We start from the raw sequence: 61,176 nt of genomic DNA on the forward strand, positions 1-61,176 counted from the left end.
TGGGCTTTAAGGCCGGAACCTCCTGGATTCCTGCTAGACCAATCTGCAGCCTTTGCAAACAGCCTTAATGCCATCAGCGCCCCACTGCGGAATTCAAAGCTCAGCTAGTCACAATAGTTAACACCTTCTTTGACCAGCCTCCAGCTACTTGACAATTTTTCTCTTCTGCCCTTCTTTCTTGCCACCGGGAAGGTTTTTAGGGAGTCCCCTCCCATAGCGAGCCGCCCCTTGACGTTAAGAAGATTTTTCTGGGGTAGCCGGCTTGCAGGGTGAGTAGGTTTCCAGGCTTCGGGAGCGGGGCGTGGGGGCGGGGATGGACCGGAACGATTTTGGAGGTCCCCACGGGCCATCCGGAAAGTTAATAATGCTTCAGGTTCTAGGCTGGGGACAATGACCGCCTTTCCAAGGCTGCCAGCCCAGAGGTCAGCGCGGAGCAGCTGAGCCTTGGGCTGCACTGGGGGTCCCTAGTTTCCTAGAGGGCGCAGAGACTGCGACTCTCCAGACGGAGGGGCTACGTCCACGACGGACCCCGGGTTTGGCGAGCGCCAGCCGGTGGCCAGGAACCGGGCGCCCCGGCGGGCTCCAGGAGCCCTCCCACTCTTGCCAACTTTCCCTGCCCTGGTGCCGGAGGAGGGCGCCTTTCCCGGCGGGTCGCGCGCGATATTTAAGGCGGCTCGGCTGGGCCGGCGATCGTCAGTCGGAGCGCCCGGCGGCACCGTGGAAGCAGCGCGCGGCTGCGGGAGCCGGAGGAGGGGCATGGAGCCGCCGCGGGCCTGCTGAGCACCGGAGCGCGGGCAGCCGGCGGCACGGTGAGCGCATCCAAGGGGCGGGCGGTACAGGACTGCTTCGCGGGCACCTCTTGCCGTGACCTGGGGACCCTGGGGCTCTAGGTATCCAGGGCTGTGGCTGCTCTATATGCTTCCAGGCGGTAATCCCTTCCACCACGTTCCTTACCGATCCCTCCTCCCTTTCTTTCAACATCCTGGGCTGCTGCAGCCTCTCCTCCCTTCCTCCCTTGCGGCTCGTTTTGTGAATGAATTAGTGGGGGAAGGCTGTGCTGGGAGAGAGGCTTGAGTGCCCCTCCCCCCAACCCTTGCCTGCAGGGGCTTCGCACCTGCGGGGACACCAAGATCTCCAGCGATCTGGTCCCCGCCACACATGTCTGTGAGATGAGTTCCTCATCCTTGCCGGTTCAGAGAGGTTCAAGGGTGCCTAGGAGAGATTGGAGGAGCTCCAGCCGCCAGTGCAAGTTTCTGTACTGCCGTGCGTGGGCTCGGCTGCAGGGCGCACCTGTCAGCCCGAGAGTTGCTGAGAACCTGGTAGCCCCTCAAAGTTTCACTACTGGGAAGGGAGGTGTGCGTCCTTGCCTGGAGGTGTAGGTGGTGTGTGTGTGTGTGTGTGTGTGTGTGTGTGTGTGTTTTGTTTTCCTTTCCTTTCGTTGTCTTTTGGGACATCGATCCTGTAAAGCGCCCCCACCCTCGTGCCCTTGAATCCCAATGCGCCGTAGCTAGCCTGGGCCGAGCTTTCTTGGATCTTTTCTGAGCGGATGGAGGAAGCAGCCCAGGATATAAGACCACATTCTGGTTAACCGGCTTGGGGACAGTCCCCTCTCTGGGCAGAGGACCTCAACAAGCGCCCGTGCCAGAGCCTAACAGAACATAGAATAGCCGACTGCAGAACCTTCTTGGGTCTTCTGTAGGGGAGGTGGGTACAAAGGTAGTGCCTCTTAATTCCTGGGGGAGGGGGTCCGGCCCCCGGATGGAGGAGCTGGCAACTGCAGGGATGCCGCCTTTGTTTGCAGGCACTCTTTCGCCAAGGTACCTGGGGCCCTGGGAAGATGAGTAGGGTCTGGGCTGGCAGTTGTTTCTTGGGTTTTCCGTTCCTTACCGGCTGAGTCGTGGGAGACCGGCACGTGGGTGTGGCTGTATGGCCTTAGCCATCCAAGCGAACTCAAGCGGGGTGAGGAGCGTGGCGAGAGCTTCCGTAGCTGCCTTGGACCTGACCGGACAGCCTCTGGAACTGCACCGAGGCGGGGCGCCAGGGCGCAGGTTGCTGGGCTAGCCATGGCACCTCCTGTCCCTTCCCAGAACGAGGCGGGCAGTAGGGCCCGTAGCGTCCCCCGTGCATCAGCTCTAGGGGGAGACCGAGAAGGGAACGTATGCCTAGGGCTCCCTGAGCTGGGTGTGTGCAAGGAGGGCTGCAAGTCCTACAGAGGAAGCATGCGGCGGCTTCCAGGGCTGGTGCGGCAGTGCGCCCAGAGGCCAGGCTTCCTGGAGAGGCCAAGCTGCCAAGAGCTCTTTCCAATCTACATTGCTGGAAGAACGCTTTTGCGGATTTAAGTAGTGACTGCTCCTCACCCACCCTATGTGAGGGATGTCCCTGGCAGCAAAGTCTGTTCCTATTGGTATGGGGCCGGGTTTCAGGGAGACCAGGATTGAAGCAGGTTTTGAAGTGAGAGGTCATTGTCTAAGACAAGGATTCTCCAGTCGGGACAGGTAGCAAAGAGACAGGAATGGAGGGCAGCCTCTCCTTGCCCCTCTGCTTCATAATCTCTCCCACCTGGGAAGCCCTTCAGGGCTAATATGCATCCATTTTCAGGGAAATTACCTGAAATCTGAAAAGCAAGAAACCATTAGCATCCCTCTTAGGGACACTAAGTCTTTGGACAAGGTCAGGTAGCCAGGAGGCAGTGGAGCTTGTCCAAACCTTGGTCTCTGATGCCAAGTCCTGGGCTCCTCTCATTAATGCACAGCTGTTCACAACAGGGCGGGGGCTAGGGACCCCAACTCAGTTACAAATGGGAACCTACATTGTTTGAGTGCCTGGGCAGGAAGCATGCAGGAGAGCCTCCCAGGGCACTAGGACCAAGTGGGCGGAGCTCCCCAGCAGCCATCTCTCCGCAGCGCTTGCAGCAGTTCCCTGTGGCTCTCAGTGCTGGACTTGCAACGGAGCTGTCCGCACCCCAGCTCCCCCTCGCCTGTCAGCTCTCCTCTTGGCCTTTTCTCCTGCCTCTCAACTACAGAAAACAGTTTCTTATGGAGGAGTGGCACAGGGAAATGATTTTTGTCTGTCTGCCTCACACCCCTTTTATGTCCCCTGCCCCTGTATTCTCCATGGGCCTTTTGCTGTGCCTGGAGGAACGGTCCCCTCCCAGAGTACACTTACCCACTAGAGGTGGTAGCTATAGGCTACCCCATCTTCCTCGCACTGTCTGTAGAGCTGTCTCCTCTGTGCCCGTGTACCGCTAAAGCTTATGTATTAAGAGCCTTGGGTCAGGCAGATCACAGTCTACCATATCCCTAGCCTAGCCTTTGGTTTGTCTGTGATCAACACTAATCTACTTCCCTTACATGCCGCCTGTTTGCTCCAGGAATATGCTCTGAGGCTCTATAGCACATTCTACAGGTCAAATCGCTGAAAAGGGAGTAGATCAGACAGAAGTATCAGAACTGGGACTTGAACCCAGCAATTTAGCTTCTGAATTTCCAGTGGTCTTAGTCAAGTTCAGTAAGTGATAATGGTTTTTAATAATGGGTCATTTCTCTTGTCCTGGGCCTATTTCTGAGAATTCTCTAGCTCCTCTGGTAAGAAATGCTATCCCTCTGATCCACTATCTCTTATCTTGTTCTTAGATGCCGGTGCAGCTGACTACAGCCCTTCGTGTGGTGGGCACCAGTCTGTTTGCCCTGGTAGTGCTGGGGGGCATCCTGGCAGCCTATGTTACAGGCTACCAGTTTATCCACACAGAAAAGCACTATCTGTCCTTTGGCCTCTACGGTGCCATCCTGGGTCTACATCTGCTCATCCAGAGCCTGTTTGCCTTCCTGGAGCACCGTCGCATGCGCAGGGCAGGGCGCCCACTGAAGCTGCACTGCTCTCAGAGACGGCGTTCGGTGGCACTCTGCATTGCTGCCTACCAAGAGGACCCTGAGTACTTGCGCAAGTGCCTTCGCTCAGCTCAGCGCATTGCCTTCCCAAACCTCAAGGTGGTCATGGTAGTGGATGGCAATCGCCAGGAAGATGCCTACATGCTGGACATCTTCCATGAGGTCCTGGGTGGCACTGAGCAAGCTGGCTTCTTTGTGTGGCGTAGCAATTTCCATGAGGCGGGTGAAGGAGAGACAGAGGCCAGCTTGCAGGAAGGCATGGAGCGTGTTCGAGCTGTGGTGTGGGCCAGCACCTTCTCATGCATCATGCAGAAGTGGGGGGGCAAGCGTGAAGTCATGTACACAGCTTTCAAGGCCCTTGGCAACTCAGTGGACTACATCCAGGTAAGACTGCCTCCCTAAGAGTGTGTGTGCACATGGGCACACGTGACCAGCTGGGCATACTGTCCTCTAGCAACTTTAATTCTGATGCAGGTCTTGGTGTTGTAGCTATCCCTCCCCTTCCCTAAACAAGCTGTAATAGTTCTAGAGAAACCTGGGATTGACCGAACCTGGGCTGTGGTTCTGTTGATAACTGGGCAGACCTCTGAACAGGTTCCCCATAACAACAGCAACAAGAGGTACACAACACTGACTGTAACGGGCACTGCTGGTGTGTGCTTCTAAACATCATCTGAACCCTTACAATAGCTCTCTGCAGGTGAGCATGCTCTAGGCTCACACTAATAAGGTAAGACAAGTTTAGAGTATAACTAAGCAAGTCAATGTCAACCAGCTAGTGATAGTGCAGACCCCAGTGCCAGGCAGGCTGCTGATCCAAGGTCTGCTTTTGGTTCTTGCATCTCACTACAGGCAACAGGGGGACTAAACACCATAAAGGAATTTGAAGAGCGGACTAGAGAAATGGCTTGGCAGTTAAGAGCAGTGGCTGTTCTAGTGGACCCAACCCACCTTCCAATTCTAGAATCCACATGGCAGCTAACAACCTCTGTAACATCGGGTCCAGGTTATCTGACACCCTGTATGGCCTTTGCACACAATGCATGCATGTGATGCAGACTTACATGCAGAGAAACACCCATACATATATTTTAAGTATAATGAGGAAAGGGATCCTGCTAAAAATCACTCCATTTTTTTGAGTTAGAAACACAAAGTCCCATTCTTCCTAGTGTTATATTCACGTCTGACATGGCAGCTGGAGAGACTCAGGTACATGAAGGACCAACTTCTTTTCCCAGTGTTGGCACAGCTGAACTCTAAACAGACCCTGCCCAGATTCTAAGCAAGTGGTCATTGGCACCAGCCTGGAAATTCTATTAGAGTGGCAAGGTTTACATAGCTTAAATTTTCAAATAACAAACTAGAAAGAACAAAAAGGATTATCAAGTATATATTTCCAGGGCTGAAGGGATGGCTCAGTGGTTAAGAGCACTGACTGCTCTTCCAGAGGTCCTGAGTTCAAATTCCAGCAACCACATGGTGGCTCACAACCATCTGTAATGAGATCTGATGCCCTCTTCTGGTGTGTCTGAACACAGCTACAAGCGTACTTATAGAATAAATAAATCTTAAAAAAAAAAAAAAAAAGTATACATTTCAGTACCAACTAGAAACAGACAACTCAGTTGCCTGGGTTCTGGTCCAGAATCCCTCACAGTCTCTTGTGCCTTCTACACTTACCAAAGGATTCTGCCAAGTGTTCACAGACACTGGAAAGAGTAGCAGCTGGTTGGCAGCCACCGTACACTGTCTTTATGCTCAGTCCTTGACTGCTAGTTTGGGGGGGCATTTTGTTTGTTTTGGGGGTTATTTTGATTTGGTTCTTCCAGACAGGGTTTCAGTGTGCATCCCTGGCTGACCTGGAACTCACTTGGCCTCAGTATAAACTGAGGAGGCTCTGTGAGTCTGGCGGCTCCCTGGGACCTTCCCCAGCTCCAGTAGGATGTGAGGAAGTCTGGTGGGGAGGACAGAGGAAGCAGAGCTGGTGCTGATGGCACCAGTTCCCACTTAGCCCTCTGCTGCGTCTCTGTACCACCCCCATCTTCAAACATGAAAGAATCAGACTGGGGTGTCAGAAGCAGCCTTCTTGTAGGCTAATGGGCGCTTACCCAGGACCCATTTATTTATTTTAGGTTCTGAGAATTTAATTGGGGGCCTTATGCCAGCAAGCTTAGTAAGCAAATGGCACAGGATTGCGTTAAGTTCATCTGCTCTGAGAACGGTGACCATAGAGCCCAGCCATGGGCATAATAAACCAATTTCCTATCGAACGGCATGCTAGGACCATATTAGTAACTTTAAAAGGCTGACATGTGGCTCACACTTTAAGGAGGCAGAGGTAGACAAATCTGTGAGTTCAAGGTCACCCTGGTCTACATAGAATCCCAGAACAGCTAGGACTATATAGAGAGGCCCTGTCTGAGAGGGTGGAGGAAGAGAAAGAGGAGGGTGGGGGAGGACAGGAAGTCAGTTACCGCCATAACTGATCCCAGAGTTCAGGTGCAACTAATAGAGCTATTTTAGACCATGAGAGAAGGAGCTGTATTTGTAGGCAGGGTTCGATACAAGGTGTGCTTGTTGGCAATGGCTGCCAGTTTCTGGGCTTTCTCAGAGTAGGTGAGACAAGTAGAGCTGTTGGCTTAGGAGACTTGGCTAAGATTCCAAGCACAGAATGTTTTGTCTCATGGAGGGGCTTTTGGGCAAATAGAATCATTCTTATCACAGAGCTGTAGGTTCACCAGGAGGCCAGGGGTTGAAATGAGAAAACTGCTAACAAACTACCTATTGGATTACTTCCACAGTAGGCCAACACCATCTGCTGGGGCTCTCCCCCTAACCTCGTGGACTCTGAACAGAGTCCTTTTCCTTTCTTCTCTTGTTTCTCCCCTTCCCTTCCCATCTAGCATTGAGCAATTTGCTGGAAGTGTGAGCAGGCACCAGGCCCCTCAGCAGTGCCCAGCTTCCTGAAGTGGGCTAGCACCTGTGAGGTACCTAACAGTGCATTCCCCGCAGGTGTGTGACTCTGACACTGTGCTGGACCCAGCCTGCACCATTGAGATGCTTCGGGTCTTGGAGGAAGATCCCCAAGTAGGAGGTGTTGGAGGAGATGTCCAAGTAAGAAGTAACCACGGGTTGGTTCCTGGGGCTGGGGCTGGCCTTTTCTGTTTGAACCGGGTGGGATATGCCTGGGAAATCAATCTCTTGACTTACTAGGTCCTGGAAGCACTTCCCCTGATCGTTTCTCTGGTCTTCAAGAGGCTCACTTCACTGAGTGCCCAACTCAGTTCTTGCTCTTTGTGAACATAAGGGGAGGGGAGAGTTAGAAAATTTGAAGAGGGGGCTGGAGAGATGGCTCAGATGCAGATGGCACAGGTTCAATCCCCAGCATCTACATGACAGCACACAACCTGCCCATAACTGCAATGCTAGGGGACCTGGCGCCCTCTTCTGGTCTCCATTGACTTGGGTGCCAGTGGTGCACAGACATACATGCAGGCAATACCACACACACAAGTGTTTTGGAAAGCCCATGCCTTTGGCCACTATATATAGGTCTCACAGAGTACTTCCTTTTGAGCTGACAGTGTAGCAGGCAGCTCCCAAATTAGTTCCTCAAGAAGCCCAAGTTCCTGGAAACGCAGGCTAATGATCTACAGGCAGTAGATTAAGCACCTAGAGCCAGACCTTTGTCAGAGGACACTGCAGGCATGGCCTCCTACAAGCTTTCCTACAACAAGGCTCCTAAGACCAATGGCTCTCCTAAAAACCAATGGTTCTCCTAAGACAAGGCTTCGATTACTGGAATGTCTTATCTGAGACTCAGTGCAGGTGCCGATGCAAAGGTGGAGCCAGTATTGGAGAATAAGGGTTTAAATGGCCACCCTAAGCTTCAGATTCCTGAGTCTAGAACTAATGACCAGGAATTTGAGCAGCAGCCTATATAACTCAGGCTAGAAAGGCCTCAGATGACCACAGCATCTCTATTCCCTTACAGATCCTCAACAAATACGATTCATGGATCTCCTTCCTGAGCAGTGTGAGGTACTGGATGGCCTTCAACGTGGAGCGGGCCTGCCAGTCCTACTTTGGCTGTGTGCAGTGTATTAGTGGGCCTCTGGGCATGTACCGTAACAGCCTCCTTCAGCAGTTCCTGGAGGACTGGTACCATCAGAAGTTCCTAGGCAGCAAGTGCAGCTTTGGGGATGATCGGCACCTTACCAACCGAGTCCTGAGTCTTGGCTACCGGACTAAGTATACAGCACGCTCCAAGTGCCTCACAGAGACCCCCACTAAATATCTCCGATGGCTCAACCAGCAGACCCGCTGGAGCAAGTCTTACTTTCGGGAGTGGCTCTACAACTCTCTGTGGTTCCATAAGCACCACTTGTGGATGACCTATGAGTCAGTGGTCACAGGCTTCTTCCCCTTCTTCCTCATCGCCACAGTCATACAACTTTTCTACCGTGGCCGCATCTGGAACATTCTCCTCTTCCTACTAACGGTGCAGCTGGTGGGCATTATCAAGGCTACCTATGCCTGCTTCCTCCGAGGCAATGCAGAGATGATCTTCATGTCCCTCTACTCCCTTCTCTATATGTCCAGTCTGCTACCAGCCAAGATCTTTGCTATTGCTACCATCAACAAGTCTGGCTGGGGCACTTCTGGCAGGAAAACCATTGTAGTGAACTTCATTGGCCTAATCCCTGTGTCCATCTGGGTGGCAGTTCTTCTAGGGGGGTTGGCCTACACAGCTTATTGTCAGGACCTGTTCAGTGAGACTGAGCTAGCCTTCCTGGTCTCTGGGGCCATCCTGTATGGCTGCTACTGGGTGGCCCTCCTCATGCTGTATTTGGCCATTATTGCCCGGAGGTGTGGGAAGAAGCCAGAACAGTATAGCCTGGCTTTTGCTGAGGTGTGATAGAACCTTCAAGTAAAGTGGGAAATGTGCAATGGGTAAGGGAGGGAAGGGGAATGGGACAGAAGGGGTGGGAGGGAGGAGGGCGTGTTGTGTTCTAGTTTCATGGCTGAAAGGACCAATGTGAAAAGCGAAGACCAGTGACTGGAGTGGTCTGGGTAGCTCTGCTCAGCAGAAGCGTGGCACTGATTCTGTAGGCTCAGGGCAGAGAGACTTGTATGTCACTTGGCTGCTTGCCCTTGCACAGGTAGTGAACTCTTGAGAATCTTACTTCCTTCTGGGAACAATAGAGAACCCAGAAGTATGCTAAGCTAAGTGCTAAATTCCATCCTGTGTCAACTTCTGATACAGAAGCAAGCAATGACAGCCCATAGACAGTGTCTTCCTCCCCATGTGAGCATGACGAGCTGTAGGAGTTGTTACTGGCCAGCCTGGCCAGCTGGTGTCCCCTTCCCTAACTCCAATTAGCCATCAATGCATTAAGATTGTGCCTGAGATAACAAGGCTGGGAAGCCTGACCTTTGGTCAAAAAACAGGGTCTAAGAAGTGGTGCTTTATGTAATTAATATATTCCACTCCACATGAAAACATCCCAGGGATGAGCCAAGACACCAGGAGTAAGTACTTAGTTTGGTGGGGTTTTTTTTGTTTTTTTGTTTTTGTTTTTTTTGGGGGGGTGGGGGGTTGCACATTACAAAGGAAAGTTTGGCCAGTTGTGGTGCATGAGTGTAATCTAAGCACTTAGAAGAGATCAGAGGTTCAACGTTAGGCTGGACTACATGAGACTCTGTCTCATACAAAAATAGTTTGACAGGAGGATCAAAGATGGTCGTGGTGCTAAAAACCGTGGATGCCTTGGACTGAATGTGTTCCAACTGAAAACTGCTTGGTCTTTTACAAAATTCCCAATTGTCAAGAGAACTTGCTGGACAGACTGAATGTTTTAGCCATCTACCAGAAAGACTCAACTCCAATGGATTAACAAGTCTTTAGCTTTTCCGGCTCATTCACACCTGAATGCCTCTCAGATTCAGCTCTCATCTGAGCTAGACATCCTCCTCAATATTTCATTTTCTTCAAAGGCACGTCGTTCTTAGTTGTTTTCTAGTGGGGAAAGCAGCAGTTACCTCCATTTTCATGGGCACATTCCTTCACATGGCAGAGAACAGACTTACAAGGCTGTTCCCCACATGCATGGAGAGAGCAGCCTCCAACCGCGCTGTTCCTGCCTTAGGACTGGTCAGTACCTCAGCAGCTGGTTAGCATGTGTGACCTTCTCGACAATCATTCCCAAAGGAAAGCTTCCTGGTATTGCCCAAATGAACCCTCAAATCCAAGTTATCTCTGAGAGCCTCCATTCTCAGTGGCTTCTCCAAGGACTCCTACGGCCAGGCAGTGGATGATCCTCCATTTGCTGCTGCAGTCCAGAAACCAAATCAGGAGCTGGAACTGGTCCAACAGCCTTCAGTCCGCTTACCCCCTCATGGCTGCTTGACTTTCCCGTTTCTTTTGAGGAATGATGAGAAGCATTCATACTATTTTGAAGTCAAGACCAGACGCTGTTTTTGGATTTGAAACCTGGGATCATGACTAAGCCTTTGACTTTAGGGGTTGCTTATCATTATTCTCAGAGGGGCCAGCTAACCCCTCAGAACCTACAGAGTGAGAGCAGTGTACACAGGTGCTTCCTGCAAAGGAATGAAGTGCACTCCAGACCACGGATGGGCAATCTCTTGTACTCCTCTTTCTCTTATGAACAAAAGGGTTTTTCCCAGTGTAGCTAACAGTTGCCACAGCACACAAAGCTCAAGTTTCTAGTAAAACTGCTGGCTGATGTGAAGCTCAACTCATGGTGGTTGGGAAGCAGCATATTTGTCAGATGCAGTTGTTCTGGGTCCTTCTGTTAAGAAGTGAACTATTCTAGCACGACAGTGGAGACAATCCAGTCAGCTAACCTCAGAGCTCAGGCTGAGGGCTTGTTTCTCTTCAGCTTTACTTGAAGGTTGCAGGACAATGGACTCCGGATGGAAACTGGTTGTCCACCATCAGCTCTTCTGCCGTGCACTGTGGTCAACTCTCCTCAGATTAAAACGCAGGTACAGTAGTGAGCTTACAACACTTGACCTCGGCTGGATTTCCTAATTTATTTTATAACTTTTCAGCAGCAAAGCTAAGCTGGGCTACGGCTATATCCCTGTTTCCTGCAAGGGAAGAGCCTTTATATAATTAGACTCATTTTGGTTTTTCCTCATTGACAATTTCAGCTTCTTTTGTATTATTTCTACAATAATTTGTAAATATTTATTTTTACCTGCTTTTTTATTAAATAAGGAGGAAACTTTATTTAACATTAAGGGTGGGAGGGAATCAGAAGGGAGGTGGCTTTTCTTGGGGATAATACTCATATCATGCTCTTGGCACAGCCACTGAGCAGTGCACAGGCCTCATGCCTCTTAAGCAAAGTCAGTGTACATGCGAGCAGCGGGAGCTCATCTCTCCCGAAAGCCTTTATCTGCTATTCTACCCTTGCCTATGCCCTTCCAAGTCCAGGAGGTGTTCGTGTTCCTCCAGGTTACCAGACAGGTCATAGGAATTCCTCATAAAGTGTAGAACTCTACCAGAACCCTTCTCAGAATGATCCTTCTGCTTCGCAATCTCTGCCACCTTTCTAACTGTTCTTACAAAAGCTGTAGTCAGTACAAGTCCCACAACCAATGTCCCTCTGCCACCCCACCCCCAGCTTTTGCAGCTTCAGCTCTGCCTTGTCCTTCTGCACCTCTGGGACTCTGATAGCAAAGTCCCCCTGCTGTCATTCTCCTTGCTGATGTCCATGTTCTTCACTCCAGCATCATCTAGTGGGGATGCAAGCTGAAGAGAACAGCTCTTCTTTTCCCAGGACCACCTCTGCACTCTGGGTAGTCAGTGCTGACCTTTGCCCAGCAGTAAAAGCCTAGATGCCTTCCTGCATCTAATGCTCAAGAGGCCCCGAGAGTGAGACACTAGAGGTGAGCTGAGGCCCTGCTGAACTTGTAGTTGCAGGATAACCCAGTTCTCTGCCAATTCTCATTCATGAGGCCATTGGTGGGATCATCCTAGTTCATATGGAAGGTGTCTAGCCTGTTCCTCCCCAGTTCCCCATCTTATTTAGCTAGCAAATGGCAAAGCTTCTGTTGTGCCAAGACCACCAGCATAAGGCGGCTGTTAGAGCAGTTCCATTCTTCTTGGCCAACATTTTATGCACCAGGTTCATTCACCAGCAGCACATTTTCTTCCTCTTGCAATACTCCTTTTGTCCTCAAAGGTTAACGTCAGTCAGCCTCTCCTTGGAATTAATGCCGTGCTTCTCAGTGAGGCCCTGTAGGTCTCAAGCACCAAACATCCGTGTGCCGATGCCTAACTTTTGGTCTATCTCCTCCAACAGCTTATCCTCTTCTCTGCCAAGACCTGTAGCCCCTCACCATCCATCCCAGCTGTGGTGTTCCCAGGGCCGGGGTCATCCTCCCCAAACCTCTGGCTTAGGAGTGCCTTCCTTGTGGCTCTTCTTGTGGCCATGGGGGTTGACTTTGGATATTACAAGTCCCTCTTTCTTAACAATGACTTTCAAGAGTTTCAACCTCAATTCGGCTGGAACTGACGGTCTAAAAGAGCATCTCCTGAGCCAAATGGGCCCCGATACTTTGTGGCTGCCCAGAATACTGTGCAGTGCCATCAGAGACCTGAATTTCCATCACCCCAGAGCCCTACCTGTTGTCCACTTAGATGCCATTCTGGTGCTGTTTTTGTACTCTTAATGTTGCTGTGGCAGCTTGACTCGCTAGAACTAAACTGGCCTCACTGGGCTACAAAAGCCCTGATGACACAAAACACAATTTTGGGTGACAAGGCAGCTGCTATCTGGTTGCTGGCAACCACGAGCAGCTGCTTCTGGCACCGTTGTTTTCATTGCCCTTGGAGCCTGGCTTTTTTGTTGTTTTCAGGTCAAGAATTTTTTATTGCACTTATCAAAATAAAAATTCTTACGTAACTCTGGTGTGTCCATTGCTATGACAAAGAACCAAAGTAAAGAAAACTCAGGCCAGCAGGCTTGAGAGAAAGTTCATCATGGCTCACATTTGGTCTGGGCACATGGTAAGGCAGAGTGCCACAGAAGGGAGCTTGTGTTCAAGCAAAGCTTCTCACCTGGAAGCTGCAGGGAAGCAAAGGCTTAGGGAAGCCAGGTCAAAATAGACCCTCAAGGCCATGTCCATAGTGACTAACTTTCTCCAGCTTCTTTGCTCCCAAAGTCTAACCCACTTCTCCATTAGCCTCTTAACCCTGGCTCTACCAACAGAGCTGCTTCTCCCCGCCATGTTCAAGATCAGAGAGCTGTGCTGGGGATCATGAGTGCTGCAGGCAGAGTTCCAACCTAAAACAACTGGGGGTCTCAAAACTGTCCTCTTGTACTTAATAAACATAGCTCTTTAGTCTTAAAAAGATAAGTGGTAGAAATGGAATCAGTGGAATTCAAAAGTAGAATAAGAGGCCAGCAAGATGGCCCAGGAGTAAAAGGTACCTACTACCAAGCCTGCTGGCCTGAGTTCAATCCTTGAGACCCATATGGTCAAGGCAACCACCATCCCCCTCTACTGTCCGACTTCCACATGTGCTGTCAGCACACGAGTAGACACACACCACTCAAAACTTTTAAATGCTGACTTCAAAATTTCACAAATAAGGTAAGCTGTCACAGTTGCCTCAATTTGGAGAATTAAGTCATTAGGCCACCCAGATACTACACATGCAGGAGGCTTATTTTCTACTGGAGAAGTCAGAATCTCACACTCTTTAAATTATTCTACAAAATAGAATTGGAAAACAAGTGAAGGCTAACCAAAGCTGCTTGTTCCCTCAAATGCAAGATTGTTGGCTGGCAGGGTTATAAAAAAAAAAAAAAAAAAGACAAGCAGAGAGTACGTACTTACCACTGTGGAACAGAGAACAAAATGGAATGACAGCAGCAGCCCTCTCACCCCATTTATTAAAGAAACAGTAAGAAAAGATACAATGCAGGAAAAACACCAACCATCCTTCACATCAGGCCGAACAAAGCACAGTGATTTTCCCTTTCATCCCTCCACCCCCACCCTAATTCCCCAATTTCCATCCATATCAGTTTAAGTTTTGAGGTTCTTTGATTGGAGTACCAGTGAGGAGGGAGCTAGATGATCGGAGGAACTTAAATCTGGCCACCTCTAAGTCCCAGAAGAAAGGAGCTGCAGGCCCAGTCAAGCAGAAATGTGGTGGGTCTGTGCCGTGGGTGTCTACCTCCCATACTGTGTTCAAGCCCCCAGGGAAAGGTCTGGCAGTAGAACATGACTAGGTCCAGGGTACCCAGGTCAGAGTTACCGAACCATGGCCCGCTCACCAGTGCAGCATCACTAGACAGCCAGTGAGCCAATTCTCCAGTGGTGAGTGGGGAATTAGGACCTGCAGGCCAATGTATCCCTGAGGAAAAGTCCACGAGAACAATTCAAGAAACTAGTAAGAAACAAGGGGCAGAAAGCTGTGGGACAAAAGCACAGCAGACTTCCGAAGGCCAGAGATGCTTTTTCTTGAGGCCAGGATCATCCCTATCTGCCATAGTCCGTGTCTCACAAATAAGTTTGCCTTCAGTCAAGAAAAAAGCAGGAAAAAAGAAGGCTCGCTTGAACTTGAACCCCAGCTGTGTTCTTCAGACTGTAGTTCCGCATCTACTCTTTTACCTAAGAGACAGTCCCAGCTCAGAACCACAGTGCTTAAATAACAAAGTGGCTCTGGAAGAAAAATGCTATTTAAGGGGGTAACATTCCATTTGGGTACATTGCAGCCATTGGACCCCCTGGTCTGGGGAAAGCAGCTGGATTTGAGCCAGGGAGGCTGCCCACCCTAGGAAATGGGACCAAAGTCTTGCCTACAGGGCCATTCATCCTTGGAAAGGAGGCTGGGTTAAGGCCCAGGGTCCCTGTTGGTCTTGCGAGAGGAGCTGGGTTGATACCCACCTGGCCTGCTGGCGAAGAGCCCAGGTGCCCGGCAGCTGACCTGGGAAAGCAACTTGACCTGGGCCTAACGGACCAGCAGACCTTGGGAAGGCGGCTGGACTTGGACCCTGTAGGCCAGTGGCTCTTGGAAAGTTAGCTGGGTTGGGGCCTAGTGGCCCAGAGGCTCTTGGGAAAACTGCTTGATTTGAGCCCTGAAGGCCAGCAGACCTCTGAAAGGTACCTGGATTTGAGGCCAATGTGCCAGAAGACTGAGAGAAGGCAGCTGGGTTCAGTCCTCCTGATCCTGTCCCCCTTGGAAAGACTCCAGCATTTACCCCCATGGGACCACCTGGTCTTGAGAAATGAGCTGAATTAGGACCCATGGGGCCAGGAGCCCTTGACATGGCAGATGGATTTGGCCCTGGAAGGCCAATTCCTCGAGAGCTAGGACCTGTGTTTGGGCCTATGGGGCCAGGTACTCTTGTCATGGTGGGTGGGTTTGTGCCCATGTTTCCAGAAGCCTGCGAAAAAGAAACTGAATTTGTCCCTAAAAGACCTGCTGCCCTTAGAATGGGGGCAAGATCTAAGCCTTGAGGTCCAGCCATTCTTAAGTTAAGACCAGATCCTGTACCCAAGAGGCCTCCTGCTCTGTTGTCCAGATTTGGGCCTGGGCCTAGGCCCCCAGCTCTTGGATTGGGCCCAAGACCCGGTCCTAAGCCACATGCTCGTGGGTTGGGCCCCAGGCCTGGGCCTGGAAACATACCAGGCCTAGGGGCCGGGTTTGTACCTAAAAAGCTTGATCTCAGATTTGGACTTGGTCCAGGACCCAGGCCCATTGGCCTAGGATTGGGAGGACCAGTCCCAGAGGACAAAACACCTGCCCTCATGTTGGGTCCACATCCAGGGCCCATGGGGCCACCACTTCTAGGGTCAGGACTTGCTCCCAGGAGCCCACCTGCCCTTGGGTTGGCCATAGGACCAGGACCAGGAAGCCCTCCTAATCTGGGATTAGACATAGGTCCTGGGCCTGGAAGAGCTCCTGTTCTAGGGTTTAAACCTGGTCCTGGTCCTGGTCCCAAAAGGCCTCCTGGCCTTGGGAAAGAAGCTGCACCTGTACCAGTGGGATTCATCCCTCTTGGAAAAGAAGTCATGCTTGGGTCACGAGCACCAGCAGGGAAGTGTGCTGGGTTTGACGCCAATGAGCCTGATGGATTTGGAAAAGGAGCTGGATTCCTTGCAAAGGGAGCCAGGGTCCCACCAAGAGAGCCTGCTGCCATGAGGAAAGGATCTGTGTTCACACCCATCGGGTGACCTGCGTTCACACCAGGCCCTCCGTCCAGCCGTCCTCGAGGTGGCAATGGAGCACGAGTCCAGGGGGTTGGCCGCTCTCTAGGGAAAATCCGGGGTTCTTTCATACTTTCTTGGGGACGTTGGTGATAATAGGCTTGGGGCGAGTTTTGAAAAGGATCTTGTTTTTGATGAGTGCTGTCACCAAGTACTGGGTGCCAGTCTCTCGACCAAGCTCATCACAGTCCTGCTTCCCAGGAGTGTGTTTGACAAGGACTGCAAAAGGTTTCTCCAGGTGGATGATTTTCCCATACAGGATATGATGCCCCACGATCAGCACAGGGATTCCCTTTGGCAGAACAGAAGGAGATGCCTGAGGTTGAGCACAAGGCCATTCCTTTCAGGTGCCTTTAAAGCTGCTCTTGGCAGCAATGCTGGCACCTCCAGTCCCTGGTCTGGCTCTATCACTGTTACAAACCACACTGGCAATCAATCCTCCCTCGTGCCCTTTTCATTCTTTGTAGCCCCACGGAAAGAGCATTTCTACTCTTAGGACTCTTGCAGATTCCCAAAGACTCCATTTCTCTGCTTTTCCAGAAGTTGGGGGACAGCAAGCAGATAGCTCTACAGACTGGCTAAACCTTGAGTAACAAACCTGAGGACAGTCCTCATGCTGGGTCCTGGGAGCACCACCTTGGTGTAGCTTGCTTTACTGAGGCATAAGGCAGGGAAAGAAAAGCCCCCTCACCTCAGTGGTGTAATGTAGGTCTCCCAGGAGGTTTCCAGCTAATCCGGTGCTGTAGCGAGCCTCGATCTCCCCCTGTAGCTCCATCAGCACCCATTCTGCCAGGCCTTCAGCCCCCGTACTGCAAGCAAAGGGCTGGCGGTTACAATATTTTTGAGCGGTGAAGGATGAGTAGTGTCCTGCACCTACACCACCATTAGGAGCCCAAAGGAACGCTGCTAAATACAAGTTCTTGGGAAACTGGGCAGTACTGGGAACTGAAATACAGGTCTTAATGCAAATAGTATTTATATAAGATGTACCTGAGGACCCTAATTCCTCCAGAAAAGTGTAAAACCAGTATAGCCCTTAACACTCAAGCTAAGTAAAAATCTTAAAATGTACTCACCTGGAAATAACAATTTGCACCATGAGCCTTCCTTCTTTAAAAAAGCAACTGAAAAACTAGAGAAAAAAAAAAAAAAAACCTTTTAGAACAGCAATAATTATAGCCAGTATTTATCACTTAATTGTGCAATAGGCACTTCCCCCTTTGAGACAGGATCTCTAGGGCAGGCTGTCCCTGAACTCTCCATGTAGCTGAGGATGGCTTTGAACTTCTGATTCTCCTGCCTCTAACCCCAGCCTAAGTGTTGCTAGGTACTCAACCCAGGGATTTACAAATGCCAGGCCAGCATTCTGCCAACTGAGTTTTATAGTCCCAGCCCAACACGTGGCAGGAACTTCGAATTCCACGTGCTTTTAAACATGTTACTCTATTGCCCTTGCAATGCCAAAAGGGCTAGGCGTTCTTGCTGATTCTGAACATATAGATTACAGCTGTTAATGACAATCATTGAACTGGTGACCCACTCAGGTGTATCACAACAAATGTAAGGCAAGTTTTTTTCTTTCTTCTTCTTTTTTTTTGAGACAGTGTTTCACTATGCAACTCTGGCTATCCTGGAACTGTGTAGACCAGACTAGTCTTGAACTCACAGAGATCCATCTGCCTCTGCCTCTGAGTTGCAGGCTTAAAGGCTTGTGCCACATGGCCAATATTAAACTGATTTCTAATGTGACTCTCAGCTGCAGACTAACTACACCATCACATTATACAACAGCGCCACCAGGTGGCAATTTGGAGCACCCTAAAAGCCTGCTACTAACCGGCTTCATTTGCCCTTGTATCTACTACTCAGGGACTGGATTAGGGAACCAAAGTTACAGTTTCTGGTTGTCTTTAGAACAAGACAACATATAGTGTTACCAGCCATGGTACAAAAAAGTCAACAGGTTCTATAATTGTACTCAAACTCAGCAAAAATACTAATCAGGATTTTTTTTCTTTTTCTGTTTAAGCCACAACCAAGGCTTGCCTGGGACTTGGTATAGTATATTCTTAGTCCAGCCTCTAGAGAACTAGGACTACAGCTGGCAGCGCCATGCCACTTGACGAGTTTCTTTACTGGTTCTTGTCACTCTGGACCTCCAGTAGGCTTGTGTCATGACTGAACCTCTTTCCAGAGCACCAAACACACTACACAGGGTCAGCAGCATGTTTACTATGGACTACATGCTATGCACATGTGTGCACGGCAACTCTGATAATAACCAATTATCCCATTTTGCAGTTGAAGCTACCGGGTCACATACAAATAAAAATCATGTGTTCATATGTGGTACACACTAAAGCAGAGTACAGAGAGACAAGACAGGAAACTGGGCCATCTAGTTACTTAAAAGTCACTACTTAAGTTTCCCTTCGCAAAGGACAAAACCAGCTACCAGCAAAAATGAAAAAGAATCACGAGACCAGTGACATGTGTAAGAACTGTTTACAGCAGCACAAGGGCACCAAGACTAGAGCCGTGAATAAGCGAATCTCTGGGCCCAAAGAGGTTATGGCCCCACCGAGAAAAGGCAATACAGCAAAAGACAAAGATCTTTGTGCAGATAACAAACAAGACCATTCGAAGCACTTAACCTAAGTATTCTGGGACAAGGTTCATCTTTGACTGACTACTGGATCAAAGGCATGTGGCACTGAGTCCTCCTTCCAGAGCACTTCCGAAGTGAAACAATCCAAATTCAGAAGGCTGAAGTTCAGATTCCAGCTTGTAAAGTGGAAAGCAGGTATGATTCTGCTCAGGTCACTAAAGGACTAGGGGCTAACACCTAAATGACGACTCACTGGTGCCCTGATAACTATAACTCATGCAAGACTTTAGACTCCTATTGAGAACAGCTAATTTTTTTAGACTGGGAAGTAAGCAATTGTGCATTTGATAGTCTATCTTTAGTTATAATTCATAAAGTATGCAATGTATAGACAGCAAACAGCCAATGCTGCACAGACCAAGTTCTCTCAAACAAGCTTTTGCTGACTGATGTTCGCAAACAAGCAGTGTACGATGATGAGTATAAGTTGCAAAAACCAAGGTAGTCTAAAAAAAGCAAGAGAATTCACACCCGTGAACATCATATTCTAAGCATAGGGAAGAAGATAAAACCTGCTTCCTGGGTCCAGGGAGATGGTTCAGCCATGCAAGTATGAGCACCTGAGTTCAAATCCCCAGTGCCCACGAAGACACAAAACATACAACATTAGCATCTGCAACTGCAGTGGCCTTCTGAGACAGGAGGCAGACAAAGGAAAACCCTCGAAAGCCTGAAGGTATGCAGTGGAGGCACCAAGACACTGTCTCAAGGCAGAAGGCCCGATACCCAATGTCCTCCATATTCACACAGGCATATATGCTATACACACATACCAAAATACTACACTTCCTGAAAACTAATTTCAATTTGTGTGTGTGTTTATCCACAGGAAACAGAGACAGTGTAGCTGCCAAGTTTTCTCAGTGCATTCTCTGCTTCCTGGACAGACTCCTATCAGAATAAGAAAAGCAGATACCTGGGGTTGGGTATCTCAGTGGTAGAGCGCTTGCCTAGCAAGTGCAAGGCCCTGAGTTCAGTCCCCAGCTCCGGAAAAAAAAGAAAAAAAAAAAAAAAAGAAAAGCAGATACCTGACCTGAGCCAGGTAGCACTTGCAAACCTACCCATGCGTGTTCAATTGAAAACATCTTTATATGCAGATGCAGGAAGCCTTGCCTGAGTTATTTCTATTGATACTGGCAAACATCTAGCAATGCCTTGGAAAACAGTAATTTCGTGGCTTACAGCCTAGCCATTCTGTTGCTACACCCCATCAACCCTATAAAATTTGTTTTATGCTAAAGCAAATTAGGTGGTTTACATGTGTATAAAAAGAAATGTAAGCTCTGTGTGACGGTCTAGCTTAGAGACACCTGTATATTGATATATTTATGTAATCTGTGTATATGAGGGTGTGTGTGTGTGTGTGTACGGAACACTGGTGAGTGTTTAAGTTCTCTTTAGTAAACCTTAAATTCTACTTTCAGGGCTTGAGATTTCCTGTAGCATCTAAAATCTATTACTCCTTTTCTTGCTCCTTGAGGTCAGCAGACAACTGTCCACAGGGCTGAATTAAGTACTGATTTGAGGACACAACTGACAGAGCTGACAGAGTATTACCATGTGTCCCAGGTTAGCATACTGCTTACTCAAAAGGTCTGAAAAGTCAGTGTGGGGTTATGCATCTGTAATCCCAGCCCTTCAGGTTGAGGCACAGTGATATCCTGTCTCTAACAACAAAGGCGGATGAGGGATCGTCTTAAACTGCACTTATCTCCTTATGAACAGGTAGGGGAAAAAAACTGAAAAAGAAGTGAAGCCTAGTATAAACAGAGCACGTACAATCTGAAAATATGATATACTTCTAAATAGAAAAAATTAAAACATATTAGGCCACTAGTATCAAGTTACAAGATTTCTCAGTTCTTGGTTTTTTTTTTTCCATTTTTAGGGATGCTCATCTGCTAAGTCTATGCAAATATTCTAATATCTGAAGTACTTCTCTTGTGAATTTTGAATGTAGTTTAAACTGTAACAAGCCCAATTCTGTTAGTAATAACAAAGAACAAAAATATTACAATGAAAATTCTCTGTATGGCATCAGTTTCTAAGTCTTCAGTCTCACTCCATGCGCACACTGAGACAACCAGTTTCTAGGACTGTCTAAGATTTGGCTTGTTTAGAAAGCAGTACAGTGTTAACTCATCTCAATGCTCTTTTGGACGCTTACTGTGAAGCGAGATGCAGCCTTAACGGTACTGTGTGGTCCTCACAGCAGTCCTCCTCATACAGAACTTCTCGGAGATCCACCTACCTTGCAATTGGCCTCACTCTCCTACACAACTGAAAGCGGCCTTGTACATTGCAATGGAAACAGCTAACAATCCAATGAATGCATCAGAGCAGCTAATAAGCCTCACCTTACCCATGCTTAGAAGTCAAATTCAATGCCACCTCCAGGATTCAAAATTATACCCTAAATCCTCTGCTCCTCAGAGAGGAAGCAGCAGCCCTGAGGACTGAGGACTTTCTTGCCACAGATTCACTTCAATCTCTGACCAAATTCAGTTCTCATCCTCTGCTCTCTAAATCATTACATGATAAAGGATTACTAATGTCTTAGAGAACAGCCTGATCAATGAACCTCATTATGGTAACTTCCCAAGATAAAATGTGGATAAGTATGGCATGTGCCTAGCCATACAAACAGAAAAGCAAACAACTGAGATTCAATGATTTAAATCTAGTGACAAAATCTGCAACAAGTAAGTGTCTTATAAATGTCCATTTTATTTGCCTTGTCTACAGATTGAGTTCCAGGACTGCCATAAATATACAGAGAAACCCTGTCTCAAAAAAAAAAAAAAAAAAAAATTATGTTTTTTTTTTTTTTTTTCCGGAGCTGGGGACCAACCCAGGGCCTTGTGCTTGCTAGGCAAGTGCTCTACCACTGAGCTAAATCCCCAACCCCAAAAAATCCATTATAATGTAAACATTCTGTGCTGCCTACTGGGGCTAAACCAGTGGACAAGACAGACACCACCTCTACCAGTATTTTTGATTTTTGTCTGTTTGAAAGGGAATATGTTCTAATTCTTCAAAACTGTACTTTAAAATCTTTAAAACGTAGGGTAAAATGGCTTAACCATTTCAAAGTAAAAAGAGTTAAATGTTTCTTAGAATATGTCAAGTAGGGGTTGGGGATTTAGCTCAGTGGCAGAGCGCTGCCCAGCAAAGCGTTTAAAGGCCCTGGTCGGTCCCCAACTCCGAAAAAAGAAAAAGAAAAAAAAAAAAAAGAATATGTCAAGTAGAACATCACTAACACCACATTGCTAACTACTGTGAATGTTTACAATGGAGAAAACAGCCTATAAAAACAGTAGGTCATCAAGATCAATTCTATACAACTGGAGAACAATTCGGTGCTTTAGTCAGGATTTACCAAAATGTTTCAGGGCTTAAACTCTGGAAAGTCATTTCTCTAAATATGACAACTATTTCTCTATGTGCTTTTCTAGCAAACGAACAATCTCGGGAGTTTTATATATGTCTGAATACAAATCATTTTTATTACCAGTGTCATGGTGGTTGTGTGACTGGAGGGGATGTTTGAGCCTAATTTTCTAAGGAGACCTTGTCTCTTAATAGGGTTGTTACTAAGTCTAAACTACTTTAAATGAGACACTTGCTCCCCTACAAAAAGGGGCCGTGGAGGGAAGATGGAACTGAATGCTTCCGAACTTTTCATCAGTGAAGAATGTTTTCAAAACGTGTTTAGATACTATACATACACGTGGTATGCTCCCATCACGTGGCAGGATTCCTCCATTGGAGGGAATCAGTTACTGTTATTTGTTATTTGTAGACAATGGGTAGAAAAGATGGCTTCGGTCGATCTGAGTTACTCCGGTTTTCTCCATCTTCTGCTACTCTGCCATCCCATCTCAACCTTTCCTCCTCTTCCTGCCATCATAGCCGCCTCCTCCGCCTCCTCCCCACCCCCCAACCCTTTCGGGCTGCGCGGCAGTTGTGGGGGAGGTCCCCTCCTTGCCGGATTCTTCCATTTCTTCTATCTCCTCCACCCCTGTCCCCCACCTCCCATTCTTTCAACCAGAAGGACTCTTAACTCCCTCTTCCCCATTTCTCCAACTCCCTTCAAACTATCCCAAACTACTACTGGAACCGTTTTTACCAAAGTGTTTAACCCTCTAACTCCCAAAGAAACTATCCATCCCCACTTCACTCTTAAACTGCTTTTCTCCACGGCCCCCACCGGTCTTCATATCCCTCACCCTTCTCCCAAAGATTCCTCTTCCAACTATCTTCCTCTACCGCTCAATACTATCCAAAATCCTTCCCGGTCCCGCTTCTCTAAGACACACCACCCTCCTCAACTCTAGGATTCACTCAACCCAAAAGCACCCGAGTTCACTTTGCAAGCAGCCTCCAAATAAAAGTCTCCCAGAAGCTTCTTCCTCCCCACTACCATGATTTAAAATAAATGTCCCCTGAAACAAGCCTCACATTTCCGTCAGTTCCGCCCCAAACCCCTTTTGAGCCCCCTGCTGCCATTCCCGCTACTTTCTCGGTTCCAAGTCCACTCAACTCCAGCAGGCCTCCCGACCGGGGACTGAGCCCCTTTCCCCCCCGCACATACCTCGAGGATCCGGCCCGCGCCGCCCCCTGCTCCGTCCTCCGCCCGCGTTCCGCCAGCCTTTCCGCCCTTCTCCCACTCCACCCAGCTCCCTCGCTCCCTTCCTTCCGTCCCTGCACCGCTCTCGGTCCCCAAGCTTCCCCGGCTCGCGGCGGGCTAGCCTCAGCCCTCGCGGCCCTCACGGCCCTCACGCTTCCTTGCCCAGCATGCGCCCCTCCCCCGCCCGCTCCCCGCCCCTCCGCTCGCCATTCTTCTCCCCGAGCCGCGCGCCCCGCCCGGCCCCGGCTGCCTAGCTGGCCGATCCTTCGCGCTCTCCACACGGTCCCCACCTCCGACCTCGTTCCCCGCGGCCTCCCTCGCCCCCCGCCCGCTGCCTGACCTGCAATGGCGGCCGCCGAGCGCGGCGCCGCGCGGCCAACGGGCGACAACCGAACCTCCCGCCGCCGTCGCCGCCGCCGCGAGCATTGCCTGCGCACTTCCGGCCTCGCGCCGCCTAGTACTTCCGGGACGGAGCTATAGAGTGCGCACGCGCGCACGTGGGACCGGGGCGGAGAGAGGCGAGGTCCGGGGTAGCGAGTGCCTGGCGGTAGGTGAGTTCGGGGAGAATCCCCGGGGGTAGCTGAAACAGTGAGTTCGGAAGGGGTGCAGTTCACCCGGAGTCGGGGGCCCGCGGACCTTGTTAGATGCTCGGTTCTGAGGCCGAGTGGAAGCTAACTCCGTGGACCTGGGAGAGAGCAGGGCTGGCGGACACCTCGCGCTCTTCAGTCCCTCTTCAGAACGTGCCCGCTCTGCATGTGGCTCCCTTGAGGGTAGACGAGTGAGGGGCGAACAAGTTCCACTCCCAGTAGGTGTGTGTCAGGTAGCTGCTAGATCAGGCAAGCTGGGAGAGACCACCAAGTTCTGTCGCTGCCCACTCGTGCTCTGGGTTTCCCCTCCCCCATCAGCCCCTTGTCACTGTCTTAGAGTGGGTCTGTGATTTGCGTACTCAGTAATGTTGAGAAGTTATTGTTAAAATGCTGGTTTTTTAAACTCTCTTACTCCAAGAGGTTAGGAAGATGGGGGAATGGAGTTGGCCTTTTGGGGGCATTAAGTTGCAGAAGCTTCTCTACTGAGTTTCTGGAGACTGACTGGAGTCTTGCTGGGTCACAACAGCATAATTAGAAATGAACTTAAGTGAGAGATCATGAAACCTCCCATCCAACAGCGATGATAACAAATTGAATGCATAGGAGATTCTCTGCTTAATATTTAACAATGACTCTTTTTGTCCCTTCAGGAATGGGTGAATTTAAAGTCCATCGAGTTCGTTTCTTTAATTACGTTCCATCAGGCATCCGATGTGTGGCTTACAATAACCAGTCAAACAGATTGGCTGTTTCACGAACAGATGGCACGGTGGAAATTTATAATTTGTCTGCAAACTATTTTCAGGAGAAAGTAAGTCTTTGGGGAGCCTGGTGTGTTACTCCTGATGTTAATTTTCTTAACTTCAATTCTACAACTTACATGTCCTATCTCAGATCAAGTGACTCTTCCTGCTGTGGAACTTAGAAGTTACTTAGAACTTCTATAGCATATCTGAGATCCCTTGATTTGTGAGAGCAGCCCAGGGGTTTGATATATCTAAAGTTGTTTAGAAAGATCCTGCCTAGGAATTCTGTGTCACTATATGCCATTTGAGGACTGAAGTTTGCTAGATCTTTTGGCCACTACAAGAAAGAAAAAAAAATGTTGAGAAAATTGTGATTCTGGAAAAATGACATTTCTTGCTGAAGGCATGCGTTCCACTGATAATGGAAAGTTTTCAAACATTGTTATGTCAGAAAATTTTACTAACATGGCAGCAGGCAGACTGTCTCCAAGAATGTAGACTTATTTGTCTATTGGGGAATAGATTCCTATTCTTTTAATTACATGAAATGTCTTTTGGGTACACATTTTGGGTTTGTTCATTTTTTGTGTACCAGTATTTTGCCTACATGCATGTATGTACACTTCAGGTGTGCCTAATGCCCTTGGTGTTTAGGAGAGGGCATTAGATCCCCTAGAATTGGATTTAGAAGTGGTTAGGTGCTGGGAACTCTTCACAGGAACAATAGGTGCTCTTAACTGTTGAGCCATCTCTCCAACTCCAGAGACTTTCTCCTCAAGAACACTGGTTACTAATTTTTTCAGGTGCAACATGCAATTCAATTCAAAAGAGAAGCGATGGGTGGATGAGTATTCAGTGCCCAGCAGTCTGTGGCCAGACATTTAGGCATCTGTAAATGTTTCCAGGAGTGAGTGTCAAGTACTGGTATTGAAATAAATGTTTGAGTTTTTACATTTGTGGAGAAAGCTCTGTAAACAGACAGTTTCACCCCAGTATAATAAAAGCTGGGAGAAGTACACTTGACATACGGTAGCCTTAGGGATTCTGTATAGCGTTGGCTTACTGAAGAACTAATGTGTGTAGAAGAGTTTCAAGTCCTTGCCCCACGACAAATTGGTCACTGCTACAAACACCACAAACATGCTTGGGTGCACACTGTTACGTGGTGTGACTTTTCGGTTTGTCGTTTATAACTGCTAAACTTGCATAATTTGTATTTTTGCTTAATGCCTCTTTTCGATGCTAAACTTCAAATTCTGTAAGATCAGGGACTACATCAGCATACATCAGCAATGTCTGTGACCGTCCTGGCTCTATGTCTAGTACAAAGCCACTGCTAAGTTAATGTTCGGGGACTAAATTCTCCATTTCTTCCCTATCCTTCCTATTTTTAACAGCTAACTAATTCAGTCTGAGCTTCTGTTTTCTCCAAGTCTCCTTCCCTATTTTTTAAATTACTAACCTCTGGCAGAGTGAGATGGCTCAGTGAGTAAAGGTTGCTTCCACGCCTGAAGATGGGAGTTTGCTCTCTGTAGCCCACATGGTGGAAGAAGAGACCAACTCCTGCCTGTTGCTCCCTGGTCTTCATGTGCACTGAGTAAATAAACGGAACGAAAATGTAAGGATTGCTGGCCTTAGTCACATCACTCTCAGAGCAAGACAACCCTTAGTCAGAATAAAAAGGTGAGGAGTGAAGAGAGCATCCCCGGCATTCCGTTGACTTAGGCTTTTCAGGCAAGCCACTTTACTCTTCTCCCTCTTGGCCTTGCAAGTTCTGATAGGAAGCATTATTTGTGTCAAGCAGACATAAAATTAAAATGCCATGATATATATGAAAATATCGAATGCCCAGAAAGTACTTGTAATCTGAGATTGTAGCCAGGTAGGTCTGGTAGTGGTACACACCTTTAATTCCAGAAGCCAGAAGCAAGGGTATCTCTGAGTTCTGGACCAGCCTAGTCTACATGAAGAGTTCTGTATAGGACAGCGAGGTCTACATAGTATGAAGCCCTGCCTCAAAAGAAAAGAAAATAAAAAGGAACCTGAGTCCTGAACAGAAAGCTGGAGTGGACCGAATTGTTTTTTAAGCAACTGTTTCCAGGAGAAATGGGCACAGATTGAGGTAGATATAAAGGATGCACACTGGCATTCAGCACGTATGCAGTCATGTATTACTTGATGGAGGTCTGTTTGGAGAAATGTATGGTAGTTGATTGCTAGAGAGTTGGCAAAACCTACCATTATGTAGCCTTATTCCTAAGCTGCAGACACCTAAAACAGGTTACTGTTGGAATTCTGTGGGCAGTTGTAACATAGTAGAAAATATTTGTGGGGAAAACAAAGCAGCTCCAGGTGGTTTATTCTTGGCATATTTTAACACAGCAGAATTTGGTGAAAACCTTCTGGTGAGTTTAACTGGATCCCAAGTTTACCAAAGCATACATACTTTGAGGAACAAAGTCAGCTAAATACAGACTACACTGAAACTCTTTGTAAAGTTCCTAAAGATAGGTTCTCTAGGTGTACTGGGAACAACAAGCCTTAAGATGAGTCTAGGAGAGGATCGGGTGCTGAAAAAGTCTAGCCACTCAGCACAGAAGTTTGAGATCAGAGCAAGTTACAGGACTGCCAGAGCTGTTACTCTGTTTTGAAACAGAGAAACTGTCTCAAAAAACAAAAAATTTTTAGATACTTCATATCCAACTGGATACTAACCCAATTTTTTTATGCATGGGAACTCACCACAGCCCACCCTGCCTCTGCTTCCTGAGTACTAGGATTAGAGTTATATAAGCCACCACACCTGGCTGAGTCAATCTTGAATATCCTAATTCTTAAATTCTAGTTAAAGAGCTTCTGCTGAATTAGTCCTAGTTTAAAAGCAAGAGAAATGTATGTAATTTTAAGTAACTAATATTGAAACTGAAAGAGATAAAACTGTCTAATGGACACAAATGTTTAATAATGACAAAATGCTAGTTATTCTTGAGGAAATACTTTCCAGGTGCTGGTGACTGAAGAACTCATAGCAAGTTAGGAAGTATGATTCTTTGTGGTTTTGAATTCATGGCAGGTTGAGAAATGACGATGATGCTTCTATAGTTTTTCCCAGGTCATGAGTCTCGGGGTACCGAAGCCCTGTGTTGGGCAGAAGGACAGCGGCTCTTTAGTGCCGGACTGAATGGAGAAATTCTTGAGTATGACCTACAGGCACTAAACATCAAGTACACTTTGGATGCCTTTGGAGGACCGATTTGGAGTATGACCGCCAGCCCCAGTGGCTCTCAACTTTTGGTCAGTATGCAACTATTGATAACTCAAAATAGATGAGTTATGGTCACTCAAACTTCTTTACCCATGTTTGTGTTATGTAACACAGAAACTATGTGTACCAGGAATCAATACATAAGGTTGGAATTGGCACTGAAGCTTAAAAATTCTTGGAGGTGGGCTGGAGAGATAGCTCAGCAGTTAAAAGCATTTCTGCCCTTCACCCGATCTGGGTTTGATCCCAGTACCCACATGGTGGCTCTCTACAGTCTCACTCTAGTCCAAGGGCTCTGACACCCTCCTCTTGCCGCCCTGGGCACTGCTCAGTCACTTTGCCTTTATGCTACTAGCGTGGACCATGGTTGTTCATTTGTGAAATGTTCGGGTTAAATCATTTCAGCATTTCCTAAACTTCTTTGGAACTAAAAAACTGATTTTTTTTTTAACTATGTTTTATGTATTAATAGTAACTTCTGTTTCAGAAATATGGGGTGCTCAATCCTTCTATAAATCCACTACACTCACATATATATCCATGTTTGTAAAATTATACTTTTGGTATTGTGTGTGGGGCCTTGGGGCGTGTATGCCACAGAAGTGGTTGTGACCGTCAGAGGCAGCGCGTATGAGTTGGTTCTCTCCTGCCACCAGGTGGGTCTCTAGGATCAAGCTCAAATTGCCAGGCTTGGCAGCACTTTCCCACAGAGTCACCTTTCTGTCCTGAGATTTTCACTTTATTTCACTCATACTAACTTATATACTATCCTAGATGCTTCCGTCTGGGTTTAAAGGTCTTTCATCTGGGCCATGGGTCTCTGGCAGGTGTGTGTAAAGCTCTACTTCTAATCTGTGTCACGTGCAGATACTCAGGCTCTGGTTAGAACTCTGGGCCTGCTTTCTGACTAGAATGTGAGGTCCATCAGGAGTATACTATCAATTTCTTGATGGTAGGTGCCCTCTCCTCTCACCGGATGTTTTGGTTTGTTTTGATTTTATGCAAATGTAGCTTTTAGAGAAAAAACAATGTGTGCTTCTAAATGGGGATATTTAGTCCTGTAAAAGGCTCGTTTAATCTGTTTTCTACCTGCCTCTAAACAGGTTGGCTGTGAAGATGGCTCCGTGAAATTATTTGAAGTCACCCCAGACAAAATCCAATTTGCAAGAAATTTCGATCGGCAAAAAAGTAAGGCTTGTTTTGGGTCAGGCAGTGAACAGCCTCAACAAGAAATTATGCTTTCGTGCCACCAAAGGGATAGGATATTTTCCAGTGGCTATAAGAAATGCTTTACTAATTTTTTCTGAGCACAAGGAAAGTTCTAGAAGGCATCCATTATGCAGCATAGTTGTAAATGCCTGACTAAGAAAGTATATAGAAATTCAAAGTAGAAAATTAGTGTTTCTGTGAAAATGAGTATATTGTTTATCATCTGTGTCTTGGCCTGGGTTTATGTGGTGATAAACTCCCCTGCCCAGAAGCAACTTGGGGAGAAACAGGTTTATTTCAGTCTCTAGTTCCACAGCACGGTCCATCAAAGGTAGCTGGGGCAGAAACTCAAAACAGGGCAGGACCCTGGAGGCAGGAGCTGATGCAGAGGCCATGGAGGAGTGCTAGCTGCTTGCTTAGTCTGCTTTCTTATAGCACCCAGAAGCACAAGTCCTGGGGTGGCACCATCAGCGAGGGCTGGGCCCCTCCCACATTAATGAACAATCTAGAAAGTGTACCTCAAGTTTACCCACAGGCCAGTCTGGTTGAGACATTTTCTCAATTGAGGGTCTCTCCAAAATGACTCTGGCTTTGTCAAGTTGCCATAAAGTCAGCAGTGTGCTCCGACAGAAACTCCTGTTTTGTGAAATTAAACAGCTGTGCGTAGAGTCAGTCTTAGCCCTGTTTAAATGGTGAGCTTTTTGAGGCTGGCTCCCCTGGCTGTGGGATTAGACTGCCTTGAACTCCGCATCCTCCTGCCCTACTTCCTGGGTGCTGAGGTCACAGGTCTGTACCACAGGAAACTTGCCATTCCTTTGTTCCCCTTCCTTCTGCTCTTTGTGACACGGGTTCTCACACTGTAGCCTGCACTTGCCTGGCACATGTGTGGCCCTGGCTGCCCTTAGACTCGTGGCAGTCCTGGCTGTGGTTCTTAACCGTGCTAGTCGATTTAAATGCCATGGGGAGTGTCATGAGCTGCTGCTGCGGCTGTGTGGCTGGGGCTCTGGGGTGTACCGGCACTGGGCTACAGAGCAAGGGTTGACAAGCACTTTGAAAACTGAGCACAGCAGCACTTGAGGCTTTGGAAGGCACTGTAGCCTCGGCTAACCCTGGGTGAAGCATGGAGACAGACGTGTGTGCTGTGTGCGGGTAGAACTTGATTTACAAAAACCAACCGCAGATTGTGGTTTGCTGGGGCCTGTTTTGGAGAGCAGTGACCATGGTGTGTGTTCTCTCTTTCCTTTGGTAATTTTGTCAAGTTGACCAAAAACTAGCCAGCACAACCACCAAAAAAGAAAAACAACCATGGCTGGTTAAGAGCAAGGGTCTGTCCTGAGAAGTGTAATGTTAAATTATCTCATTGTGTGAGCATCGTCAGGCAAGCCTCCACAAACCAAGGTGGCTGGTGTCACTGGGCAATGCGATGGCTGTGAAGGTGCCCTCCTATGTCCAGTGCATCCTTGTTTGTAATGTCAGTATTTGTGCCTTAGCATACGTATATTTGGGCATTCCTGCAAGTATGTCTCTTTAATCTGAAAAGTCAGTGTCTGTGCACACTGAAATTTTCTTGTTACCACCACATCGTTCTCAGAAGAAAATATATTTACACATTTTCCTCAACCGTTTATACATTATTAAAGCGAGTTGTCAGGTGCTTTATGTGGGTCCCAGGACAGCTTACTGACCATTGTTGCTGAGGAGACTAAGGCTGATCAGTGCCAGCCCTGTAGGTAACTGTGGAAGGAGAGCTGTTAGATTTTGTCGTGTATCTAGATGTCACATTTTATTGTTTTATTCCCCTAAGGTCGGATCCTGAGTCTCAGCTGGCATCCTGCTGGTACCCACGTTGCAGCTGGTTCCATAGACTACATCAGTGTGTTCGATGTCAAATCAGGTGACTCTCTCTAGTCAGTACATTTGGGCTGTGGGTTTTTGCCAGATTTACATTGCTCAGTTTCTAGAATCTTGACTTTGTCTCTTTCAATGACCTGATGGCCTAACTCCTCAGTAATCTCTCCACGAGTCCATCACAAATTTCACCCACGTATGTTCTGTGTGTGTCTCTGAATTTCTGTGTTGTATGTGTGTATATGCCTTTGTAAGTGCTAACCAGAGGGGATGTGATACGTTCTCCTTTCTTACTTACCCTCCCTGCTCTTTCTGATGCACAGTCTTTTGCTGAACCTGGGAGCTAGAGTTCGTTTTTTGTTTTTAATATACCCTGGCAAGAAACTAGTCTGGATCTCCAGTCCCTTTATGCTGGGGTTACAGTCATCCAGGGACCATACCCAGCTTTTACACATGCCCTGGAATCCGGGCGCTCTCTCTCTCTCGCTCTCTCGCTCTCTCTCTCTCATTTTTTTACTTGCATAGTAAGCCCTCTTAATTACTGAGCCATCTCTGGCCTCCTGTTGCTGTATTTGATCAGCACTGCGACTTTTTAGAGAATCTCCACTCTGCAGTGGGGGGCTGACAGCACTTTCTTTATAAAGAGATATAACAGTAGCTTTTTCTCTAAAGTAATGACTTCTTTTCCTGTTCTTGGCCTGGAAAATTGGGTTGCTAGACACCCTCAGTGTGAGCTTACCTTTAACTTGTTAGACTAGCGTATTTGTGCATGCAAGGTACAGAGACAAAGTGGGTTGGAGTGTCTTCTTCTTTTTCTTTTTCCTCAGTGCCTGACTTCTGTGTTTCTTTTTTTTTTTATTATTATTATAAGGAGGCTTATAATGTTTTTTTTATTATAAGGAGGCCTATAACAAAGACCTCCTTAAGGCATTTTACAAAATTGGGAATGCTCCTGTCCCTTCTCTCACTCCCCAGAGTAAGCCACTGCAACTCTTAGCTGATTCTGCCGTACATGACATGTTTATAATTCTGAGTTGTGGTTTTTAATTTCTGTACATTATTGACTTCGGCACCTGAGACTACCGTTTGTACCTTGTGCCATAGTGTCCAAGCACACTGTCTCCTAATCTTTCCCATGTGCTCATCCGTGACTGGGTCCCACTCAGTAGTCAGGTCTCTCCATCAAGGCCACATGTGCACCGCTCACAAAGGGAGAGCTGCTTCCCTTCCGTCTGCTTCCTGTTTAACATTCTTCCTCTCCCTGTGTTTCTGCTGCTTGACCCTTGAGATCTTTCAGCTATGTACGTCCATACAAAACACATCTGAGTATTTTGGTGTTTTTGTTTGTTTTTCCTGCCATTTCTATGTCCTTAAAAAGTTTCTGTTTTGACTTCTGGTCTAGCTTAGTTGCCTGGGTCGTGCTGCCCAAGTGCGGGGTTGGAAGACTGGTTTCAGTCTTTCTGGGGTCCCTTCTGCTTCTGTGTCATTTAGGCTCCCCTCTTTCCCTGTTAGGGAGTCTAATGCTGTTCTAATTGTTGACCCTTTGTGCATACAGAAAGTTAAACTTAGTTTGGTTTCTAGGCCCCTTGAGCCTGTGCCTTTTCCCTTTTCCTTTTCCTGTGTGGACAATTTCTTTGTTTCTTTGTTGGAAATCCAGCCCAGGCCCCTGTACGCAATAGGTGAGCCCTCTGGCCCCGGACCCTGTCTGACCCTGACATCATCATACTTGCTGGTGTCTGACTGTGTTGTGGGTTTGGTTTTCGTTGGTTGTCTTGTGTCAATCAGTTGTGCTCTGTAAATGAGTTTCTCTCTTCCCTTTCCGGTATTTTGTTGCTTCAGTGCTGGGTCTTCTGACTTTCCCCACACTCTTATGTTTTCATCTTTTCTGTCTTCACTGCCGGCTAAGATAAATTTGTTGTTTTCATGCCTTAATCTTTGTAGTGGAATTTTCACTTAGCCACCTCCCAAGGTCTTTCCTGGTTTCAGCTGCTGGAGATTGAGCTGGGCCTTTGTCCATGGCCTCTGAGGCTGATCTTTTTTAAGAGTTGTAGTTTGGTTTTTGATTGTGTGTGCTCATGAAGGAACCTGCTAGGATCAGAGTTACGGGTGGTGCTGGCAACTCCCGTTCTCTTGCAAGAGCAGCACTGACACCCGCGCTGTCTGTCTCTCCAGCCCTCTACTGGAGGCTGTTAGTGATGGTACCCGGCAAGTGTTCTGCACCCTTCCTGTCCTTCCGTCCTTCCGTCCTTCTTGTCCTTCTGTTCTTCTGTCCTTCTGACCTTCCTGTCCTTCCGTCCTTCTGTCCTTCTTGTCCTTCTGTTCTTCTGTCCTTCCGTCCTTCTGTCCTTCTATCCTTCCTGTCCTTCTGTTGATTTGCTTGTTGTTTCAGTCTGCTCAGCTTTTCTCATTAGAGGAACTTTTCTTCCCATGTATCCTGTTTGCTCCTGTCGCCGCAGTGGGTCTCCTGAGCATGACCTTCACTGCGGAGGTGTCTGGGTGGCCTGTCTGGGGACTCGTGAAGTTGGGATCTTAGACTTTTTTTTCCCTTCTTGTGTGACTTGGTTCCAAGAAATCAATCAGTTTTTTGATTGGGGTCAGCCCAACCCTGAGGGTTACGTGTTCCACTTCTGAGCTATACTCTTGGACTCCCCCATTCTCCGTCCCTGTGAGTCCTGTAAGTTCAGGCCCAGCTGTCAGTGTTCTGAGAGGAAGTCTGGTGTTGTCAGCATTCAGTTAGCAGTTTCACTTGACCCTGTTTTCCTTCCAGACAGCCCTGTCCCAGCCTCAGTTCCCAAAGCCTTTTGTATAAGAAATTCTTCTGTTGAGATAGAGTTTAGTTAAAATCTGACTGCTTACTCAGGAAATGGGTACCTCAAGGTCCAGCAGCCTCTAGATTAACTTTCAACCAGTCCCCCTCTTTGGAGACTCCTCACCTCTCTAGTCTCTGAAGTACAGGGTCCCCAGCTCCTGAGGGCGTCAAGTATAAGTCAAGGCTTCTTGACTTTCCTTAAGTCTTACCCATATCGTGGTTGCCACTCTGCGTCTTTGACACTTTTCTTTCTCCCTTTGTGTACACGTAATGTGCCAGTTTTTTAAGTGAACGGAGCTCCTTCCATTCCACTTCTCGGAAGGGACATCAGTTCTTTCTCTCTTTCTCCTTCCCTCCCTCGAACCTCGCTCCTTCCTCTTCATTGTTCAGCACAGCTGCCCTTTACTGCCTGGCTGTGTTCAGGCCTGTGTAACTCCATGTTATGCTTGCCTGAGCAGTTTTGAAAACTAAACTAAACCTGTGTGCCTTTCTTCTTTCTCAGGGAGCATAACCCGGAAGATGGTTTTAGACAGGCAGCACCTGGGAGTGACCAAGTCAAGGTGCATAGTGTGGGGTGTTGCCTTCCTGTCCGACGGCACTGTCATAAGCGTGGACTCAGTTGGAAAGGTGCAGTTATGGGACTCAGCTACTGGGACACTTGTCAAGAGCCATCTCATCGCAAATGCTGACGTGCAGTCTATTGCTGTTGCTGATGTGAGTACGGTCCCAGCCCTAGTTATCCCTAAAGTTATGATCCTCCTGCCTTCATCTCCTGAGTAGCTAGGATTACAGGTTTTGTGACCAAGTCCTCCTTCTTCTTCTTCTTCTTCTTCTTCTTCTTCTTCTTCTTCTTCTTCTTCTTCTTCTTCTTCTTCTTCTTTTTTTTTTTTTATTTATATGAATACACTGTGGCTGTCTTCAGACACCAGAAGAGGGCATCGAATCCCATTACAGATGGTTGTGAGCCACCATGTGGTTGCTGGGAATTGAACTCAGGACCTCTGGAAGAGCAATCAGTGCTCTATAACCACTGAGCCATCTCTCCAGCCCCCACAAGTCCATCTTCTAAGCCTGTCTCAGGATCTCTCTTTTCACATACATTGCTTATGTCAATTAGAAGGATTCATTTTTTCCCTCACAACTAACACGCTTTTTGTTAATTTAAAGCTATTTTTACATATTTCTTCTTGTACTAAGTGTAGTTTTATATAGTCACATGTCACCCAATGGCAGGATCCCATTCTGAAAAATCCATCAGGTGGTTTCAGCGTTGTATGTGCTTTTCTGTTGCATTGACTAGCAGCAGAAAAGCTTAAATCCTTCTAGACCATGTAAGCAATGCCATCATAGACATCCGTACCATGCTTTTTAATAGAAATGTTAAAATTCGTAGAGATGTTTTGCTAAGCTGACAAGATGGCCCAGCAGGTAATGACACTTGAGCCAAGGAGAGAACAAGAACAAGCACAGCCAGAACAAGTAGGTGTCATTAAGGAGATAAAGAACCAAGTGCAATACCTAAATACCAAAGTGGAAGCAGTTTAGTGTATCTTTCAAGGTTCATAGCAGGCAGAGAGGAATCCTGCCTCAAAAATTTATTCTTTTGGGGTTGGGGATTTAGCTCAGTGGGTTCGGTCCCCAGCTCCAAAAAAAAAAAAAAAAGAAACAAAAAAATTTATTCTTTTATGCACATTGTTGTTTTGCCTGCATGTCTGTCTGTCTTTCTGAAGGTGTCAAATCCTCTGGAGTAGGATGACAGTTGTGAGCTACCATGTGGTTGCTGGGAATTGAACCCAGGACCTCTTGATCAGCCAGGGCTCTTAACCACTGAGCCATCTCTCTAGCGTCTCCCTTTTTAATATGCATGTGTGTTTTACTTGTTGGATCCCTTGGGACTATAACTGCAGACAGCTGTAAGCTGGCACCACCCCTCCCTTAAATATTTGATTATGTGTGGGTGTGGGTATGTATACAGGGTGTAGAAGTCAGAGGCTTCAGTCCACTGGAGCTGGAGTTCTAAGTTGTGTCACAAGAGTGCTGGGAACTGAACTCAGGTCCTCTGACAGCAGTAGTGTCCTTAACCTTGGAACCAGTCTTCAGCCCCGAGATTCTTAAAAAAAAAATCGTGGAGCAAAATAAAAATCTCCCACCTAAACCAACTTAGAGTACAATTTAAAGGTGTTCACACCAGCATCATTGCAAGTTGTGAATAATGTTTTATGTATAGCTATGATGTCACTGGGAAATGGGAACTTTTTTGGTCCATTAGATTTTCATGGATGATACTCTGGTTTGTCATTGAATGTGTAGCATGCGACTGGCTGCATAGCACCATTGGCCTTACTCATTGTTGTCAGCAGGGGGCACATTTCTCCTATGTGTGCGCTTGCTCCTCTGATGGAACGGCTCCTGGAACCTCCCTGCTAATTCAGGCCAAGAGGTTTTGTTTTGTTTTGTTTTTTTCTCCTGAGCTGCCCAGATAGAACACCTGAAGGAATATTTTCCCATCTAGAGTGTTTTGCTGACATATATCCCATCATGGTTTAATTTCTCAGCAAGAAGACAGTTTTGTGGTGGGCACAGCCGAGGGCACAGTATTCCATTTCCAGCTGGTGTCGGTGACTTCCAACAGCAGCGAGAAGCAGTGGGTGCGGACGAAACCATTCCAGCATCACACTCACGACGTGCGCACTGTGGCCCACAGCCCAACAGCCCTGATATCAGGAGGTAGGTCCTCCCCCAGCCAGCTGCTCTGGACTCTGCCCAGCTCTGCTGTTTTCTCTTCATGAAGAACACCTCTCACCGAGTTCCCTCTCTGCTGCCTTGTTGCTCCAGGCACCGACACCCACCTAGTTATTCGGCCTCTCATGGAGAAAGTGGAGGTAAAGAACTACGATGCCGCTCTCCGAAAGATCACTTTCCCCCACGTGAGTACCCTCAGCACCTCTCTGTCCCTCTGTCCAGTAAGCCTGGACACAGCTCACTTCCTAAGGCTGTCTTCATTATGTTCTAGGCAAGCCTCCGTGAAGACACCTGCTCTGTGCACATGTATGTGACTATTGTGATAATGAGGCGGGTCCAGTTTATGTACTGGGAAGGTCTACTCAACTTGTGGGGATGCTAACATCTTCCTTGAAAGGACCACTACAAACCTGGTTCTCCACCTAAACACCTAAACGCCTGCCCACCTTTAAAACAAGCTAACAAAATTCCCATAAAGCACAGTTACTGAGGGCAGTGTTTCTTCAGAAAGGACACTCAGGATAATGTTTCCAATTAACACGCACATTTGGGGGCGAAGATACGGCCCAGTGGTTCCTGCAAATAACCCAGTTCGTCTGGCGGCTTGTAACTGTCTACCTCCAATTCAAGAGCTGACTCTATTCTCACCTCTTTGGGCACTGCATGAGTGTGATGCACAGACATACATGCAGGCCAAACACCTGCATACATTACAATATACATACAATAAAAAATATATTTAAAAAATACCCACACATTTCATGTGTGTGGTTTGATAAAGTCAGACATAGACCTCACTCCTCTACTCCTCCCCAATCCCAACACATACCTCTCTTTAAAAACAGGATTTAATTATATAGCCCTGCCTGGCTTTGCTCTCCCTTCGTAGACTAGTCTAGCCTAGCCTTGAACTTATGGAGCTCCACTTGGTACCAGGACCTCAGTGTCTCTTGCCTATCTCCGTGCCTCATTATCTCAGTTTGGATCACTCTTTTCTCATGGATTCCTTTTCAGTAACTTCCTTTTTTGTTTGCTTGTTTGCTTTTTTTGAGACAGGGTTTCTCTGTGTAGCGCTAGCTGTCCTGGAACTCTTTGTAGACCAGGGAGGTCTAGAACTCAGAGATCTCCATGCCAAGTGCTGGGATTAAAGATGTGCATACATGACCAGCTGCCTGGTCTCCTTTTGTTAACATCTGTGTCGTTTTTAAAAGCACCTTGTTCATTCCTCTGTGTTTAAACAAACCCTTTGGTTGCTATTGTTGTCTTCAGCACAGAGTTGTAAATTTTGGTGCATTTGTAGAACCCATGTTGATCTTGGACTGTCCTGTGTCACTGAGCTCTTTTACTCTGGAAAGTCTTTCCTTGGTGCTTTTGCATCTGACCTTGAGACAATAAGAGATCAGGTGCCCTTTCCTCCCTCGAGCTTGTTACCTTGCCCTCCTTCTCTGCTTGATTGATCTTTACCAGTGAACTACTTCTAAGTTAGATGTCCTTTCTGCTCATCCTATGTTTACCCATGTTAAATCTTGTGCCATGCTGTATAGCATGACAACCTCGTCTGTGTCATTTCGGTTGTTGAGGTCAGTGGTTATTTTCATCACCATTGCGTTCTTGTTTCCTAGGACAGTGGCTTGACTGTAGTAGGACTTGAGATATGTTTATCAAATAAATGAATTTCTAGGGTGTTCGTTTGGAAGCTGGGTCTCAGTAAGTAGACCAGACTGGCTTTGAACTCCGAGATCCACATGTTTCTGCCTCCCAAGTACTGGGCCACTCTACCAAGCTAAATAAATGGGTTTCAACAGTAGAGAAGCTGTTATGCTAAGATGTTGAATCTGGAAACACAGCAGTGGATGACCAGGTTGGCCTACTTACAACTCTTCAATTCTTGACTGCAGCGGCGTCTCATTTCCTGTTCAAAGCGAAGGCAGCTTCTCCTTTTCCAGTTTGCTCACCACTTGGAACTTTGGAGACTAGGATCCACAGCCGCAACAGGTGTGTCTGCAGAAAGGCTTTTCACTTTTGCTTTTGTTTTTTTTTTTTTAAAACTGGAAAGTTTTTTAAAAAGAGAAAAATGGGAAAGGGGGAAAAATAGCAAGAAGGGCTTTTGTATTCCTCACAAGTAAAGTGCCGGCCTGGGAGTACAAGTCCCTGGGAGTGAACCACAGTATCGTCCAGTACACCCACACAAAAGGAAACTGGAAACCAGACATAATAGTGCATGCCATTAATCCCAGCACATGGGAGGCAGAGGCCTGTGCCAAGAAAAGAGAGAAAATAAATAAACTGGAAAGAGAATGCAGAGTATCAAAATCGCAGTTGAAACTCTGCCTGTAGAAATGTCCCGCGTGGCAGCAGTTTCTTAGAAGTGGATGCAGAGAGTCAGAAGCTCAGGACCAAGACAAGAGCATCCCTGAGCTTGCTGGACATGGCCAAGATTAAGATTGTTTATTGCTTTTATAGGATTCAGTTTACAGCACCTACACCAGATGGTTCACAACCCCACTTAGCTCCAGCTTGAGGGAACCTGACCGCCTCACCTCTTCTATCCTTCAAGTGCATACCCATGTGCATAGACAGCTAACTAAAAACACACAGAATGTTATAAATACCAGAGAACTTAAGCTTCTATAAGATGCGTGCGAGAGGCAGTTGATGTGCAGCTGTGCCGTCAGGCTTTGCCCTGGCCTGGCAGAAATAAATTCAGACTGTTGAAAGCTGAGAAGATAGAAGGATGTGCAGAGGCAGTCCTGCCTGGAAACAGGCCGAGTGGCTCCGGAGTGAGTGAGTTTAAGTGCGTTCTCCTCCTTAGACTGTATTGAAATCTGCCTCTGCCTACCTGCATGTCTGTGAGTGGCTTCAGCCACCTCAGACGCTCGGCCTTGAGTTCCATTTGCCGCTCTTCACATAGCCTTTCAGATTTTGTCTGCTTACGTGGAGAAACCAGATTTCCCACTGGTAGAAATTCCGTGTTACTGAGGGTTGACTTTAGAATGGAAAAATGCAGAATTTTTTTTTTAAATGATGGAATTTCCTGTTTTTAGGCAAGAATGGAGATACTCTTCCGCTCTCTAAAAATGCAGACCATCTCCTGCACCTCAAGACAAAGGTGAGAACTGATCCTACTCCCCATCCAAGGTCCAGAGCACTTTCCATTCTGAATCTGAGTGCCACTCAATCTGTAGCCAAGACTGTGACAGTCAGATACTGAGAATTTAATAAATGAGTACAAGAAATTGGTTTTCTCCTTTTCGTACTAGAAACATCGTGTGCATCCTTTTAGTAATTAAGATAGTGCAGTATAATGTGAATCTCGTGCTCTGTTCAGACATGAGCACTTGCAGCAGTGTTTTCCTCCCAGAAAAGCAGAGGAGCTTGTGCTTACGTGTGTGTGTGCTTCCTTCTACATTAGTATGTACCAAGTGAACTGTTTTACTCATTTCATCTTTTATAAAAATGTCTTTCAGATCTTTGTGATAATCCCAGTACTTAGGACACAAGGGCAGGAAGTTTAGGAGTTCAAGGTCATCTTGGCTAGTAGTTAATTCGAAACGACTCTAAGGTGCATTAAATCCTGTCCCCAACCAAAAAAGTAAATAAATAAAGATTTTGGTCATTTATGATGATGTATGCCAGAAAATTCCAACATTGAGGAGGCTCCGGGATAAGGGCCACTCTAAGTCTGAAGTCAGCCATGGCCAGAGAACGAGTCCAGGTTTACTGTGTCATCAGGATTAGTCTTAGAGTTAGAATCCCTACCTCAGCCTCCTGGGGCTGGGATCACAGATGGGTACTTACACACCCAGCTTTAGTTTTAACTCCATATAAACTTTAAGTCGAGAGTTTTTCTTCCCCTTCAACTATTTTTCATTTTTTTTCTTTCTTAGAGGTATTTTGGGGGTAGTGTTTCAGGACGGGGTTTCTCTGTGTAGTTCTTGCTGTCCTGGAACTTGCTCCATAGACCAGCCTGGCCTTGAACTCAAAGACTGCCTGCTTTGCCTCCTGAATACCAGGATTAAAGGCATGCACCACCATATCCGACTCAAAGCAGGTCATCACGGACAGAAAAGATGTCAGCACTCCCAGTCGTTTGTCCTCAGCTGTTACATTAATGCCTTCCTGCTCCTGTTTCCCAGATTGAGGCTTTCTAAGGCACTCAAAGGCCTAACGTAGTACACAGTCATCTGCAGACCCATGTTGGGTTCGGGAATCAAAGCTGCACTGGTGATGTTCTGTCTGGGATTTAGCCGTAGTCCTCAGAGCACATGAGTGTTTTAAGACTACATATAGGCAAGGTGGGCAGTGGTGGCTCACATCTTTAATCCCAGCACTCAGGAGGCAGAGGCAGGCAGGTCTCTGAGTTAGAGGCCAGCCTAGTCTACATAGTGAGTTCCAGGACAGCCAGGGCTACACAGAGCAACACTGTCTAAAAAAAAAAAAAAAAAAAAGGCCGTGTAGGCATTTGTGGAAATGTCCTAAGCACTGAGAGCGTGGAGAGTCCTGTCGTGGGAGCCTTGTTAGGTTTGCCAGCCTTGGTGGCACACTCCTCGTGCGTACCCAGCATTGGGTGCCTAATGTGAGGAGACTGTAGTGAATCAATGAGATTTTGTGTGGGAAAAACTTGGTTTTCTCACTCCCATTGCTTCTCCATTTGCCAGGGCCCTGAGAACATTATCTGCAGCTGCGTCTCCCCGTGTGGAAGTTGGATAGCCTATTCTACAGCGTCTCGGTTTTTTCTCTATCGATTGAAATATGAACGTGATAACATTAGCCTCCAAAGAGTAAGTGAGGGGGCGCAGTGCGTTCCTGCACAAGAAGAAACTCCCTTTATGTGTAGTATTTGTTTGAAGTAGCAATGAATTGGAAGGACTCCTTAGTGAAAAGCTAGACAATCATAGCTGTTACAGAGCCTGCATGGTGGAAGGAAAGACTCACAACTTAACCTCTGCCCTCTACACACATGAACACAGCATGTTTTTAAACTTGTGTGTATCGATGTTTTGCAGGCATGTAAGTATATCTACTCACCGTGTGTGTGTGTGTGTGTGTGTGTGTGTGTGTGTGTGTGTGCACTGATGCTTGCAGAGGTCAGAAAGGGGAGGGTCCCCTGGGATTGAAGTTACAGATGGTTGTGAGCTTCTCTATGGATGCTGGGACTCCAACCCCTGTCCTCTGGAAGAGCAGCCAGTGCTTCTAACCCCTGAACCAACTCTCTAGCCTACACAAAAGTTTTTCGTTTGTTTAAGATTTATTTATTTTTGTATATGTGAGTGTACACTGTCATTGTCTTCAGACACGCCAAAAGAAGTCATTGGATTCTGTTACAGATGGTTGTGAGTCCCCCAGGTGGTTGCTGGGAATTAAACTTGGGACCTCTGGAAGAAGTCAGTGTTTCTAACCGCTGAGCCATCTCTCCAGTCCTGTTTTAAATCCTATATAGGGTTCTAGGTTCAATCTTCAACATTACCACTGTAATACTAAATATAAATATATATTTACTGTTCTTAATTTAATTTTTATACATTTTTAATTAGAATACAATTTCATTCCTTTCCTCCTTCCATTCCCTCTTAAACCTCCCTCTGACCCCTTGTATTCTCTCTACTCTCAGATAGATAGCCTTTTTTTTTTTTTACTATTATTGTCCTCTGTGTGTGTGTGTGTGTGTGTGTGTGTGTGTGTGTGTGTGTGTGTGTGTGTGTGTGTGTGTGTGCATGCATGCACATAAATATATAAATACAGCCTGCCGAGTCTGTTTTTGTTAGTGTGAGTGATTTTAGGGCTCATATATTTATTGTGTACTTGAAAAAGAAATAGAGAAACGTTCCTAGCAAAAATGTTCTTTTATTCCCATAGTATTGCAAGGTAGAAAACTGACCCGTTACCGTCTGGATGGAGAGAAGGCTAGATAGGCTGTGTTCCAGCCCCTTTGCGGGGCCTTGCTTGGAAATTCCAAGGTTAACGTAACTTAGCCTGGCTGTGTCAGGTTCTGCTGTGCTACTTTCTCTCACTGGCTTCTCACTGTTGATTTATCCGAAGGTTTCCAAATTACCAGCATTCCTTCGCTCTGCCCTTCATATTTTGTTTTCTGAAGATTCAACAAAGCTCTTTGTGGCATCAAATCAAGGGTCTCTACATGTCATCCATCTTTCGGAAGGAAGCTTCAAGCACTTGCATACTTTCCAGCCACAATCAGGTGGGGACTTCTGAGCTCTCTGGTGTGGTCCTTTTCTCCTTAGACCCCAGCATCGGATGCTGGTGCTCTGTGCACTCTGCAAATAAACTCACTCAGATGTTTGCAGTTTAAAGTAGGAGGAGATATCTGGCAGATGAAGACTCTCGATGAGATCTGAAATGTTCCTCACACCTACTCCTTTCTCACTGGGTTTTTGATTCCTTATTTGGGGCCAGAGAAGTTTCATCATCCTTAGTTTTGTTAGCAGAGCTAGAAAGAAAGTAAAAGTCATCTACATCTCCAGTACTTTGACTAGTAACCCCCACCAGTACTTTGACTAGTAACCCCCCCAGTACTTTGCCTAGTAACCCTCCCAGTACTTTGCCTAGTAACCCCCCCCCCCAGTACTTTGACTAGTAACTCCCCCAGTACTTTGACTAGTAACCCCTAACTTCCCCCAAGAACTTTTGTGTTTTCCGGCATATGTATAGAGAGACTTTGTTAGCACACTAACTTTTCTATGAGATGTTTATATACGATGAAAATTTTGTGCTCGTGACTGTGTTCTGTGAGAACATGGATTGCATCACTGGGTGACTATATACACCAGTTAACGCTGAATTAACAACACTGGGGAGGCGCAGTGTTGACTTGAGTTTCTCATCCGCTTTTTGTTGGTCGTTGAGTATCCGTGATCTGTCCCTTGTCCCTAGCCCTGGCATTTAGCTGTTTCGTTACCACTTAGACTCTGGTCAGCCTGGATTGTCAATGTTTAATATTAATTCATGGCAGGCTGCTTTAGGCCAGGCGTTGAGGTGCACACCTCTAGTCCCAGCACTCAAGAAGCAGAGGCAGATGGATCTCTGTGAGTTTTGAGGCCAGCATGGAACTCATAGTAGTTAGGGCTACACAGAGAGACCCTGTGTCAGCTCCCTATCCCAGTCCCCCAATCCCAAAAAATAAACAAAAAGAAAAGCTGCTTCAGAAGAAACCTGTCATTTAGGAGTCAGATGAATTAAACCAGTGTTGTAAAACTACTTTGCCCCTTATAATATCATTTTGATTTTTCAAGATAGGGTTTCTCTGAGTAGCTCTGGTTGTTCTGGAATCCCCTCTGTAGACCAGGCTGTCCTCGAACTCAGAGGTCTGCCTCCCTCTGCCTCAGGCTAACAGCGCGTGTGCCACCAGCGCCCGGCACCCTCCATCTTCGTCCACGCTCCAGCACCTGGTGTGCCTGTGCAAAGCTTCCCTCGTTGTTAGGGTTGCTAGATGCAGCTCATATGATGAGGAAGTCTGATTTTTATCCCATGTTGTCATGTTGCAAATTGAATCAAAACCTTTTGACAAAGGTGCTCTGTAGTGTTAAACGGAGGGCACACAATAGATTAAATATATGCTTCATGTCTGTTAAACATGCTGTGTCCATAACTAATTTTAAAACAGTCGGAAACAATAGTTTGAAATAATTAGCTTAAGATCTGGTTTCAGTGCTTCCTCTGGTCTGAAACACAAGTGCCTCCAGTTTTATGGAGCCTCTCTTCACATGAGCGGTAGCTAGATAAATAGTTTTTATGTTTGTTTGGGTTTTTTTGTTTTTGTTTGTTTGTACCACATCTCAAGATGTAGACCTAACTTACTTGAAAAATGCTATATAGTTCATACTGGCCTCAAACTCATATTCTCTGCCTCTTGAGTCCTAGAACTAAAAATGTGTGCCACCATGCCCAGCAATCGCTAATTAAATTTTAAAAGTGAAGAAGACGATTACTTAACATTTGGGAGGCCAAGACACATAGATCCTAAACTTAAGCCTGTCTTGGGCTACAAAAGTAATTTCCTGCCTCAATTTTTTTTTTTTAATTTAAAAATAAACAGGTTAACCTTTAGAACTAATTTGCAAAACTGCAGTAAATTCTCCTGTAAATGATTTACAGCCGTGTGGGTCTTGTTGGTCTCTCCATCATCTCCAGGTTGGGCAGGCTGTGGGTGGCTAATTGAAGAACTTGTTTCTTCTGTCCTCACAGGGACAGTGGAGGCCATGTGTCTTTTGGCAGTCAGTCCCGATGGGAATTGGCTAGCTGCATCAGGTACCAGTGCTGGAGTCCACATATATGATCTGCATCATCTAAAGGTGAGCCTCAGGTTCCATAGCAGCAATCTGAGTCATACGGGAGGCTGCTAGTCATGTTAAGATTTGAGGCAGATTGGAGTGACCTGGAAATTTACTAGACTTTTTTTTTTTTTTTTTTAAGCAAGAATTTCCTCCTTTAGATTCCTGTTTTAGAATTCTCTAGAGTCTCAAAGCTGTACTCACATAATATTAAAATCAGTGAGATTTTACTCTGAATACAATGAAAACAGTATAGTTAGGAGTTCGTGAAAGATAACTCCATTTCTGGGCTAGGGATATAGTTCAATGATAGAGTAGTTGCCTGTGTTCAAGGTCAGTCCCCAGTACTACAAAATAGACAAAGACAGCAGAATGATTAAAAAGACAAAACGCCCAGGTACCCCCGCCTTGAGGAAGGAGGGGAGTTCTGATACATAGATTCAGAGTTGGAAATCCTAACAGGCTTCCTTTCATACTTGCCTTGTATGTTCAGTGTGACTTTAAATACCATAGAACCAGACGGGGAAAGCATAGCTGGGGAACCCTTCTGACTAACGGGTATTGACAGGTACTAACAGGTACTAACAGGTGACAGTACTGCCAGCTGTGCATTGAGTCACACCTACCACAGTTCTGTCCCCGGCACTGCCAAAGCCAACGTTTCTATGTAGTGCCCACATGCCTTATAGTTGAACCTAAATGCCTAACCGTAGGCGATAATTTTTGACAGGGTTTCTCTGTGTAGCCCTGACTGGTCTGGAACTCGCTCTGTAGGCCTGGCTGACTACAGACTCAGAGATCTGCCTACATCATCTACCTTCCAGAGTATGCCAAGTAAAAGTGTGTCACCACAGCCAACAAAAGAGACTTGTAAATGGAATTAAAGCTCTTTGTTGTTGACTTCCACAAAATACTTCAGAGTTCTGCTTGTGAGTTCCAAAGAACAGTATTTCAACCAACTGTCTTAGGGTTTAGTACAATAATACTTATGTGGCATATATAAGGCCCTGAAAACAACAAAAAATAGAAATGACCAAAAATCACTTTCTTTTTGGGTGGGCGTGAGGGTGTGTGTGCAGGGGGCTTGGGGAAGGTTTTTTGAGATGGGGTCACACTCTATAGACCTGGCTGGTCCCTTGTCTTCCCCAGCTTCACTGCACAGTGCCTGCTTATAATTTCCCAGTGACTGCTCTGGCCATCGCCCCCAATACCAACAACCTGGTCATTGCTCATTCTGACCAGCAGGTAAGCGAGTGATCCTAGTGTTTTTTCAATTCCCTTCTGCTACACTCCCCTGGAGGCCGGGATAGATGGTGGGCAGTTAGGAACTTTCCCTTGAAGGTGTTGGAGGATACATAGGCAGGTTTGTTTTGTGTGAGTGAAGCTTCTCTGTGTGGCCTGGGCCCACTATTGGCCACCAGTGCCCGCTGGTTTACAGTGTGGCTCTAGAGTTAAACACAGAGTGATAGAAGAGTTTTGAAGCACTCTACTAATTTAAACTAGAGATGACGTAGGCCCAGGTACTAAATTAGATATGGATGTAATAAAATCTTGAAAATAAACTAAAAATAGATGGTTTACATTCATGAGGGAATCAGGCCCTACTAAAACTAAGATGTCTAGATCTCAGCCAGAGTGAGAACTTAGGGTTTTTTTATACCAAATTATAAAGACGCAGTCTTTAAGATACGTGGGCTGTAGAACACGTTAACTCATCAGTGCTGTGTATCCTCATCTGTAAACTGCAGGTGAGCGCATCAACCAGACCTGTGGATCTGTTGAAAAGATTCAACATGTCTGGGAAGCACACTTGGTTAGACTGCTAGGCAAGTGATGCTTCCTGAGCCATTTGAAACTCTCCGGTACACACAGTATCCAAAGCACTGCCTCACTTGCACGGGTTTTCATCCTTTACCTGGGCTATTGCAAGGTGCTACCTTAAGTGCCTTTGTCATTTGAACTGGTAAACTCTGAGTTTACTGGCAATGCTCTATAATCCTGTCGTGGTATATTGAGGCACCTTCCAAGTTCCAAGCCAGCCAGAGCTGAATCCGGTGCTTGGTGTTTACCATGACTTGTGGTTAGGAAAGGACAACTCCCAGAAGGGACCAGAGCCTCTGAGTGTCCTGAGGGCACATCTGCACCTGTATGGTGGTGTGTTCTCCAGGTATTTGAGTTCAGCATCCCAGACAAGCAGTATACAGAGTGGAGCCGCTCTGTCCAAAAGCAAGGATTTCACCAGCTGTGGCTCCAAAGGGATACTCCCATCACACACATCAGCTTCCATCCCAAGAGACCAATGCACATCCTCCTCCATGACGCCTACATGTTCTGCATCATTGACAAGTCCTTGGTGAGTGTGGGGACTTCTTACTTAGGACTCTTTAGTGTGTGTGTGTGTGTGTGTGTGTGTGTGTGTGTGTGTGTGTGTGTGTGTGTGTGTCACAGCTGTCTGAGCATCCTGACACGGGTGTTGGGAACAGATCTCAGGTCCTCTGCAAGAGTAGCGCATACTCTTAATTGCTGGGCTGTCTTTCCAGTGCCCTGTTTTGCTTGACTTTTTGAGACATGATGTTGCTATGGAGCCTGACTGGCCTCACATTAAATTTGCAGCAGTCCTGCTTCTGTTTTCTGAGTGCTGGTGAAGCGCCGTGGGAGTTACCGTGCTTTACTTCTACTTAGGAGTTTTTAAGTATAAATAACGATTGATTAGCTAAGGGAGCCTCAGAATACAAACTGCCAGTGTGTTGTTTGGAGGAGACGTAATTCTGTTTGTCACACTCCCTAATTTGCATCCCTACTATTGGGTGAGGGGTTAGCCTTTTTGGGCTAGTTTTTACTGTTGTATTTCTCTAACTGGCTTTTTAACCCAATCCTAAGTAGAAAAATGATTAGGTTGGCATTCAGAAGGTGGCCCTCTTGAGGGAATATGTTTGAGCTGACGACTCTCTTGTAATTTTCATTCTTGGATTACTGAGTGAAGCAGTTTCGTTAAATGAGACACCTGCTAATGTTTTGACCACCCTGCTCCTTACCTGAAGACATTTCAAAAGTTGGTTTTTGTCAAAAGTCCAGCTGGGAAAGTTCCAGTGTCTATGATTTGGTGACTATGATTTGGGTAGGGACACAAGTGTTTTCTTTAGTTTGAGATGCTAGCTGCTGTTTTGATTTTTCTCCCTGAATATACACGTCTTCTGGGTAGGAGCTTTCTTCCCTCAGAGGCCTATGGACCACAGCCATGGTTGTGCTGCACTTTGGGTCTCAGTCATACAGCACCAGCTGTTCGCCTGTGTGTGAAGGTGGGGGTGGGACGCGCGTGGGTAAGGCAGCAGATGGCTCTAAAGGAGGTGTGCACAGGGAAGTGTCACTGAATCGCGTCTCATGGGCCTTGTGTCCTGGCATGTGGGAAGCAGAGCTGGCTGGCAAGTGTCTTCTGTGAGAGAGTGGGGCAGGAAGAGCCCCTCCCACCCACTCCGCCATCTCTGTAACTCAGCCCAGAAGCCTTTTGCCCCGGTGATGGTGATGGGTCCTTCCTGTCCTTGTCCTAAGTAGAGCTAGTTCCCAAGGAAGTCTGAGATAAAGTGAACCATTTATTTGGCCGTCTCTTGAAGTGTCAGTGACATCAGTGGGGGTAGTTTGTATTGTTTTCCCTGGGGGAGAACCTTAGTGGTTGAGGGGAGGTGTGGAAAGCACGGTGCCTGTGTGGGCCGAGGTTCTGCACATAGCCGCTTGTTCCTTATGGTGAAGTGTTGCTGACAAGACTGGCCTACAGCTTGCTTGTCTTTAATCTTCCATAGAGTAAGGGACCCCTTCTTGCTTCATTCTGCCCATTGTAATCCCTTTTTGCCTGAAGCATTTTTACATGACCCAGGGTATATCAGTACCTAAGATAGGTATACATATGGTATGTGTGTCTGTCTATCTCTGTGTGTGTCTGTCTCTGCGTGTGTCTGCATGAGTTTATTTTCATGTTTAAGTGTGGTGGCCATGGAGGCCAGAAGAGGATATTAGATGTCCTGGAACTGGAGTTACAGGCAGTTGTGAGCCACCTGATATGAGTGCTAGGAACTGAGCCTGCATCCTGTGCAAGAGCAGTAAGCCTTCTTAACCACTGAGCCATCCCTCCAACTCCCACCAGTATGTAAGGCAGTTCTTTGAGGGCTGAGAATACAGCTTAGTTGGAAGAATGCTTGCCTACCATGCATGAAGCTGGTTTTGATTCCCAGCACATGTAACCAGGTGTAGTAAAATACACTTTGGAAGTAGAGATAGGACCAGAAGGTCAAAGTCATTCCTACCTCCATCATCAATTTGAGCTCAACCCAGGGGCCAGGGAACCTCTCTCAAAAAAGGGTTTTCTGGGGGTGCTCGGGATGATGGCTTAGTGGTTAAGAGCATATACAGAGAGTAATAATTTAAATTTTTTAAAAATTTTTCTTTATACATATACTTTTCTATTCATTCAAGACTGAAGAGGAAGGGCTAGAGAGCCACAGGTCTCAGGTGTCTGCCCATCGTTCCAGCCCTCAGGAGGTAGAGGCAGGAGAACTGCAGTGAGACCCTGTCTCAAAGTCAAAACAGAGCAAAGCAGCAGCAGCAGCTGTGTCTGTGGAAGCCAAGAAACTTTCTGCTGTTTGAGTTTTGTAGCGCTTACAAAATGCTAGACGATACACATTCAAATAGTGTATCTTGTTGGGGCCTAGTGGTTCAGGCCTGTAATACCAGTTCTATGGGAGGCTGGGGCAGAAGCATCAGAATTCAAGGACTAAGACTAAGTTGTGGCCAGCCTGGCAACTTAGTGAAACTCTCAAGAAATACTAAAAAATAGCTTAGCGCATGGCAATGATGGTGCAGGTCTTTATCCCAGCATTCAGGACGTAGAGGCCAGCCTGGCCCACAGAGTGAGTTCTACAGGGTAGCCAGGGCTATACACTGAGAAGGGACAGGGGTGGGGGGGGTGAGGCGAACTACTAAAAAATTAAAGATCAGGGATATTGTTCAGAGTATTTGCATATGTGTGTGTATATTACATATTCCATATATATATAATCTTTAGTAAATAAATATCCCTGTCCTTTCAGCCACTTCCAAATGACAAAACTGTGCTCTATAATCCACTTCCTCCGAAAAACGAATCAGATGTCTTCCTGAGGCGCACGACCCATGGATTTAAAATGTCTAAGATATATAAGGTAAAACCCCTTACTGTGCCCTGGTTGGTTGCTTCCCTCTGCTGTTAGCAAAATGTAGTCACCAACAATTAGAAGAGGAGCGTGTCTTCATTTGCATATGACCTGGGGAGATAACAACCTTGAAGTTGTCTGTAGCTGTGATTCACTGTTCCTAACTCAGTAGGTTAGAGCAGGCAAGTCATACTTCCCTGTGTGAGAGAAGTTTGTAGTGAGCAAGGATTGTGGTGCTCATGTGGTGTCTTTCTTAGAATAAATGTTCTTTCCTATAGAACTTCTGCTTAGAGAATGTTTCAGGGAATAAAAGTATTGGAAGTCATTTTCTTTTTTCTGACTAATTTCACCATATATAAAATGATGTCCTTTGACCTTACGGTCCTACAGCTGTCTGACCCAGTTCAGGTTCCCCAGTCCTACTCCTTATGAGCCATCTCCCCTACAGCGCTGGTCCTCTCCACCATGTTGAGTCCAAGGGCAGGGAAGATTGTCAGGAATTTCTGTCCTTTGAGTCTTGCCCAGAACTGGTGGAGAATGACTCCCGTTACTGTCCTCTCTCTCTGCAGCCCTTACTCTTTATGGATCTTTTGGATGAAAGGACACTTGTGGCAGTAGAGCGACCTCTGGATGACATCATTGCTCAGCTCCCACCACCCATCAAAAAGAAGAAATTTGGGACTTAAAACGGGACACTGACTGTGTCCTTTCTTGAACTGTCTGTCCTGTTCTTTGTTTGTTTGTTTCTTTGTTTTTTCTGAAATCATGGTAATAAAACAAAGTTATTCTTTAGGATGAGACATTGTAAATTATTTTCCAAAAGGATGGGATTTCCTTTCTTTGAGTGCAGTGAAATGAAGGTGGCTATAAAGCTCAGTAGGTCCATCAGGACGGCTCTGGGAACGCACTGGACCCTCAAGACTTATAATTCCAGTTGATTGCTAGAGCCTGTCCCTGAAGGAGAGAACATCTCTGGAAAGTTGTCCTCTGGCTTTCTGTGTGTGCTACATTCGAGCACACAGTAAAGGTGCACTAAACTTCAAGGTATATGTAGCTGCAGTAATGCTCTGAACTAGCTATAAGCTCATACTGGTTTTTTGAGTCTTGTCTGTTTTTGCAGTATAGTCTCAGGGGGAAAAAACAGTCCAGGCTCTCTGTTCTCCTGTCTGTGCTGGGGTGACAAAGAAACAGGATATCACTCCAAGCCTGCAGCCTATTCCAAGGGCCTCCCAGTGTCACCCTGGAGGGTGCTACTAACAGCCATAATCCACTTTTTTTTTTTTTTTTTTTTTTTTTTTTTTTTTTTTTTTTTTTTTGGGAGCTGGGGACATAATCCACTTTCTAGTTGAGAGAAGAATTCCACTGCAGCGTCATAAGGAAATGCTCCATCCACATCTAGATGCCTTTGGCAGTCATTAAAGAGAGGCCAGGGATATAAGGAAGACAACAGGTCTGGCTTGTTCAAGGCCAGGTGCAGCCCTCAGCGGCACGCCAAGCGTCACTTGTCCTTTTGACTGCCATGTGCCACCTGCAGAAGGCAAAACACTGGGCAGGGATTTTGCTGGAGACTAGCAATGGAGGTGGAGACCTGAGCGGCAGCCTAGCCTGTGTGTCACCTTTCTATTCTACCTGCTTTGACATTGTCGTTCCCAGCCGTGTTCTCGACTGACTAGTTTTGAATGTGATCTTTAAATTAGAAGGTGAAGAGCAGTAGTTAACGTAAACCGAGCAGTGGATTTCCTCACCGTCTGAGTGGTTGTGTTCTGTCGCATGCCGCGGAAACCCAGTCTGTGGAGTTCTGTGTGGCTCGGGATAGAGAGCGGAGGATGTGGGTTCTGACAGCATCACGTACAGTGCTGAGAAAGCATTTTGCTGCAATGAATCCTGCTGTCTGGTCTGGAAAGAAAAAGTGAGAATTTAAAGCAGATCTGTGGGGAACAACTTAACAGAGGTTAAGCACATTTACAGTTGACAGTATGTCTTGAGTGTGATGCAGTGAGGTTTGCAATAATGGCCGATTTCTGCCCTGCTTGTTTAGGTTTAAAGGTGTAAAGGACTAGTGTAAGCGCAGGTGTGACTTCATAGGTCATTTTGTTTTTCTTGAATGAGCCTCCTTCTGTTAAAAGGGGGATGTGAGGGGCTTTGTCTAATCTATGTTAGACTGGGTCGTTGGACTTTAGCAACGAATCCTGCTCTCTCTAGAACATGTTTGAGTCCATATGTGATGGGACACACCTATGAGTCCTGGCACTTGGAAGAGTGTTAGTTCAGGGCTAACCCTGACTGCCGTGTGAGCTCCTGTCTCACAAAACAAGAGAAATACATAGACGTTGCAGGCCAGCCAGGGCTGTGTGGTGGGACAATGCCCGCCCAAAAAATTGTATGAGCCAAAGTTCAAAGCCTGGTGTGGTGATGTACACCTTCCATTTTAGCATTTGGGCGACAGAGGCAGGCAGATCTCTGCTTTGTGAGGCCAGCCTGGTGTGCATAGCAAGACTAGACTGCCTTGAGTGTGAGTAGAGTCAAGTCTACGATGCCACAAAGACTGACCACTTGGTTCTCACTGGCTGTAGAGCTGTGAAGTCAAGGAGTCCTTGTTAGCTGGGGCCAGTTTATAGCCCGACTGGCTTAACTTCTTACTGTGCGGAGGATGGAACCTCAAACAGCTTGCACTATGCTGTGCCACAGAACCACACCTCCCAGCCCACCCGCCCATAACTGGAAACCTCTTAGATGGTGAAGGATGTGTTTCTGACCGAGAGTGGAGTAATACTTCTGAAAGTGGCGAGCATTCCTTTGCAAGGTTTCCAGCTGGTGATTTCGACTTCCATAAATGGTATGGGAAGGAAGGGCTTTAGGCCTTGAAAGTCGAAAACTGGATACACACAAAAGAAGCCCAAACGGATTGGGACAAGTTGGAGAAACCGGGGGAAGGGAAGGTAAGCCAGCGTTAAATGGCATTCCGGTGCATATTTCCCACATTGTGGGTATTTGTGTAGCAGAGCTGCTGGAACCGCTCCCCCTTGGCACTGGTTCCAGCTCACTGCTTTTACTTGAGTTCTACAGAGAAGTTTTGACCAGAGACTGGCCTAGATGTGGTCTTTTTTTGCCAACACTACTCAATTGGCTTAATAAACTCATTTCTCCCATATGCCGAAAGAATTCGATCTCTTTGCCACGCAAATAACAAACCTTAGACTAAAAATAAAACCTTGGAATACTGAAAGTTAGAAAAGGTTTTAGGAAGCTTATTTTTTTAGCATCCAAACTGTTCAGGTGGGCATGATGGTGTCCATGAAAGGCAGAAAAAGGAACATCAAGCGTTCAAGGCCAGCTTCTGCTGCATACTGAGTTTGAGGCCTGCCTGGCCACATAGACCCTGTCTCCAAAACAAAACAAAACAAAAAAAAAACTTTTGTTGAAGGGCTGCTTGTGTGGCTCTGTGGTGGAGTACCTGTTTGATTTGCAAAAAACCCTGGGTTCAATCCCTAGCACCCACCCACTGTTGGTATTCTGTCTAAGCTCCACCCCCACAGCTACCTGGCAACAGCCAGGTATGCCCCGCCCCACAGTTGCCTGGCAACAACCAGCTGTGCCTGACACTATAACTGTGCCAGCTGCTTGGCCCCTCTCGCTCTTCCTCTTCTCTTGCTCTTTGCTCTTGCCCTCTTCCCTCTGTCCCTTCTCTCCCCATTTCCCTCCCCGCTTCCCTCCTCGTCATTAAACCTCTCCAGGTGGAACCATGTTGGTTTGGCGTGTTCTGTCTGGATGCGAGCCGAGATGTAAACCCCAACAACCCCCATTTCCAAAACATAATCCAACCTCGAATGGAGTTTTATTTTGTTTTAGGGGCACAAGGCTGTCCTGGAACTTAATCTGTAGACCAGGCTGGCCTCAAATGCATAGGGATCTGCTTGCTTCTGCCCTCTGAGTGCTGGGATTTTTTTTTTTTTCCCATTTTCTTCATACACGTCATGCAGATGATCCCCAAAGATATCCATGTCCTTGTTATAGCTTTTTTGGACATTGTTTCTTTGTTTGTTTGTTTTCTACCTCCTGAGTACTGGGATTAAAAATGTGTGCTACCACTGCCCCCTGTTTGTTTTATTTTGTTTTTTAAATACTTAAAATGCACTTGGGAGGCAGAGACTAGTCCGAGTCTGAGGCCAGCCTGGTCTACATAGTGAGGTCTAGGTTAGCCAGTACTCCACAAGAACCCTGGGGACAAGAAGGTTCATCTTAAAATCTAGTGCATTTTAGATTTATTTTCTGTCTATGAATCCTTTGCCTGCACGCATGTCTGTACCTCATTCCTGCCAGTGTCCATGGAGGCTGGGAGAGTATGATGGATTCCCTGTAACAGAGTTACGGGTGGCTCCGAGATACCATGCGGATGGATGCTGAGTACTTTTAGAAGAGTGTCCAATGCTCTTAACCCTCTCTAACCCCATGATCCTGTTTTAATCTGATTTTCCACAATGCCATTCTATTTGCCTTGACAAATACCATGGAAAAACAAAAGGAGAAAAGATGTGTGGCTGCTCACAGTTTCAGTCCTCAGTTAGCTGGCTCCATTGCTGGGGGCCTGTGGTGAGGCGGAACATCATGCTGGCACGGACAAGAGTGTGAACAAAGATACTCTCCTCATAGTGACCGATCAAGAAGCAGAGACAAGGGGAGAAAGGCAAGTATGTCTTAGAAAGGTACGGCCCTGTGACCTACTTCATCCCAGTGCATGGAAGAACGTGTCACTCTGATGATGCCCTTGCTTCCCAACAGCTGGGGAACCATTCCTCTAACACATGAACCCCGGGGGAGTGTGCTTAGTATACAATTAACATCCCCAGCACAGAGTGGCGACAATGGTGTTTCTGTGAGTGGTGCTGGGGACCCCCCGGGTTAGGTGTCTTGGTGCCTTCCTGTGCGTGTAATCCTAGTACTAGGAGGTAAAGACAAATTCAAGGTCATCCTCAGCATTGTGGCAAGTTCAAGGCCAGCCAGAACTGTGAAGAAAGAACCAACTCTCAGGAGGTGTCCTCTGGCTTCCACATGCATGCTGTGGTATGGATGCCCCCCAAATAAATACATAAAATTTTGAAATTGTAAAAAAAAAAAAAAAAAAAATCCAGGCATTGCTTACCACAAGCAAGTTCAAGGCCAGGAGCGGCTACAAGTTTATAGCAAGATTCTGGGGTTCCAGGGCTGGAGAAATGGCTCAGTGGTTAAGAGCACTGACTGTTCTTCCAGAGGTCCTGAGTTCAATTCTCAGCAACCACATGGTGGCTCACAACCATCTGTAATGGGATCCGATGCCCTCTTCTACTGTGTCTGAAGAAAGTGACAGTGTACTCGTATAAATAAAATTTAAAAAAAAAAGATTCTGGGGTTCCTGTTTTGATTTTTTTAAAAGAGTTATTTATTATATATAAGTATACTGTAGCTGTCTTCAGACACACCAGAAGAGGGCATCAGATCTCACTATAGATGGTTGTGAGCCACCATGTGGATACTGGGATTTGAACTCAGGACCTCTGGAAGAGCAGTCAGTGCTCTTAACCACTGAGCCCTCTTGGTTGTTGTTTTGAGAAAGGCGCTCACAGCATAGACCAGACTGGCCTCAAAGTCACTGAGATTCCCTGCCCCCCAGGTGCTAAGATTAAAGGCTTGTGTTACTATCCTGGTTTTTTGTTTTGTGGCCTGTGTTTGCTGTTTTAACAAAACAACAATAATAACAAAAACAGGCTGTAAAGATATCTTAGGAAGTGAAATAAAGCACCCACATTGGTTCAGTGGCTCCTGGAGGGGAGTGGAACCTACAGGCTGCAAAGTTGTGAGGCACTGAAAACTGTTAGAGCTGATAAGAGGAAAGTGAATATTTATTTTTAGATCTTATTTGAATTTCATGGCAAATTATGTAATTTCCATAATTGTCAATAAAAAGCATTGGTGATTTTCCATAACTAAGTGGACTCAACGAAACTAAACTGCTTAGCGTGTCCTTGCTAATATTTTCCTATAAAGAAAGTCACACAGTTGCAAAACTGTCCCCAGCTGCTTCCCATTAGGAATGTGGTTAGCAGATGTGGGGTTTCCTAGTCCTAATACAGGAGATAGTTAATCCGTTTTTGTGGGTTTCAGATGGGTAGTGATATATCTTGGTGGGATGAATTTTTTAAAAAATGTGCCCACATCAGCTTATGCATATCTTTCCTTAGTTTGCATTGGAGAAGAAATATGGCAAGTGGCAAAGTAAAACGACCTTAAAAGGGACAACAGGCCTGGCTGTCTTCTAAGGGAGAATTACTGTGGTGGATGTCAATGTCGGGTTGGTAATTTTTACAAGCTCATTTCTCCCTGGGCCTCTTGGTTACTTTTGTGCCGCCTTTGCTTTTGTTCCTCTGGAATCAGGGACGTGACCTTCAGACTCGCTAAAAAGCTGAGATTTAGCCTGGGGCCCTCCTTCCTGATGAAGTTACACAACACTCAAGCCTTGGAAGCAACCCCAGATCCACTAATTCTTTTCTTTGACGGCTCTTGGCAGCGTGTGTTTCCTTCCAACCAAAGTGTAGCTTTATACCAGATCTGCTTGTCACCAAAATTAATTTAGCCATTTGTCCCTTATGCCTACAATCAAACGGTGTGTGGCAGACTCACTCCTAAAGAAGTAAAGTCTCTTAGCTAGAGAGTTTCAACCACTGGATTTTATTTTTTTGCCACTGCTGGAGGCCAACAGGTAATAACAACAGCTGGTGCTTTTTTGCTTGCTTGCTTGCTTTTGAGACAAAGTTTCTCTTTATGTTGCCCTTGCTGTTCTGGAACTCGCTCTAGATCTCCCAGAGCTCCACTTGCCTTTGCCTCCTGAGTGCTGGGATCAAAAGCATATACCAGCGGTGGTGCTTTTTAATGCTGCTCTGAGCTTCCCATTCACATACACCACCCAAGCATCACAGCACCTTTAAAGGCAGAAACTGTCCGAACTATTTTGAAAGAGATACTAAGGCTGCTGACCTCAGCCCCTTTGGACCGTTGTAGAATTAGTAAGCGGCCACATCGTGCTGCGATTTTTGTTTTTCTTGAGAATGAGTCTCACTAGGTAGTCCTGGCCAACCTGGAACTTGCAAAATAAACTGGCCTTGAACTCATACAGATCTGCTCATCTTTGCTTCTTGAGTGCTGTATAGGATTAGAGGAATATGTCACTACACCGGTCCAAACAGTCATCTAAATCTTGAGTTCCTAATTATCAAGCTCTGCTTTATAATGGTAGCAGAGAGAGCCCCCACACAACCACTAAGTTTTGAAGTGCAAAGAATCAGTCCCAACTTGGAATTTCAGGATGAAATTACAAAATGTACTCCTCACAAGGAGCTACTGATGACCCCTCCTTTTGAGATAGTAATGAGCTCTACTTGTTCTGAGGAATAGTGAGGACCAGTGACAGGAATTACCTCAGCCAGCCCCTCTTTTAGAGGTAGGTAAAATGATATGCTTGCTAGAAGAATTCTCTAAGCTTGACTCCCCGTCCTTAGGAACCCATGGAAACAGATATGTGGCCTATTTCAGATTTCATTATCCACAGTAAGTAGATTTCACTGACTACTTGAGATTTCCTAGATGGTAATTTTAGCCCTACAGAGAACCAATAACTCTCAGAGGGATTATTTGAGAAGATGCTGGCACCGGAAGCACCACTGCCAATCAGTCACAAGCTTAATGAGTTTCCTCTCTGCGAGGCAGTAGTTTTCAAGCGGTGGGGAGCAAAAATAATCGATAGGTGGTCCTCGCCTTCCTGGAATATATAACTTAATTGGGCATTACAGCCTAGGCATAGAATTACATCACTCAAAAGAAAAGTCCCAAAGAACTAGGGAGTCACAGAAAGCTGGAATGAGGTCTTGTGGGGTGAGGAATTTAAGATACCTGAGGTATTCTGAAGAGCTTGGGTGTGGATGTGTCAGGCTCCACTGGAAGATACTGGTTGGGTGAGTGTCTGAGCTTAAAGTAGTGACAGAATGTGGAAACGCAGCGGTGAAGATGGACTTCTTACACTGGAAGCAGGAAGATCAATTTAAGGTCATTCTTGGCTACACAGCCCATTTGGGGCTAGCCTGGGTTACATTGTTGGGAGAAAGTGGGGGGGCTAAGGGTTGGGGAGATGGTCTGGTAGGTAAAGCTCTTGCTGCATAACTATGAGAACCTAAATTCAAATCTCTCGAAGCAAAATGAAGCTGAATGATGTTAACCTTGCCCTCACAGCAAGATGAGAGGTAGACACAAACCCTCTGGAAGCTCACGGGCCAGCTAGCCTGGCGTATGCAGCAGCTAAGAAGTCTGTCCCAAAACACAGCGGAAAGAGGGACTGACACTTGAGATTGTTCTCTCTGTATGCGTGCTGTGGCTTCTGTGTGTCTGCGCATGAACTCGTGTGTGTGTGTGTGTGTGTGTGTGTGTGTGTGTGAGTGACACGGGTGCGTAACACACACACACGCCAATAGTGGCAAATGGGTTGAGGCTTCAATGCCAACCAGGCCTATGTAGTGATGTCTAGGCCAACGACACTGCTTCAAAGTAAACAGTTTTTTTACAGAAATACTCCCAAGAAATACTCTATTACCTTCCCTGTGGGTTTAAATATTTTAAATATTTTGTTATATAACTTGCTATCTTACATAAGTGTCCTCACCATTAAATTTGTGACTTCCTCCAACTCTATCAGCAAGAAGTCCTTCACACTCGGAAAGAATTCCCTGCACTTATAAAGGTGTCCTCGGTTGCCCAACCCCCTGATGATCACATATGCAGAAGTGTTAAAATTAGTTAAAACTAGCGCTCAGACTCTGAGGAATCAGCTGCCAAATGCTCTCTAACAAGCAGAAATTTCACATAACTCAGGCCTCTGGGGGCTCTGGCTCAGCTGGAGTCAAGCCAGAAATGCCTGAGACTGCAGGTGCACTTGGGCACATTGGGACCTGCTGGGACAACAGGCCAGCTCCACTGCAGCTGACTAGGAGAAGGCTGGGGGGCTGAGCTTTCACTGACATTCGCAGCTTGGAAGAACCATACCCCACTCCTAACAAAGATCCGTTGCAACGATCTTTTTCTTCTGATAAGAAGATACATTTCTCATTTTGAATTCTTTACACTCAGGTTTGGAATGCTTAACCCGTTCAAACAACTCATTGGAAGTTTCTGTCTGCATGTAAATGCACTCTCCTGGAGTGGTGCGTGGCTACAGTGTAGGCTCTTGACCGTGTGTTTCCTTTGAACTTCCCCTTTTACAGGAATTGATGCATACTCCCTGTTTGTTCCCTGTCTCTGCCCAAATGAAAGCATGGAATTTTCTACTCCGCTGCTGGAGAAAAGAGGGTGTCTTGGTCCTAATGATGTTGCTGAGAACTTTCCTTCTCAGCCTTGTGCTTTGGGGGCTTTTTTTTTTTTTTTTTTTTTTTTTTTTTTTTAAAGACAGGGTTGTACTGTGTTGTCCAGGCTAGCCTGGAACTCACTCATGGTAATTCTCCTGTCTTAGCATCCCGAGTAATCTGAGGACTGAGATTTCAGGTCTAAGCCACGATTCCTGGGCAAGACCCTTGTTTTTTGTTTGTATTTAAGTGTGAGGTGGATGAATAGTTAGCAACACTAAGCCATGAAGCTGGAGAAGAAAAAAAAATTTTTTTTTTTTATTGTGGATGTTAGGTCAGAGTCTTTAAGTTAGTCTTTCCTATTTGTTCCTCTACCCCAGGGAAATGGAAGAAACAGTAGAGTACAGTGTCATGGGCAAGAAGTTAGATAACAAACGCTCTATTATGCTGAGGGTCCTCATACAACATTCACTAAACCTAAGCCTGTCTCCCCAAGGCTGCTCACCTGTGCTACATATCTTAGCTGAAGGGCGGGTCCAGTGTCTAGCAGAAGTCTCAGATTTGAGGGTCAGGATCCTGGGGGAGACTCTCCAGCTGCAGGGCAGGTCAAAGTAGCAGAGCTCCAGACAAGAAGAACACTGTCTGCTTGTTCAGTGGGCTTGTCAGTTCTAAGGCTGTCTGTTATCTTAAGTGGTGTCATTGAGTTCTGGTTATCAGGTGCAGCCTTGGGTATGGGGATCCTGACTAAGCTATTTTTTACATATCTAAAAGGCTTTTTTTTTTTTTTTTTTGCTGTGGTTGTTATATTGCTATTGGCTCTGCAATTAGCAAAGTCACCACGCTCTTTAGCTAACAACTCTTTAGTTTCTAGGATGTTCATCTACATATGCTCCCCAAAAAACATGATGGAATCCAGACTTAAGACCCAAAAACTTGGGGGTTGGGAATTTAGCTCAGTGGTAGAGCGCTTGCCTAGCAAGCGCAAGGCCCTGTTCGGTCCCCAGCTCCGGAAAAAAAAAAAAAAAAAAGACCCAAAAACTTAGAAAATCAAGACCAAACCCTTCCAAACCCTTTCAGGATTTGGTTATGTGACGCTTTTCACACACACTACCCAATTCCACTAACCCTATGTTCTGTTCACATTGGAATTCTGGCAACTTCCTAAGTAACCATCACAGATGGTTCATTTTTTTTTTTTTCACTTGACCAGGCTCAAAGACGCCTGGACAGACAGATGTAAAACCTCTCTGGGTGTGTCTGTTTCTGGAAGAAATGATTTCCATGGTGACCTGAGGAAAGAAGATTGTCCTCACTAGTGGGAACAGGCATCATCCAATCAGGTGAGTGCTGCCAGGGAACGGTAAGACCCGTACATTCACTCTGCGAAAACTGGGACATCTCTCTCCTGCCACACTTCGGTGCTCCTGGTTTTCCATGGACTGGGCCAGTTTTTACGTAGTAGCTTTCCACTCCCATCCCCCGACTCGGGTCTCAGTCTCCTGATATCTTCAGATTTCTACCTAGTCCTCAGGTCTTTGGATTTGGATCCAGAGCTTACCAGTCAACTTTCCTGGGGCTGCAGAGGGCAGATTGTGGAATTTAGCCTCAGAATCTTGTGGCTAATCTCGCACAATCTTTGTTAACTGTATATCCATTGGTCTGTGGGGAACTCTAAAACACCAGCATGCTGCAAATGTCTT

General features: G+C 46.5%; 4 protein-coding genes across 7 annotated transcripts; 2 read left to right on the forward strand and 2 right to left on the reverse strand.

Annotated features, from left to right (window-relative positions):
• The first annotated feature begins 729 nt into the window (after positions 1–729).
• Has3 (hyaluronan synthase 3) lies at positions 730–9,457 on the forward strand. The gene is made up of 4 exons (XM_032887382.1): positions 730–809; positions 3,633–4,271; positions 6,903–7,004; positions 7,885–9,457. The coding sequence occupies exons 2-4, from the start codon at positions 3,633–3,635 to the stop codon at positions 8,806–8,808; spliced, it is 1,665 nt and encodes a 554-aa protein (XP_032743273.1). The 5' UTR covers positions 730–809; the 3' UTR covers positions 8,809–9,457.
• Positions 9,458–13,574: 4,117 nt separating this feature from the next.
• Derpc (DERPC proline and glycine rich nuclear protein) lies at positions 13,575–16,271 on the reverse strand. Its single transcript, XM_032887383.1, is given in 2 exon segments — positions 13,575–14,872; positions 14,875–16,271. Coding segments are annotated over 2 exon segments (1,599 nt in total). The 5' UTR covers positions 16,217–16,271; the 3' UTR covers positions 13,575–14,615.
• On the reverse strand, positions 13,575–23,878 carry Chtf8 (chromosome transmission fidelity factor 8). Its single transcript, XM_032887384.1, has 4 exons — positions 23,784–23,878; positions 17,222–17,277; positions 16,837–16,954; positions 13,575–16,437 (listed from the first exon to the last, which is right to left on the reverse strand). The coding sequence occupies exons 2-4, from the start codon at positions 17,242–17,244 to the stop codon at positions 16,213–16,215; spliced, it is 366 nt and encodes a 121-aa protein (XP_032743275.1). The 5' UTR covers positions 17,245–17,277; positions 23,784–23,878; the 3' UTR covers positions 13,575–16,212.
• Positions 23,798–50,912, forward strand: Utp4 (UTP4 small subunit processome component). 4 transcript variants are annotated; one of them, XM_032887378.1, is made up of 17 exons: positions 23,798–23,994; positions 24,681–24,841; positions 27,879–28,070; positions 29,145–29,229; positions 31,055–31,144; positions 34,410–34,621; positions 36,463–36,634; positions 36,743–36,834; positions 38,548–38,644; positions 39,694–39,758; positions 41,308–41,430; positions 42,689–42,845; positions 44,849–44,955; positions 46,084–46,179; positions 47,102–47,287; positions 50,016–50,126; positions 50,687–50,912. In XM_032887378.1, exons 2-17 carry the CDS (start codon positions 24,683–24,685, stop codon positions 50,801–50,803), a joined length of 2,061 nt encoding a protein of 686 aa, XP_032743269.1. In that variant the 5' UTR covers positions 23,798–23,994; positions 24,681–24,682; the 3' UTR covers positions 50,804–50,912. The 4 variants fall into 4 exon arrangements, with proteins under 4 accessions (XP_032743269.1, XP_032743270.1, XP_032743271.1 ...); XM_032887379.1 differs by having other exon boundaries at positions 23,885–23,990; XM_032887380.1 differs by lacking the exon at positions 23,798–23,994 and adding an exon at positions 24,034–24,252.
• Positions 50,913–61,176: the final 10,264 nt, after the last annotated feature.

This window comes from Rattus rattus, chromosome 17, assembly GCF_011064425.1.
Source record: "Rattus rattus isolate New Zealand chromosome 17, Rrattus_CSIRO_v1, whole genome shotgun sequence".
Lineage (NCBI taxonomy): Eukaryota > Metazoa > Chordata > Mammalia > Rodentia > Muridae > Rattus > Rattus rattus.

Excerpts from the sequence above, each read along its gene's own strand:
- Utp4 (XM_032887378.1), top strand. The coding sequence starts at position 24,683 with ATGGGTGAATTTAAAGTCCATCGAGTTCGTTTCTTTAATTACGTTCCA. Across the intron at positions 42,846-44,848 it reads TACTTTCCAGCCACAATCAG|GGACAGTGGAGGCCATGTGT; the intron begins GTGGGGACTTCT and ends CTGTCCTCACAG. Across the intron at positions 44,956-46,083 it reads ATGATCTGCATCATCTAAAG|CTTCACTGCACAGTGCCTGC; the intron begins GTGAGCCTCAGG and ends TGTCTTCCCCAG.
- Has3 (XM_032887382.1), top strand. The coding sequence starts at position 3,633 with ATGCCGGTGCAGCTGACTACAGCCCTTCGTGTGGTGGGCACCAGTCTG. Across the intron at positions 4,272-6,902 it reads ACTCAGTGGACTACATCCAG|GTGTGTGACTCTGACACTGT; the intron begins GTAAGACTGCCT and ends CATTCCCCGCAG. Across the intron at positions 7,005-7,884 it reads GTGTTGGAGGAGATGTCCAA|ATCCTCAACAAATACGATTC; the intron begins GTAAGAAGTAAC and ends ATTCCCTTACAG.
- Chtf8 (XM_032887384.1), bottom strand. The coding sequence starts at position 17,244 with ATGGTGCAAATTGTTATTTCCAG. Across the intron at positions 16,955-17,221 it reads GTGCAAATTGTTATTTCCAG|TACGGGGGCTGAAGGCCTGG; the intron begins GTGAGTACATTT and ends CTTTGCTTGCAG. Across the intron at positions 16,438-16,836 it reads ACCTACATTACACCACTGAG|GGAATCCCTGTGCTGATCGT; the intron begins GTGAGGGGGCTT and ends GTTCTGCCAAAG.